The sequence below is a fragment of the Mustela lutreola genome, chromosome 4, assembly GCF_030435805.1.
Source record: "Mustela lutreola isolate mMusLut2 chromosome 4, mMusLut2.pri, whole genome shotgun sequence".
Classification (NCBI taxonomy): Eukaryota; Metazoa; Chordata; class Mammalia; order Carnivora; family Mustelidae; genus Mustela; species Mustela lutreola.
The window spans coordinates 8,378,501-8,439,092 of record NC_081293.1 but is presented as its reverse complement, the minus strand read 5'-3'; the positions used below and the strand labels follow the sequence as shown (position 1 = coordinate 8,439,092).

The 60,592-nt window shown below is 44.6% G+C and overlaps 1 protein-coding gene across 2 annotated transcripts; it reads left to right on the top strand.

Annotated features, from left to right (window-relative positions):
* Positions 1-2,911: 2,911 nt before the first annotated feature.
* On the top strand, positions 2,912-14,992 carry BUB3 (BUB3 mitotic checkpoint protein). Of its 2 annotated transcripts, none has more exons than XM_059172917.1 (8): positions 2,912-3,105; positions 3,550-3,744; positions 4,536-4,605; positions 6,517-6,668; positions 9,310-9,468; positions 11,350-11,527; positions 12,204-12,420; positions 14,646-14,992. In XM_059172917.1, the coding sequence occupies exons 2-8, from the start codon at positions 3,550-3,552 to the stop codon at positions 14,653-14,655; spliced, it is 981 nt and encodes a 326-aa protein (XP_059028900.1). In that variant the 5' UTR covers positions 2,912-3,105; the 3' UTR covers positions 14,656-14,992. The 2 variants fall into 2 exon arrangements, with proteins under 2 accessions (XP_059028900.1, XP_059028899.1); XM_059172916.1 differs by having other exon boundaries at positions 13,399-14,992.
* The last annotated feature ends 45,600 nt before the right edge of the window (positions 14,993-60,592 follow it).

Genomic DNA, 60,592 nt, shown 5'->3' with positions numbered 1-60,592 from the left:
ACATTATTGTTGTTGTTGTATATTTTGCATTGTGCGTGGCTGAATGGCGGGGTCAAGGGCAAGCACGTGGCCAGTCGCGCTGAAAGGAACCTCGGCAGGGGGCCTGCGTGCCCACAGGCTTCCGCGCCCTAACACCTGCCCCTAGAAGGGCGCGGCACCCAGAGAACAGCAGCGCGAGTGTCATGCAAATCACAGAGTTTTGCAATGTTTGATCGCGGCCGCCTGTTCGAGTAAAACGTCGGAAAAGGTGGCTGGAATTTAGAGGAAGACGACGGTCCCGTGTCACGTGGGGAGAACCCCCGTGGTCCTGCCGCGTCCGGTCCCAAAGTCCCCTTAGCCGGTGCAAGGGTGCTGGGAGTGCGCAGTGAGGAGGTCGGACCTTACGCTCTAGAAGGAAAACATTTGTGTATGGACTTGTCTCTGAGCCGAGAGGCATCGAAATTATCAGCATTTTATGGAAATGTAGAGGCTATCTGTAAACCGTCTGTGTGACCCGCAGTGTTCTGTCTGAACTGCTTGGCCTCCTGTCCATTTTGAGATCGTTGTTTTCTCACATAAGATTTCATGAAAATTACAATCTCTTTCGGGATGACGTTAGAGGGATGTTATCCAAGAACACATCTGCAGATGCTAAGTTAGTTCTAGTCCACTTATTTCCTTACAGCAAGTTCAATTCAGTAAATGTATACTGAGCCCTAGAAGTTGCTGAGAACTAGGCTAAGTATTGTATAGACAAAGAGAGAAAACAAAAGTGATACTGGATCTGTTTTCTTCTGACTTATTTGGTACATGTATTTTATTCCAAAGAATTTTTTCTTTCCAGATGACCCACTTTAAATTATTCTTGCCCTTTAAAGTTGTTATTTGAATATTCCATTCAGGAACAACCAGTTTTCTCAAGGAACCACTTGTATAAGAATATTCCATCCATCTCATTATTGTCTGCATTTCAATAGATTATGTTTTTGTCAAGAGATGATGGTTTAACAGTATTGGGTCACTATATCCTCCTTACGCTTACTTCTCTTATAGGAAGTGGTTTTCTCCAGCCACTCAAGGCTCTTAATGGCAGAGTGATTTCGCCCTTAAGATTTCAGGGATGACCCTTTTCTGGTTTATCATATAGTGGATATTTCAACCCTTTTACTAATTCAGAAATTAGCAGCCCAAGGTGATCCAACAGTGTAATTAGTTTCTAGGAATTCCCTGCTCCTACAGGTAACTGAGTGTACACACACACACAAGACTTTGCATTTGGATTTAAAATGTTCAAGATTCCATTGTGGCCAGATCTCCTATCTCAAGGCTATCAATTCATTTGAATGATCAGCAAAATCATCAGCCTCCTTTTTAGGCTGTAAACTGGATTTTAAAGATTGACGTTTCTTAAAACTCGAATAGAGTCCGGCTGCAACTGTGTGCCCAGAGGGATCTGAATCATACACACACTGTATAATGAAATACTGTTAGATTTTATTAGCAGATAATTCATGTTCAGAATCTTGAAACTCTAATAGAATTAAATAAACAACTGGGAGAGGGAACCAGATAGAATTATTTGGATAAAATTATTTAGCCAAAGTTAGAATGGCAAGGCACTGCATTTTAAAATTCTTAACTTCACCATTAACTTGTTGAAAGAGAAAGTGTAGAGAACTGAGTAAGAGGATTGGCATTGAGGGAGGGCAAGGATCTGTTCTTTTAGCGGTGATATCAACACAGTGGGCAGAAGGGTGATTACTGTGTGCATGCTCATTGTGTCAAGAATCCTAAAGAGAAGTGCACCTGAGGGGGTAAAGACCAACAACACTTCCCTTTATTAACATACCTTTAAAGTTAAACCCTTTAATTCCAACAATTTCTTCCCACTTCATACAAAATCACATAATAAGATTCGGACTCCCCTCCCCCGCAAGAGGCAGTGAAAAAGAGGTTACAGTGTGGATTAAACTGAAAATTGTCAATGAGTTTTTTTTATATTCAAGAGTAACTGAGCCACAGCATTCTAGTTATTAATTAAGAATTACTTTTCTTTCATGGAGATCAAGTAAGTTCCAGAAGCAACTTCTTGATTCTCCTATTTCTGGAGGAGTCCAGAAACAGATAATGGGAACAAACAGCCTGCAGTTCTAGGGAGTTTTGGAGGGTTGGGAAGTAAATGGGGAGAAGATTGTAGCTGTCATTTTAGGACCCTGCTTAAACATACAGAAGTTTTGAGCTTGAACACACTGCAGAGTAATTGTTTTCCAGTCTGTCCACCCTTCTAGACAGGGAGCTCCCTTGAGAGCAAGGGCTGTCCGATTAATGCATCTTCCCAGAGGCTCCCACCAGGCCTGGTATTCAGTAGGTGCTCCATAAATGTCTGAAGAAAGACGGAACGGAGGGAGAAAGCATAGTATAAATAAGGATGGCTTTTTATGATATCAATAGATCTTAAGACAATGGAAGATGTGAGATCTTGGTTCAGGGGTGGAAACACCAGGAAAATGAGAATAAATCAGAGCAAAGTAATGCAATTGATTAGAGCAAGTATTTCCACTCCAATTTTTGGTTAACTTAACGGGCGTGTGCATGTCCAGTGAAAGGGAGAAATGAAGTATTGACCAAAACGGGGTTCTTGAGTCTGAGAGACTGAGGTGGGAAGTGAGCCACGGGTCAAACGGGAAAGAACATCTTTCCCGCCTAATATTTAGATGAGCAGCCGGGCGTCGCCTCCAGGGAAACTACATTTCCCAGCGTGCCGCAAAAGGGCGGGAGAGAGCGTGAGCTCATCCTGGGCGCGGGGCACTTTGGGAATTGTAGTTTCCACTCGGCCCTCACGAGGACCGGAGCCTTAGGCGTGCGCTAAAGGAAGTCCACGTGATCGGAAAAGCCGCGGTTTGCCTTTGAGCCGGAACAAGATGGCTGCGTTGACCGGCGCCGGGCCTCCGAGCGGACCAATTGGTTGCCTCGAGCGAGACGTTGGCGTTTGAAATTAGCCAATGGCAGTCACACGCTGGAGCTTCCTCTCCGCCTCTTCTCACCCAGCCCGCGAGTACTCGGAGGAAAGCGAGGAGGTGGTGGCGGCGGCCAGCAGCGGCTAAGTTGCTTCGAGGGGAGTCCAAGGTAGCAGGGACGACGCGACGGGACGCTGGGGTGGATTCTTGGGGGACATCCCAGGTCCGGAGCCGGCAGAGCCATCCACGGGAACCCGTTTGGCTTCCATCCCTCTTGCTTTATTTTAGGAGCGTCCAGGGCGGTAGGCCCGGCGGAGGGGCCGGGGTGCGGGAGCCCGGGGAGGGTTAGGGGTGCCCCGGCGCGGGCGGGGCAAGTTGGGGCGCCTGGAAGGGGCGGCGGTGGGTGTGGGGGGGTGAGTCCTGATTGCGGCGGGCGCGCTGATGCTGCGCAGGCGCAGACTCGTTCTCTAGGTCCCTACCCTCCGCTAGGCAGCCCCCCCCCCGCGCCCGTAAGGAACCCCCTGTCCGTGAAGCCCCCCTGAATGCTCGACCTGCCGTCGGCCCAGCACCCCATCCTGGACCCTTGGGGACTGACTGGTCGCTTGTTCCGTAGATGACCGGTTCTAACGAGTTCAAACTGAACCAGCCACCCGAGGACGGCATTTCCTCGGTGAAGTTCAGCCCCAACACCTCCCAGTTCCTCCTGGTCTCGTCCTGGGACACGTCGGTGCGCCTCTACGACGTGCCGGCCAACTCCATGCGGCTCAAGTACCAGCACACCGGCGCCGTCCTGGACTGTGCCTTCTACGTAGGTGTCCTCAGTTCGCGCACCTGCCCGCTTTGTTTCAGGATGTCCTGTGTTGGGAGCGTCCTTGCACTAGTGTGGGGCAGAAGCTTCTGTCGGTGGTGGTTTGGATAGCACTGCAGATTTTCCCGAACACTGATCTTGAGACAAATACAGTTTTTTGGGGGGAGGGGCTGGGGTTATGCAGATGTCTAGATGTCAAAAAGAGTAACCTTGCAAACTCTGTGGATATATGACATTTGTTTTTTTTGTTTTTTTTTTTAAAGATTTTATTTATTTATTTGACAGAGAGAAATTACAAGTACACTGAGAGGCAGGCAGAGAGAGAGAGAGAGAGAGGAGGAAGCAGGCTCCCTGCTGAGCAGAGAGCCTGATGCGGAACTCGATCCCAGGACCCTGAGATCATGACCTGAGCCGAAGGCAGTGGCTTAACCCACTGAGCCACCCAGGCGCCCCGATATATGACATTTGTATTTGAAATTTGCAACAGGACGATAAAATTTGGTTGCCCTTATCAAAAGGAAGGTTTTTTTTTTTTTTTTTTTTTAAAGCTAGGACATAGGAATACTTACGTGCTCTCAACCAGTGTGGTGAATAATCCTTCCTTAATTTGCTGATGTTAATTTTGGTGACCAGTTATTTGCTGTATTTTGTGTGCGTGTGTGTGTGTGTGTGTGTGAGCCCAGTGTACATCAACCTGAGCATAAAGTGAACAGTTGGCTGTAGAAACAGGATTTTGAAATTCTTTATAAAGGTCTATAACTTTTGAATGACTTGAAACTTCTTTTTGTTAGGATCCAACACATGCTTGGAGTGGAGGATTAGACCATCAGTTGAAAATGCATGATTTGAACACTGATCAAGGTAATATGCCACATTTTTACCAGTTTATTGTTTTCTCAGCTAGGGTACTGAAGTGTAAATGTTTATTTAAGAAGAGTGGTTTTGCTTAGTTTCCGAGTGTTTGCAAGTAAAAGTGGCTTAACCGTTAAATTACTGAACACAAAATACTATCCATGTACTTTTTCAGTAAATTCATTTCCATGTAGATCACCACTCTAGGTGTTTACATGAAGTTACCCTTAAGTGTTCGACCCTTACCTGTCCTCAGAAGTGGACTGGATGCCATAGTAATCTACTGCTCATTAAAATTTTGCAGGACAGTGCTGATGTCTGAGTGTTCTTTTTTCAGAAGCTTATTTAGTTCAGACTGAAGGATGATAGGTTTTTAAAAATTTGATGTTATAAAGTAGCCAGTCCTGTCCAGCTGCTGTAATTCTGCTTGTGTGATGATTTAGCGTAGAATATGCTTCAGTTGCATTTATTGAATGGATAAGAAGATGACACATTTTTTTTTTTTCCACTTAATTTCTTCGAGGCCCGGATAGGAAATGTCTTGACCAATTTTTTATGTTGACTTTGGAGCAGAGCAGAAATGGAATGGAACTCAAATGAATAGAACCTCTTGGAGCATTACAAAGAATGCATATATTAGGTATAGATGTGCTTGAAGCAGTTGGCAAGGCACGAAGATAGGACTAGCTGAGGATGAGCTGGACAGTTGGAGGATGAAAAGAAGATGAACACAATATTTTGTCAAAAAATAACTCAGGAGAGGTTATTTCAGGAAAGTCACTTTGTCATGTAATTTAGAACTGCATAACTACTTGGTTTTGTTAGCTTATTTCGTATAGTAAGTTAGCTTGTGGGTTTGGGTCCTATTTGTTGGAAAATTTAGGAGGAAAAAAACCCACAGAAATACAAAGATTTTTGACATGGAGACCATAGTTAAGGGAATTAGCTGTTTACTCTCAGGAGGTCATTGTTGAACTATATGAGGTCCTCTTTTTTCTTGTTTAAGTGATATAGCAGGAACACAAGGAGGGGGACTGGGAGAGGGAGAGGCAGGCATTGAGCAGTCAGCCCCATGTGGGTCTCCATCCCGGGGCCCTGGGATCATGATCTGAGCTGAAGGTAGTCACGTAATGACTGAGCCACCCAGGCACCCCTTAAATGATATATTTTTTAAATAGGTAGTTTTCCCGTTTGAGGATCAGGACCACATACTGTTCTTTGTCATACCCTTAGCACATGACATAGATTTGGCACATACTAGAGATTTAGGAAATGTTCGTTGAATGAATGGGTGAGATAGTGTGAAGAGTTGAAATTGAAAGGAAAGAAATTGCCTTTTGGAAATCTGACCCACGGTGAAAACCAGGAGAACTTGTCATAAGACTCTTCTGCCTTCCTTATCCCCCAGCTCTCAGATATCCTGTTAGACCACATAAACAAGTTTCTTATAAACATTAGCTTTAATGCAGTAAATTTTATCCAGATCCAGAAGACCAGAGTTTTCTACTCATTGTTTCATTCAGCAGGTATTTTGAGTACCTACCACGTATCAGAACCTGCAGTAGATAAAGTCAGAACTATAGAGTTGAATAAGGCTTCTGATTTTAAGAAGTCTAGAATCATTGTAAGGAAAAAACCCAGATATGCCACAAATTTAATATAATGTGAAATTCAGGTCAGCCTTTGGTAGGGACCATGTTAGTGAATCAAACTATGCGTTATAAGGTGAACAGAAAGGGATGGGTGACAGTTTGTAGTCATGGAGAAATTTTTTTGTATGCAGGCATTTTCATTGAGTTGGTGGAAGCAGATTCATTACAGTTTAATGAGTGTTTTCTTCTATTGTTCACTTGAGGAATCTTTGTTTAGTGGAGATAATGAAGCCGGGTGATTTTTTTTTTTTCCTTTTCCCTCTTGTAGAAAATCTCGTCGGAACCCATGATGCCCCTATCAGATGTGTTGAATATTGCCCAGAAGTGAATGTGATGGTGACAGGGAGTTGGGATCAGACAGTTAAACTGTGGGATCCCAGAACTCCTTGTAATGCGGGGACCTTCTCTCAGCCCGAAAAGGTAGGCTCTTGACATTCATAATAGGAATTTTAATCTTTGGGGTGATTTGATTTGATACATGGTTGGTGAGTATGGTGTTGAATTTGAAGGTTAATTAAGAGTTGATGAGGGGTGCCCTGCTGGCTCAGTCGGTAGAGAACGTGACTCTTGATCTTGGAATTAGGAGTTTGAGCCCCACATGGATGAGGCCTAGAGATTAGTTTTAAGAAGTTGGGTTTTTTTTTTGAAGAGAGGGATTGGATTTTGGTATTTGGGTGAACTTCTTTTTCTGTTTGTTGTCATCTCTGTACTGGATAGTAGTAGCTTTTAAATAAACCCACTGCTCTGTATGGTTACTGTATTGTTAATGCTTTAAATCCCAGGACCGAGAAGCAACTCCGTGCCTTTTCAGAGAAGTCATTTAGCAAAGACTTTTGGATTGCCTTAAACTGGGTTTGACGTGCCCAGACCAGGAAGTGGGACAGAGCATCACTCATTTTCACTTACCACCTGAGGTTTCATTGGAGTGGACTGTTAAGAGGGTGGAATGGGTTATCGCTTGAAGTTAGTGAGAAAGGTATTCTATATTCCCTGGGTTTTGCCATTTATTAATTTATTTTTAATGTTGGCAGATGTTGTTTGAAGGCTCTCCTGAAGAAAGCTTTTTAAAACCCAAAGTTTGTGTTGTTCTAACCTTTTGATCTGTACAATGAAAGTGTAATTGAGCTTTGTTGCTGTATCCTCATCAGACTTTATCAGGTGGTAGTTAATTTTAAAGATTGATTGTTTTAGCAGTTTAAAGGTATCCTTCACTCCAGTCTATTTCCTTAGTGTAAATATACTATTCAGTTCCTGTTAGCCATTATTATATACTGTAGTGCATCCAAAGAGCCATTATTTCTGTCACATCACAGTCGAATCTACTCCTGGCAAGACCTTTGTTCAGAATAAAATAATTGCATTGTTTCTAGTTTTGATTTATGGTTTTATGTAACATGTTAAGAGCTGTGATAAATTGCTGACAGAATATCGTATAATGGACAGCCACACTGAATCAAGCTGCTTATTGGTTCAGCAAGGTTCATTATGTCACTTTTTTTAATACTTTCTTTGATAAATGTATACACCTAGTCACTGGCATGACAGTGGTTTCACATGATTTACGATCAGTGGGGATAGAAAGCCCTGTTAGAAGCTTGTGTGTCACCTGTATAGTAAAGATTTAAGATAAAATTCCCAGTCTGATTGTACTGTTATAAATCGATCTCTTTCTGGATTCTGTTTTTAAAGTTTGCCATCTCACTGTCGTAGGTTAATTTCTGTTTTTCTGCAAACACTGTGTTTTCCTGAATAAAGTGCAGTAGACCTTGCCTTTCTCTTATTTATATCTGCTTATGGTGATCTACTGTTGTGAATCTTCTTAATTCCTCGTATTTCCCTTAGACAAATTAGTTGTTGAATTTTAAGGTCAGAAATCTGAGACTCTTGGATTGTTGTATTGTTAAACCTAACTTGGTATTTTGGGGTGGTGGTATAGAGTTAACACATTAGTAATTACTAACCTTGCGGTTCAGTGACTGAATGTTAAAGAGATGTCTTAGCAGGCCATGGGCTCTCTTCATTTTTTAATAGTGATTCTTCAGGTTTTAAAATATTAAATCAGATTAAATTAGAGTTAGTTCTTAGTTGAAAGTAGCAACCAGAGTACAATTTTATGCCTGAAGTCTAGATTTAAAAAAAAAAAAACATTATTTAACATGATCAGGAAAATATATTTTGTCACCATTTTCATGAATTCGCTATTTGCATTTGACATAATTTGAAAGCAAACCACTTGAAATACTTGCAGGAAATTCTGTGATTTATTGTAAAGGAATTTTATGGAAATTTAAAAAATACTGTAAAAAGGGCATTATATGGGGAAAATAAATGCATTTAAAGGAGAAAATGCTTTTTAAATTTTCACTAAAGATGAACTTTGTCTTGAGTGTTTAGTAGGATGTCAGGGAACAAGAATGTGCTTTGTCACATGCCAGACTACTGTCCTTGTCTTTTAATTTTGAGTACATGTGCCACCAACAGCAACTAAGCAGCTAATTAATGATGGCTCCTTCATTCTTCTTGGAAAGGCCTATTTATTCACTGTGACAGCTAGAAAATCAAGATTTTTAGAGTTACAACGGGAGATCTTTTTTAAAAGGGCAGTCATAGAAAAATAATTTGGAAAATTATTATTTTGTGAAAAGCTAGAAGCCTGTTGAGAGGTATCTTGAATTGTTACTTGGCTTTATTATCTCCTCTTTGAGTAGTTTTTATACTTTCATGTTGTTAACTAAATGAAGCAAGAAGGCTGGAAAACTAGCTTAATAATTGAATTTGTTTTAGTAACCAAGAGAATTAAGTCTTCAAAAGTGTTTTTGCAGAATTAATTAGAATGTACGTTATATGATCCATGGCTAAGTAGTAAGAATATTTCAGGTTGGTAGTTTTGTGCACATTACTTGGTTTATGTAACTGTAGCATTTAAAATTTAATAGCTGTGTTTGCGAATCTGATTAGCTAACTTTTTTACAGTTTCACAATTAGTAGACTTCTTTGGGAGACAGAATGGCCTGTTCAGGCAGGTGGATGGATTTTAGTAAGATTTGGTCTTTCTTGAAAGGTGTACACCCTCTCAGTGTCTGGAGACCGGCTGATTGTGGGCACTGCAGGCCGCAGAGTGCTGGTGTGGGACTTACGGAACATGGGCTACGTGCAGCAGCGCCGGGAGTCCAGCCTCAAGTACCAGACTCGCTGCATCCGGGCGTTTCCCAACAAGCAGGTACTGACCTGTCCCCAACCCCCCCCCCCCTCCGTTTGCGAATTTGAAAATGAGAGGATCTCATCTCATTGGTCACTGCCTTTTAAAGCTTTGCTTTTTCAAAAATGTTTGAGGACTGATTTAGAATCTACTGTAGTTACATTTCCAATAGCCCTGTGTTACAGAGCAGTTTCAGAGAAGATCTCGATGTTCAGAGGGGTAAAGTAATCTACCAGTGGTTTGACTGGAGGCCTTCCGATTCCCTCGGTCCGGGATGCTTGACAGGTGGACGATAATCAGGGAGCAGTTCGCACGTATTTCAATTTACCAAACCAGTGAACTTAGATTTAAATCTGGAAATACAGGATTATGGAATTTGCTGTTCTCTCTTTTTTTTTTTTTTTTGGCCTCTTTGTAACTCTGATACTAAGAGAGTTCTTTAGCTGGTCTGACAGCAGAACTTGGATTTTTTTTTTTTTTTTTTTTAAAGAGAAGATAATAATCCTTATGTAATGACTACCTCTTCAAACACAGGGTGGGTTCCCCTCCTCGTAATCACAACTGAACAAGACTGCCCTGTTTATTAGTGAGCCCCTCTCCCCTGAAATCCTTAGAAGTTTGAAGGAGAGTTGGTGGTGGGATCAGCTGCAGTAAGAATTTTATGAGAGGAGACGTCCTTAAAAACAGCAGATATCTTTGAAATCTTACGCTCTTCTTCAGTGGTTGACAAGCTGGATGCAGTTATGTCAGTTACTCTCTTGGCCCTTTATCTCAAAGGGCTGGTACCTCAAATGGTGATCACACTTCTTTTTCTCAGGAAATTGTGAGTTTCCGTTGAAGATAAGACATTGCAATTATGTGACTTAAAGATTTGACTATGTGATTATAAGATATCCTTGTATTTATAAATCTTATTTTTATGTCTTAAGTCTGAAACTTTGTTAGAACATGTTTCTAGTTGGTGATGGAAGCTTAAGATTTTACTGATGTGTTTTTTTCTCCCTAAGTAGTTTTTGAGGAATAATTCTTCTTCATACCTTCAGAATTTAAAAAATAAATGAAATATAGGGTTCATATTTATCGTATCTCTTAGTTTCTTTGACATGTTGTCATTTCAAGGGAAGGTGAGAAAGGTTTTAAACAGTAAACCACTATGAACATCGTTGAAAATCTGTGTTGTTTGTGTGTGAACTCAACTTGCTATAGTTACATGCAAGAGGCAGAATGACTGAGGTGGAAGACTGGTGTTCTAGTTGATTTGGATCGTGGATAATCCCCCCCACCCCTCGAAGGACACACAGTTTTGTTTTGTTTTGTTTTTGTTTTTGAGATTTTATTTATTTACTTGACACAGAGATACAGCAGGAGAGGGAACACAAGCAGGGGGGTGGGAGAGGGAGAAGCAGGCTTCCCGCAGGGAGCCTGATGTGGGGCTCGATCCTAGGACCCTGGGATCATGACCTGAGCTGAAGGCAGATGCTTAACAACTGAGCCACCCAGCCACGCCCCAGGACACATAGTTCTTAAGAGTTGTTAGAGGTGAAGAGGCACAGAGCACAGCAGATTATATCCAAGTGATGGAACAAGTTTGAGCCCCGTCTGGACAAGACAACAAACAAATGATACTGAAGCACTTGAAAATTCTTGTCTAGATGTGACAGAATTACTAGATGTGATAGCCTTATTTTTCTTTTTTTATAGAACAGGTATAAATGTTAAACTCTTGGCCCTGTCATAGCTATGTCAGTGCAGTTTAAAACCTGTACCTGGTTAAAACCTGGCTGTACTTAGCTTTCATTTCTGAAATAATCCTTTTTAATGTGGATTGAAGTTGGGAATTAGTGCCTTGTTTTGGGGAGCTGGAGTCACCAGGTTTGTCCTTCTCTGGTTCCTTCTTGGCAGGGCTATGTATTAAGCTCCATAGAAGGCCGAGTGGCAGTTGAGTACTTGGACCCAAGCCCTGAGGTGCAGAAGAAGAAGTACGCCTTCAAGTGTCACAGACTGAAGGAGAACAACATCGAGCAGATCTACCCGGTCAATGCCATTTCCTTTCACAACATCCACAACACATTTGCTACAGGTATACAGTGTGGCATGTGTGCCTACGTCCCATCATTGCGATAATGATTTTGCTTTATTTTATATCCGTTAAATTAATTGTAGAGAGAGAAGGTGGTAAGGGGTAGAGGGAGGGGAGTGGGGCGGGAGAGAATCCTAAGCAGACTCCACACTGAGCGCAGAGCCTACCCATGGGGCTTAGTCTCCCAACCCTGAGATCATGATCTGAGCCAAAATCCGGAGTCAGATGCCCAACTGACTGAGCCACCCAGCGACCCGACAGTTTTGCTGTAATTGAGCACTAGACAGTTCAACTTAGAGTTTTGGAAAAAAATTAGGCTTGCTTTTTCTGATACATAGGGAGTAAAAATTTTATATGATCTTCTGGGGAAAATGTAACTTCTCTGACCTTAGAAATTAACCATGAAGGGTAATAGTTTTTTTCTGTACGTGGTTTTTTTTTTTTTTTTTTTTTTAAAGATTTTATTTATTTATTTGATAGTGATCACAAGTAGGCAGAGAGGCAGGCAGAGGGGGAAGCAGGCTCCCTGCTGAGCAGAGAGCTCGACGCAGGGCTCAGTTCCAGGACCCTGAGATCATGACCTGAGCCGAAGGCAAAGGCTTAACCCACTGAGCCACCCAGGCACCCCTGTACCTGGTTTTAAGAACCATTTTACCTCTTTTGAAATGACTTGCAGGTGGCTCTGATGGATTTGTAAACATTTGGGACCCATTTAACAAGAAGCGTCTGTGCCAGTTCCACCGGTACCCCACCAGCATTGCGTCTCTGGCCTTCAGTAACGACGGGACCACGCTCGCAATAGCATCGTCGTATATGTATGAAATGGATGACACAGAACATCCCGAAGATGGTATCTTCATTCGCCAAGTGACAGATGCAGAAACAAAACCCAAGTGAGTATGCTTCACCTGTATTTGAGCCTTTTCTCGCATTCAACCCAGGATTTATTAATTTTTCTAAATTCATGAATAGCATTGTTGATGCCTGCTCGATATTACAGCTGACTGTAGGGTTGGAGTTGATTTTATCTTGTTCTCCCAAGCTTTCAATATCCGTAGGTTGATAGACGTCTGATGGATAAAATTGTGCCTAGTTGTTTGGTAGAGAAGAATGTCAAACCCTCATTCTTCTTGAATAGGCACTATTATTTGAATCTCTGGAGTTATTACCAGCTCATTGCTTCAAAATTAAGTTGAGGAATTCAAGAATAATTTATTTTAGCAAATTCTATTTAAGATATTTAAGAATTTGAACTGCCAAAAATCTTTCCTCTCCACAGAGGTTGTTTCTTTAATATTTACACAAAGCGAATGACCTTCAGGTCTTACTGAAAACCCAGAGTAATATGGCCTTGCCTGGAATAGCAAATTTCCGTAGTTTTGAAATTTTCATAGCTGTCTTTGGCTTTTGGTTGTAACTGTTGACAGGGACGGACGATTTACATTTTTTTGGTACCAACAGGGCAAAGCTCTTTACTTAATTACCTGCACTAGGCCTGAGGGAAAACTGATACTTAGGCTCTTGTTAAACCGTAAAATACCTACCCCCCGGGGGTCTTTGTCCCTGTTCTCTGTCCCTCTCTACCCAGGCCTCAGTAAATACGGAATAACTGAACTTTTTCAGGATTCTTCTACTTGTCTGAGTTAAAATGGTTTAACACCCTTGCTAAATTGGTTGAGTCCCTAAAAGGGGGCAGAGTAGTAAATATTCAATTACATGCATACTTTTACAGGTTTGATTTTAGCAAAGACTTAGCATGTGAAGCCTGTTGGATAAAGGGCTGTGTTTGCTTATAATCTCTCACTTTTGTGTTTCTTGTCCTGGCCGGCCATTTTGATCTCATGCTGTTCTTTTTTCTTTTGAACTTGTAGGTCACCATGTACTTGACAAGATTTCATTTACTTAAGTGCCATGTTGATGATAATAAAACAATTCGTACTCCCCAATGGTGGATTTATTACTATTAACAAAGAAACCAGGGAAATATATTAATTTTAATATTATAAGAACCTGAAAATAATGGAAAAGAGGTTTTTATTGATTTTTTTTTTTTTAAATGAGCACTCTTAAGTGCATGAGATGGTTGATGGTTTGTTGCATTAAAGGTATTCTGGGCAAACGAAATTGGAGGGCAGTGACCGCACTTTTGAGAATCAGTTTTGACCTTGGTAATTTTTGTTTCCACTGTGGAAATACATGTTTGTAAATAAATATAGGTAATAAAAATCCTTTTGCATTCTTTCTGGACCTTAAATGGTGGAGGAACAGGCTCTTGAGCCATTTGTTTCTTTTGCTGGTTGTAGTTGCTAATTCGAAAGCTGCTTCAGACCGCCTCATGAGGAGGTTAATCTACAATTAAACAGTATTTCCTCTTGGCCGCCCATTATGTTCCGAAGCAGATGGGTCATCGTTTCCTGGGCTGTTCCACAAAGCAAGGTTAAGGTTAGACTCCTGGGAATCAGCTAGTTTTCAATCTTATTAGGGTGCAGAAGGAAAACTAATAAGAAAACCTCCTAACTTCATTTTGTGACTGTAAACAATTATTTATTAGCAAACAATTGATCCCAGAAGGGCAAATTGTTTGAGTCAGTAATGAGCTGAGAAAAGACAGAGCATATCTGTGTATTTGGAAAAATAATTGTAACGTAATTGCAGTACATTTAGACAGGCATCTATTTGGACCTGTTTCTATCTCTAAATGAATTTTTGGAAACATTAACGAGGTTTACATATTTCTCTGACATTTATATAGTTCTCATGTCCATTGCAGTTGCCCAGCCGCTGGTGATTAAGGTTAAAAAGAAAAAATTATAGTGAGAATGAGATTCACTTTAATGTAATGCCCTGAAGCAGAACACGAACTTAGCTTGGTCTGTTCTAGCTAGTTCCAAATAGTATTTCTGTGATCAGACTTCCGTGTTTTATTTATATTATTTGCAAATGTATGTTTTTGAATGGGCTTTGGACCCTTACTGAAATTTACACATGACGTGTTTTTTTTTTTTTTTTTTAATTCTTTTGATACAGAGAAAGTCTTGCTTTTATTGTGTAAGCATTTCAGTGAAAACTTAGTGTTAAGTGTGAACCCATCTTTTGAAATGTATGTTCTTCATTGCAGGTCCACCTAATCATCTCGTGAAAGTGGTTTCTCTATGGCAAGCTTTGTTTTGCTTCCTACAAATACATACTCATCCCCTAAGGGATGCGTTGTAGTCATTGTGGACACCTTATTTAGTATGTGGATTTCTCTGTTTTCTGTCTTAAAAAAACTTGTCTGTGTGCCCTTCCATGCTGACTTTGTGTAGGATGAGGAGTCTTTGTGTCCTTGGGTGATAGTCCGAAGAATTTTTTTTACCCCCAGAAAGCCCAGTTGCTGTTTCGGAGCAGCTTGAGCTCTTTTTGTAAAATAATCTAACCCTGTTATTGCCGTGCTGTCTAATAAATCAGAGATTCAGAACCCTTAAATGTTGGATGTTTTTAAATGTTGGTAATTAATGTAATTTACTTCATAAAAAGGCTTCTGTAAAGCAAAACTCGTTTCATCAAGGGCCTGGTAGGGATGACATTTTACCTTTAAGTCCACACGGCCTCGTTTAATTACGTCTGTTTTTGTGTACGTTGGGGATTCAGTCCTGGCTAAAGTGATCTGTTGGAGTTCTGCCATTTCCCTCATGCCCTCCTGCTGGATCAGCAGGGGCCTTGAGCCAACTGTTCAGCTTTGCAGGGTGGGCACAGACAGGGTGGCAGCTGACGGGCACCCTTCGGCCTGTCTCTCCTGCGCTGGTGTAGTAGGGGTCCTGCGGCTTCCCCGTCCGTGGGCCGGTGCAGTCATCATACGCGCCTGCACAGAGCCGGGTGACGGACCTGTCTGTACTTCTCCATCAAACGCTAAATCAAAATGAAGCCCTTGGGATGGTAAATAATGTAACAGCCAGAGACTAACTGATGGCATTGGTGCTGGAGTGTGATTATGTGCTTTTCAGACTCCTAACCACTTGGTTGAGGACAAAGCATAAATTTAAAACATTGTTGAACTGAAAGGGAATTACTATGGTGGTGTAAAAGGTGACTAAAATTAAAGCAGTGTTGGGGACCTGTTTTGAGTTCGTGGTGTGGGAGGGCTGATTTTGTACTTCTATCTGCATGTCCTCATTCTCTTGAAACCGGATGTGTCTCAACCTGAAGGTGTCTCCTGGCCTCCCTTGTGGACCTGTTAACCTGCTTGCTCTTCTTCACAATTTGCGTGTTTAGGATTACAGCCACCTTTCCCCCCAGACGACCCAGGGGTAAAAACCTTAGTGTTCTCCTTGATTTCCTTTGTCCATATCCTCTTCAGTGTTTTTAAGTGTCTTTTCTGATGATTTTTGTTTCTACTGCCCATCTCCCACTGCTACTCACCCGTCGGGGATGTGCAGCAGCCTTGGGGCTCTGCCCCGAGTTCTGCATCTGCTGGAACACTGACTTTCAGACTTTTAGCTGTGATCCAAGTAGGAAATACATTTGTACTGAAGTCCAGATCACACAGAGGTCAATCCAGTATGTGTAATAGAGATAAATTTCATAAAGTATTCCTTGTTCTTTGTACCTATGATGTATCTGTTTGGTTTTTTCTTTTTTCTTTTTTTTAAAGAAATGCTGGTTTTGGTTCCCTGAACTGATTTTATAACACATGCCTTGCCACCTCTAATTTGAGAAGGCTGCTCTATGCCACGTAAGACTTTAAAAACAGTTGCTCTGTTTCTCATGCTGTGCTTGGCAGTGTCTGGGGCACCCCACTGCTCATAGACATCCCTGAATCACTTTTACAAGAAGGTCTGTGCCCAGAGCCTGCAGATAACCCCGGAAGCCACTGCTGACTGTCCAGGTGCTCTTGGAAGAATGGGGCGGGGCTGACCACGAGGGACTCTGACAAGTAGATGGATATATGGGGGTAGCGGTACCTGGTTTGAGTTCTGTGTAGAAACTTCAGGGTACATCTGCAACTCCTCTGTTCTGGGGAAAATCCAGGCCCGATTGGACCAGGGCCAGACTTTGAAATTTGCCTTTGGCATTCAAGCCCTTTATTGTTTTGGTTCTGTTCTCTGTCGAAGAGGTATGTCCTGAGTTGTTTGGCTGTGCATGAATCTCTTCGGTGAAAAAGGATGGCAAGGTCAAAGAAGATCTCTTCTCCAGGGGGAGGAGGCTCCGTGCCCCTTGTCCCACGAGGAGCTTGAAGAATTCCACCGGTAGAGACAAGCCTGTGAATTTGGTTAAACCTGGTTTGCTCAAAGACCTTTGCCCCGAACCTCTCCTCGTTGTCCGCATTCGCTTGTCCCCAGACCCTCCACACCCCTCAGCCCGAACTCTGCGCTGCTTACCATTTCCCGGAGAAAACAGGGTTCTGGACTCGGAGTGCTGTTTGCTTTACTGTTGCTCAGATCGTGCCGGCTACCGGATTTCACAGACCGCTCAGCCTTTTCCTTTTCCTAAATTGCTTTTTCAGTTTTAATTAGAACCTGCAAGGTCCTGTTCAGGATTCCCTTGGCCACAGAGCCTTCCGACCTTACTGCAGCTCACGAGAGTATAGCCTTCCTCAAAGCTTGCGTGGAGCACCTCCTGTTTATATCGGCTTTAACATATACTGCCTGGTATTTTAACATTTTTGTGTGTACAGCCCTTGCTCCCTTGTTCCATTCCATCAAAAGCAGGGACCACATCTTTTTGTACACTCTGGCGCGTGAGCATTGGTCCGCTTTGATATTGCTGGATGATAGAGGTGATCTCTTTTTTAAAAGCAATTTTCAGTATAATTTTTGTTTTGTTTTTTAAGATTGATTTACTTTAGAGCGCAAACAGCAGGAGGGGCAGAGGGAGACTCTCCAGCAGACTCCCTGCTGAGCGCAGAGCCCGATGGCGATGACGGGGTTCGGTCTCCCCACCCTGAGATCACGACCCGAGACGAAATCAAGAGTCAGATGCTCAACCAGCTGAGCCACTAGGCGCCCCATCAATACAGTGTTGAAATAGTGTCCAGTGTGGACACGTGACCTTCGGCTATGTTAATTCAATAAGCATTTAGTAACTGTTACAGAATTCATATAACCTGTTCATTGTAGAAATGTTGAGATAACAACATGTAAAAAATGAGTTGTTGTATCACACAATCCTACAGTAGGAGATAACATTTCGGTTATCCAAAATCCATCCTTCAGAATTTTCTGTGGGTAACCAATTTTGTTAACCACATCAAAAGATGAAAAGCCTTGGTGAACATATTTGGAGATTTTATGGATGGTGTGCTGCATGGTACATGCCATATGTCCTCGTGGCATTTACTCTGAGGAGGTAGCCTAGGTGTACTTTGAAGTAATGGGTGGCTGGTCGTCTTCCAGAGCGTTTGAAGCATGAGTACAAGAGATTTTACAGCAGTGGCTGAGAGGAGCCTGATGCTGGAGAATTCGTGACAGGTGGATTTCAAGTTTGGACCCCGCCCCCCCATTGTTCATACTGGGCAGGTGCTCCAAATGACCGGTGACAGTTTGAAAGTGAGCTGCTTCTCGCATGGCCTCGTTCTTTCGGCCGTTCAGAGTGAGCGGCTGCAGGTGCCTGTTTACCTACAGCTAAGATGCTCCTGAGCAAGACCGGGGGGCTGTGTTATGTGCAGTTTTATAACATTTGGGTCACAGGGAAGAACCTTGGCTTTATACACTTAATGTATTACAAAGAGTCTCTCATTTGTTTCTTGCCTTTTTTCTTTTTTTCTTTTTTTTAAAGATTTTACTCATTTGACAGATCCCAAGTAGGCAGAGCAGCAGGGAGAGGGAGAGAAGCAGGCTCCCCACTGAACAGAGAGCTCGATGTTGGGCTCCATCTCAGAACCCTGGGATCATGACCTGAGGCAAAGGCAGATGCTTAACCGACAGAGCTACCCAGGTGCCCCTCTTGCCTTATTTTTAATTGCCACCTCACTTAAGGTTTTGAACAAATATTTAACGCCTGTTGTATGTATGCCAGGCTCTGTGCTAGGTGCTGAGGCTCCAGTGGTAAGTAAGGGTAAAGTCCCTGTTCTCCCTGGTGGGTTTCTGCCAGTCTGGGGCCGGGATTGTGCCTGGTAGAGACGAGCAGAGCATGCAGACGTTACAACTGACAAATGCTGAGATGCCAGACTGGGACCGAGTCCTGCTCTGAAGCACTTGGATGACCTTTGGTCCCCACATCGCTACCCTCTCAGGGAAGGGGGCGTTTCTAGTTTCGTGATTGCTCTTAAATCTAAGGTCACGTCACTGGTTAATGATGCAGAAAACTATGACAACCTGGGCACCAGGAAAAGCAGCTCAGACAGAAGGCCCCTGTTAAGAATTTTCTAGTTAGTACTTTAAAAAGGAAAGAGTGTACCAAGATAGTGTAGAGTCTTAGAGCCTATCACCTGTGTGGCCTGTTAGCCCTCCAGAATTGGGTCTGCTAGTTTACTGGGTCAGGCAGCATGACAAGTCTTGAATCTAGCCTTTGAACCTGACTTGGAATCCTAACTTTCTGCTTCATTCATTGCATTAAGTTTAATTTCTGAGCCAACTTCAGCATCTGTAAAATGGAGAAAATACCTAATTTATGGAGTTAGAAATGAGTGTGTAGCATGTTTCTGAGGGTGTATCTGATAAAGTCAATAAATAGCAAATCCTTGCTCCCTTAGATAAAAAAAATAATCTGTTGCTCTCGTTTATTAGCTAGCTTTTAGGTTTTTTTCCTTTTTAGTAGATTAATATAGTTCTCATGTATCTAGGATCCCTTACTCTTAAGTTTGCTAGTATATATATCGTTTTAAAAAACTGATAAGCTTTTTCAAGCATTCAGAAAAACAGTCACAAGCCCATCATCCAGATTTTAAAAGTTAATATTGCCATCTTTACTTAATTGCTTATTTTTACTATGAAGCTTTGCACATACCTGAGGCCTCATTTGTACCCCTCACCCCATTCCCACTTTTCTTCTTTTAGGCTCATATGGTATTTAAAAAACATACATTTTTTAAAGACTTTTTTTATTTGACAGAGACAGGGAATACAAGCAAGGGGAGTGCAAGAGGAAGAAACAGGCTTCCCGCTGAGCAGGGAGCCCAATGTGGGGCTTGATCCCCGGACCCTGGGAACCATGACCTGAGCTGAAGGCAGACACTTAACAATCAAGCCACCCAGGTGCCCCGAAAACATACATGTTTTTAAGTTGCAGAAATGGGGGGCGCCTGAGTGGCTTAGTCGGTTAAGCGTCTGCCTTGAGCTCAGGTCATGATCCCAGGGTCCTGGGAACAAGTCCCACATCGGCCTGTCTGTTCAGCAGGGAGCTGCTTTTTCCTCTGTGTAGTGCTCTGCCTGCTTGTGTTCTTTTCTCTTTCTCTATCAAATAAATAAAATCTTTAAAAAGTTGCAGAAATGGTATACTGTTTGTATCCTGGAATGAGGCTGCCCCTATTCTCCATCAAGTGTGGTTAAAAAAATGTAGAAGGAAAGGGGCAAAGACAGGATCATTTGTAGGGAAACAGCAAAGCAGCAAGGCTGTAGAGTGGAGTGACTGAGCGAGTGCCCCCTTCCTCCTAGGAGATGAGCCACCAGCTTTCACTTGGGAAACACTTAAGCTATAAGGTCTATACAGCAGTTTCCTTTAAAAAAATGGCCCCTGGCTGCCTCCATTGCTTTGGAACTGGCACAAAGAGAAACTCACTGTTGAGTGTGGTGCCCACAAATGCGCATTGGACCATTGAATACAAAGATACTTTTCCCTTGATCAAGGGTGTGTTGCAACAATGCTTATATAAATATTTTTTATTTTTTTATTTTTATTTTTTAAGTAAGTTTCACACCCAGTGTGGAGCCCAACATGGGGCTTGAATTCATGACCTTCGGATCTAGACCTGAGCTGAAATCAAGAGTTGGAGGCTTAACTGACGCAGCAACCCAGGCACCCCAACATTGCTTTCATTTTTGAAGGATGCCCGCAGAACTTGTGGGGTTGTCGTGGGGTGTTGGCTTCTTAGTTGGGAAGTACTTTATATCCTGAGGGAAGAAATCCGAAGGTACAGGCAGCTCTGTGATTTATGGCGAGCTGTCACGAAGCAAGTACAACACAAGTTAGTCTGCCCGATTAATATAACTTAGGATTTGGCAACCGGCTTTCAGAACCTTACTTTAAATGAAAAGCAATTGGTTTTATTTTGTTGTTTTGCTCTCTGTGAATACACCACTGGTGGTCTGACTTTCCCGAGTCACCTGACTTGAGCAGAGAAATGGAAAAAGAAATGTTTTGCTTTCCTTAGCTTTAATGCAGCAGCGTGTCACGCTGAAGGAATCGAGGGCTCATTTCCAGTGGTTTATTCCACTAACTAATTCCCCACGAAGTATTCTTTCACCTTTGACCATCCTGGCCCGCAAACCTGAGGAAGCCATACAGGGTACACCCGGTCATCTGGGAAGCCCCGAAGTTTGCTTTTCCAGTGTGGTAATGAAGTACCTTTCAGCCCCTTTATAGGACTGTGTTACAGGCTATTGCAGTAATTTAAAACCTATGTACCTAGACTCCTGACCTTGTTATAACATCACTTTATAATTCTCAAAATACTCGGCTCTCGAAGATTTTCTTAGTACCAGCCATGTATTCTTAAAGAGGCCAGATGATTTGTCTTCAGTGCTTTATTAGCCATATCTCCTCTGCCGGTGACACCCGACGTTCTTAGGAAATCGCCTGACAGAAATCACTCCGCTCCCTTGTCATTTCACGGCTTACCCTAGCAGTCCGTTACCAGCATTCGCCCAATTCCAGAGACACTCTGGGTCGGAGTAATGGCCGTGCGCACCTCCCAGCTTCCAGTGTGGCGGAGGCTCGGCGTCAGGTTCACGGTTAGTTCATGGGTGGGGGGGCACCTGGGGAGACCGGGGAGGAGCCCGGCTTCCCGTGCCCGGCCCAAGGAACCGCTCTCCTTGCCGCGGGGCACAAGCCTGTTGACAGTCACACCCCGCGTTGCACTTTGTCCTTCTGTACTTCTGTCAGGTGAACGCTGACTTCAGTAACTAGCAGAAGTCTAGAACAGGCACTGTTCATTGACAGCTTGGTCCTCCCTTGATGGCCCTGCCTTCTGCTTGTGTTCTGGGGGGGGGTGTTAAATGTACTTGTGAAGGTTGCACTTGGCCTTCGCTTTGCACTAATACGTTCTGTTCCAAAGCTTCTGCGCAGGGCCCACCGTTAGCCATGGTTTTATTTTTGACTCTGGCCTGAAGCTATTGAAGAGGAAGGAAATCTCATTTGTTTGGACTTCACTAACAGAGAATTTGTGATAAATTGACTTGACTTAGGAGAAAAAGCAAATGAGATCAGAGGGAATATATTTAACTCCTGAAAGGTGAGTTCTCCATGGCGATTAGCACTTTGGTAGAGAGAGTGGTAATGTTGGATCTGGGCATCAAACAGGGCTTCTGCCTGGAGACGCTTGAGGACCTGTCCCCATTCCAAGAGGCTGGGCATGTGTCATGTTTCTGAAGAAACACTTTTTGGCCAAAAACAGTGAAACAGTTTGAGTTACCCGAGACCTCTAAGCTGGTGATTGGGGACAAACCTGTGGAAACATGCAGAGACTTGCTTCTTGGGATTACTTGGGAAACAGTAGGACTAACCTGAAATTTAAATTGGGCTATCAAGGCAAAATTTTACTTTGGCCACCTATGAGAATTTTAGAAAAGGTGAGAGCCAGGAGAGAGGCTTATTTCTGTTTCCTCTTTGGACAGCATTTAGACCTCTCTCCACAAATTTCTTGATTGATTTCATCTTTTTGTGGTTTTTCCTTGACTAGAGCTTCTTAGTGGAGTGGATGAGAAAAAAATAAATAAATTAGAGAAAGTTCTAATTCTTGTTGCTTTGAGCATATCTAATCGTAGATTTGGACTACAAAACTCCTGCAAGAAGTTCTCCTTTTTTGGCAGCTCGCGGCAACAGAGGGAAGGGGACATGTTGGAAGGGGCGACAGCTGTTCTGGAGCCTATGCCTGTGGTGGTTGTGGGTGGAGTTGTCATTACTTTTGGCAGAAGGGGATTCGTCTTTGTTTTTCTTAGCCCTGGAGAAGTGCAAAGGTCAGGAATTAGAAACTGAGGAAATCAGTTTGAAACAAGCCTCCTTGGACCTCTGCCAGAGCTTGCTGAGTGAGGGCTCTCCAAATCCTTGGACATCTGGAGAATGGAGATTTGAAAAGCTTCTTCAGGTCTGGCCTCTTACCGAATGTTGATGGCCTCATAGAAAACATGGAGTCGTGGCCATTCCTAATGGAACCATCCATTACTGCCGAGTGCCTGCTGGAAAAAATATCAGGGTCTTTGACAATAGCGTTCTCATCCTCGGCGATCAGAAGCCTATGCCCGGCTGCGTGTTAAAATGGCGCATCATTCAAGGTCTTTTGGCCGCTGTGTAGAGCTAATCATCAGATCTATAATTCAGGGGATACAGTCCTTCATTTTTTCCCGCCTCTGTTCTTTCTCTTTTCTCCTTCTTTCCTTCAGTCTGTGGACTGATAATAAAAGGCATTTGTGTAGACGTTGACTTAGGAAAATAAGGCCATTGGTGGGCTTTTGAAATAGGCGCTCAAGACACCGTTGTGCCTTTCGGTCCAGGCGGTTGGAGGGTGGCACCGGGTAACTCAGCCCATTGTGTGCATTATGCCATGAAGTCACTGGGCCGTTTGGGAGCACAGTGAAAGAGCACGTTTTCCTTTCCGTACATGAAAACACAGAAGCACGAGCGTTGTGGAAGGATTCTGCCAGATAGTAGCTGAGGAGATCCTTTCACTCCTGCTTCTCAACAGGGCTCAGGATAAACAGAACATGTCTCTGGCCTACCTTTCAGGGTGCCCTGGGGTGCAGGGGGGGACCCTAGGCTCCAGCTCTTTCTGAAAGGCTCTCTCAGGCTCCTCCCCATACCGACATGGCCTGACCTGCTGTCCCTTTGCCTCTGAAAAAGGCAGGGGTTCTCAGCTTCTACAGGGATGGACCTGTAGTGTTTCTAAGTATTTGAGTAGATGAAGGTGAAGACAACGAGCATCTTGCCTCTACCTGCTCAGAGCCCTTCAATGATTGTAGCATCTCCTGAACGACACTGGGTCATTTTTGTCCTTGCATAGTGTTCTCCATCCAATCAAAGAGGGTGATATTATGAATCTACTTGACAGACAAGGAAACCAAAGCTTCAAGGAATTAAGCAACCGGGCCACACTGCTAGTATCTGTAGGACCAGGATTCATATCTGGCCTCATTCCAGAGCTTGAGCACTTAACCTGCTATGCCATTTTGTTTCTATCTATATAGCTGATGAAGTTGTATCTTATTTTCCTGTTTGTTTGTTTGTTCATTCATTCTCTCTATATCTGTTTTGGCCCATACAGAGTTCCAGACTGTGGTAGGTAGTGAGTTCATTCAGGATAAGGATGGTGTCTTGATTTTCATTTTTTTCTACAGTGTCTGAACTGGAGTTATGTGCTCAATAAATTTATGTATGCTACGTGAATACCTGTCTGGAAGGATGGACATAGTTCATGGTACAAGACTATGCTTGACCCATCCAAGAGTTTCCAATTTCCAGGCACCTGGGTTACTCAGTTGATTAAATGACTGCTTTTTGGCTCAGGTCATGATCCCGGAGTCCTGGGATCAAGTCCTGCGTTGGGCTCCCAGTTCCACAGGGAGTCTGCTTCTCCCTCTGACTTTCTCCCCTCATGCTCTCTCTCTCAAATAAATAAATGAAATCTTAAAAAAAAAAAGTTTCCAATTTTCTCCATTAGGCATGAGTTCTTTAAACCCAGGATGTACGGTACCTGCATGGCTCAGTTGGTTGGGTGTCTGCCTTCAGCTAGGGTCATGACCGTGGGGTCCTAGGATTGAGTCCCTGCTCACTGGGAGCCTACTTCTCTCTCTGACTTTCCCTCTGTGCTCTCCCTTTCTCTTTCTCTCTCAAATAAATTAAATAAATAAATTTAAAAAAATTTTTAAAGATTTTATTTATTTGACAGAGCACAGAAGCAGAGAGAGCAGCAGAGGGAGAGAGAGAAGCAGTCTCTGCTGAGCAGGAAGCCCCATGCAGGGCTCCATCCCAGGCCCCTGGGATCATGACCTGAGCCAAAGGCAGAAGCTTAACCAACTGAGCCACGCAGGCGCCCCTAAATAAATGAAATCTTGAAAAAAACAAAACAAACCGGGATGTAACACTTGGTAGAAATTGTTTATTACTGTATTTGAGATTTAGTGATGGAAGGCATGGATAGTCACTTTGCTGTAAGTTAAGGGAGACACTTAGAATGCTTCAGGTGATCTACTGGTAAGTCACACCCCCACAGACCCTCCTCAATAAGTTCTTCAGTTTATCCTCAGTTGTATTCTCCTTCCTCCTTCCTTCTCCCCACCTCCCCATCTGTCTCTTTGCCTCTCTGTCTCACATATACCTTCCTTTGATGTTTTAATCTTCAAGGTCCTCCCACCACCTCCTCTAAGAAGCTTTCCCAGATTTCCCATATCACATTGATCTCATCTCTTCCCATATTCCCCAAGGCATGTTTCCTTATACTTTTCAAAGTCCAGTTTGTTTCTGTTTCAGAATAAATTTTGTGCACAAGTAGTCTCTTGTCTCTTGTGCTGGCTAATGAACCCCCTAGAGGTCAGGAACCCCACTAGTTCATAGCAACCCAGCATCAAACATAGTGCTACATGAGGTAGGATGCAGTAAATACGGAATTGTTGAAATTCGTCAAGCGCTGTATCCCAAATGCCAGTCTTCCTGGTACTAAGTACTGTGAGGGCCTTTAGAAGTAACATAGCACAGTCCATAACCTCAAGGGGTTTGAGAAAAAGAAGATAATTTTCACAGTGAGTGAAATGAATACCACTGCCCCAGCAATGGCCAGAGAAGAATAGCTATTGATTTCATAAACTGGCCTAAATATTTCTTGCCAGATTTTAACGTGAGCTGGATAGGTCCTTCAGGTTTTTGAACCCAAACAGCCATATAAATTTTTTCCTTTTGGGTCATTTCCATTTCAGTGCACTTTTTAAAACACCTAGGTGTGACATGTTTCTTGGGCTATCATGCATGAAGACCTCGAGTTACCTTCTGACCATATTTCAATCATGGCTTTAATCACATCCTCCACCATTTGAATTATTTAGCATCTTTTTGAGATTACATTTTTTATTCCTAATTATATGACAAAGATATATACCATGAAATATTTATCATGTAATTATGATTAAAATGTACAGTCTCCCCAAAGATATGAATAATAACGTTAAGTATTCTATATTTAATTAAAGGAGTCTGGTGGACTATGCTGGGTTGCCTTGGTTAAGCTGAGAACTACATTTCCCAGCGTCCCTTTGTATGGTTCCGGGTGAGATGTGGCCCAAAGAGGAAGGTACACAGACTAGAAACATGGCCGTAATTCTTCAAGCTTTGTTGCCGTCAGGTGCAGAGACGGATGGCAGCAGAGGAATCTAATGGGTGCCCAGCTTGTCCTCACCCCAGCATTTCTTCCTGATTTGGCTGTGATGCCCAGTTGGAGCCTGAGACCCACCACCAATTGTGTGGTTGAGACTCCCAGGACAGCAGCTACTTAGAGGCCTCTGCCCGGCTCCCCAGTGTAGTCTTTTTTGTGGCCGGACATGCCTGTCCATTATGCTTGTTTGGTGACTCCTGATCTGCCAGCACCCTTTGGACCTTCATGCCCCCCTCTCAGCTCCTCCCACAGCTGCATACAGTCAGGTTCCTAGAATAAAATCCCCTTCCATTTCTTTGTGATGTCTCTGCTCCCCAACTGAACCCTGACTGACCCAAGGAGGAAGAGAATTAGAAGCAAGTGTGAAGTCTTTTTTTCCAAAGGGCTTTCATTCTTTCGAAGCCTTTTGCTTTTAAAATTGTTAAGGGCAAGTGTTTAGTAGTGGACAAAAGTGCTAAAACCTTTCTGCCTTGCTTCTGTGGTCTCTAGAACATAATGAGATGTCCTTTTTTATATGAAGATGACCCTTCTGACTCACTGCCATTTGTGAAGGGGGGTGTTCGTGCTGATCAAGACAAATTCAGATCTGTGAAAGCTCATGAGAGAGAATAGACACGGGTTTATTTCTGTCCTTCATCCCTTCTTCCTTTCCTTGTCCTAGAACCTCTTACGGTTTTAGGACTAGTGGTAAGGATCGAAAGTTTTAGGAAAGCCAGGAATACAGCACATCCATGCCCTTCCCCTCCCTCAGGAACATGCCTTATTGCTACTAAGCCCACTGACTACCAAGGTATTCCCTTTGTGGGTCACTTTTTTGTTTTCCTAACATATTCTTCCACCTACCCACCAACTTACCATCCATCCATCTATCCACCTGTCTGTCCATCTTCAGATCTTAACACTTCTGAATGACTTGCCTTGGACATAGCATTGGTTTTAGAAGGGTGGGCTTTGTGGTAGACCTGGCGGGTTTGAATGTAGGTGCTGTAACTCACTGACTATGGAATTTGGGCTTGTTATTTAACTTCTGAGCCTTATGTCCTTAGTCTGTGTGGTGGTGATAACACCACAGTGTGTCTTTTACAGAATAGTCATAAGGATTCGATGAGCTAACAAGTGTAAAGGGATTCACACCAGTGTATAGTATATTAATAGCGCACAGTGCTAACTGCTGTTACTGTTTTCCACCTTTATTAAGATAGAATTGATGTGTAATTGTTACTGTTAATCAAAGACGAACCACGTGCAGTCTTTGTCTTTAAGGAGCTGACAGTTCACTGGGGAGGGGCAGACACAGAAGCCAGCAAAGTGGCTTGAGGCTGAGAGCAAAGGGACAAGAGTTGGGTGTTTTTCTCTTAAGCTTAGAGATACTGAAAGTATAGGTGGATAAGCATTATGTGGCTACATACATATTTAAAATATAATCATAATCATCGTTAAAACAAAAAGGTCTCCCAAATTACCACCTCCCCAGCGTATCTTCTGCGCAACACAATTGCTCACAATTGCTCGGTCCTGGACCGAGTCCCCTTCCATGGGGTGGTCTCTAAAGCCACAGAACTTTATACACCACCTCCTCTCCCTTCCTGGCACGTTAAATGGACTTGAGATGGATATTTGACCCAAGGGCATCTGATTTTCTGGTAGGAAATAGGGTGGTGACCTTGGGCTTTCATTGTCCTCCAACTCAAGAAAGATGAGTTGGATCAACTGGAATTCATTCCTAGGGCACTAAAGAGACTGCGCCAGTTGGTGGTTGGCTCTGCAGCTGGACGGAGGCTCTTGTACATTTCATGGCTGGGAAAGCTCCTGGTCCTTCTGCTAGGGCAGGCAGGTAAGTAAGGTGGGAGAAGGGAGTGTAGGTGTGCCCCGAGGAGCAGAGACCATGGAGCCCTTGAGAAATGGAGATCCTGCTTCCACTGAGACATTTGATCAGTGGCGTCTAGGCTGTATATTCTGTTGCGTTTCTTGCATTCTTAACTCTGTTGGGATCTTTGGGATGAAGTTCTACAGACTCATCTATAGGCCTTTTTTTCTGTTCCGCAGTATAGTTGTAAATCAATTCACTACTGATTGCCAGATAAATGCTATTACATTTAAAGAGTGGGGGCTTTATTTTTGAAGATTCAAACCCTATGCAGCTGTCTTGTGAGTTTATAAGATGGTCCGTCCTAAACCTTCAGCATTTAACGTGTACCCCAATCCAGAGGGAAGCAATTGGGGGTGTGTGATCCATGCTTTCCACTGAGGAAGGAGTTTCGTCTATACTGAGGATGCTGCAAATTCATAAGAGAACTGCAGCATGACCGAAAGAAATCCTTCCTCTTCTGAGGGGCTACCTTTTTCTGAAGCGTGTGGCAGCTAACTTGGTGAGCAAAGCTGATCTTAAGTTTTATAAGAGAGAAAACTGGATCCTGTTCCTGTTCCTGAGGTCTTATGACTTATGGACTGGAACATTCCAAAGCAGACAGCCTGTGAGTCAAATCCTGGCTTTGCAGGTGACCAGCTGTGTGATCTGGGGTACGTTTCCTAGGTCCCAAGCTTCACCCACCTCATCTGAAAAAGGTGATTGCTAGGAGGATGACATGAAAAGTTATGAAAATTGCCTCGCCCAGTGCCCAACATACAGTGAGGACTCAATTCATGCTAATTAGTTACATAATCTATAATATGGTAATATTATGTTACGTTGGATATTATATAAACTATGACTTTGGAAGGTGATCTTTGACCCACAAAGCCAAAAATAAACACAAATTCCTGTTTTCCTTTTCCTTTTTCTTTCGGTTTATAGGAGTGCCATTGTGTAGCGGTGGACTCTCATGGGAGTCAATCAAATATTCTCTTTCTAATCTAAAAGGACTTTTATTGCAGAGAAGGTCATTTATCGTATGGTTTAACTTGTGGAACATAAGGAATAGCATGGAGGACATTAGGAGATGGAAGGGAAAAATGAAGGTGGGTATCAGTGGGGCGACAAACCATGAGAGACTGTAGACTCAGAGAAACAAACTGAGGGTTTTAGAGGGGAGCGGTGTGGGGGGATGGGTGGGCCCAGTGATGGGAATTAGGAGGACACGGATTGCATGGAGCACTGGGTAGTATACGCAAACAATGAATCATGGAACTCTGCATCAAAAACTAATGATGCGCTGTATGGTGACTAACATAACATAAATAAATAAAAGGTCTTTTATTTCAAGCGGTGCATCTTGTAACTACACCCCCCCCACCCCCAGCCCTGCCTTATTCCCTAGTCTCTTTTAAAACCCAAACTGAGCTCTAAACTGAGCTGTTACTGTGGGAACAGAAGCCCTCTTCCAAGGATGCCCACTGTGCATCTAATGTCATGAAAATCTCTCTGGCCACAATGAGATGTCTTGCACACCCATGAGAGCAGCTGTTATAAAAAACCCAGAAACTCACAAGTGTTGACGAGGGTGTGGAGAAACCGGAAGCCTTGTGCCCTGCTGGTAGCAATGGAAAATGTACAGCCTCTGTGGAAAACAGTAGGTTTTTCCTCAGGAGAGGAAATACAGAATTCTCCTGTAATCCAGTAAACCGACTGCTGGGTATATATCCAAAAGGATTGAGAGCAGAGACTTGAAGAGACATCCGCACACCCCTGTTCACAGCGGTGTGAATCACAGTAGCCAGAAGGTGGAAGCAAGTAAGCGTCCATCAGCAGATGATGGAGGAACAAAATGGGTTCTGCACCTGCAAAGGAATACTGGTCGGTCAGGAAATTGTGACACCGGCTCCACACGGATGAACTCCAAAGACAGGGCGCTAAGGCAGATAAAGCAGTCACGAAAGGAGAAGCCCTGTGTGAGCCCACTTCACATGAGGTACCTAGAGTTGTCAAACACAGACAGAGAGTGGAATGGTGGTTGCTGCTGGAGGGGAGCTTGGAGGGGTTTGTTTAATGGGAACTGAGTCTGGGAAGACGAAAAAGTTCTGGAGATGATGGCGATGGCCGCGCAGCTATGGGAACTACCCCCTACCGCTGCTGTATACTTGAAGAGGGCAAAACTGGCAAATTTCGTGTATGTTTCGCCACAGTCACAGGCCAAACACACGTCTTAGCACCCAGCGCCCAGTCTGAAGAAACACTGGCTGTGAGAAAACCCAAGTCCCTCAGGGTGTGCATGGGACGGAGGTGCTGTCTTTCTGGGTAGAGTGTGACTGATTTCAGCCCGACGTCACCCAGCTGTACTGAAGAGTGAGAACGTGGCTTCTAGGTTGTAAAGGTGGGGAAAAAAAAAAAAGAGAATTTGAATTCTTGCTGGATTTCTACTTGAAGTTTTCATGAAGCTGGTAGGATGTGACCTCTCTGGCGCGGGGCTGGGGAGCTCCAGCAGCTGCTGGGTCACAGCGCTTCTCCCAGCCCGGGTGGCCGCTCTCCATTCTAATGCTGCTCAGTGCGCCCCGTGATTTCTTTCTTGCCCGGGTCTTGTCCGGTTGTCAGATCAAGTTTATTGTTCGTCCTCTAAGACAAATTGGGTAGCTCCCCCTGTTTTTCCAGTCTCTAAAACAATTTAGGGATTACTTGATCCTTGAAGATTTGGTAAAAGCTGCCTAGAAAATCATCTGGACCTTGTAGGTTGTTAAGTGGTAGGGAAGTTGGGGAGATTGATGAGTAATTAATTCGATTTATTTCACTTTTCTGTTTCTTCCTGGGTCAATCTTGGTAATACATGTATTGCACTTCATTTTATGTGAATTTCCAAATTTATTGTTTGTAGCATTCTCTTAGGATTAAAAAAATCTTCACTACTTACTTTATTATTCCCAATATTGGTTGTGACTTTTATTGACTGGTCTTGCTAGAAGAATGTCTATCTTATTGCCTCCCACCACAGAACATTTTTGTTTTTTTTGCTCCTGTCTGCTCTGCTTTTCTATTTCATTAATTTCTCCTTTCCTCCAACCTTTTTTTTTTTTTTTTAATTTTATTTATGTATTTGACAGACAGAGATCACAAGTAGGCAGAGGGGCAGGCGGGGGGAGGGGGAAGCAGGCCCCCAAGGAGCAAGGAGCCTGATGCAAGGCTCGATGCGGGGCTGGATCCTAGGACCCCGGGATATGACCTGAGTGGAAAGAGGAGGCTTAACCCACTGAGCCGCGCGGGCGCCCCATCCTTTCCTCCAACGTCTTTAGGTTTTCTTTTCGGTTCTCCTTCTTGCTTCTTGAGTGGAACACAAAGCTCACTAATGCGCAGTCTTTCTCAATGTAAAATAAATGTATATAAAGCTCTACACTCTTTACGATTAAGTATATTCTTTGCTCTATCTCATCAGTTTTGATATGAGTTATTTCATTGTTGTTTGGTTCCGCATACTTTATAATTTCCATTGAGAGTTTCCTCTTTTAGTCATGAATTATTGAGATGTACATTTTAAATTCCAAACATGTGGGCTATTTGTTGAGTTATAACTAAATGACACAGTGTAGACAGGGAGAGTGGTCTGAATGATACCAGTTTTTGTGATTTGTTATGCTTTCCGTTGTGACACACATTTTTTATAAATGGCTCATGTACATCTGCAAAGAATTTTCTCTGTCAGGTGTAGAGTTCAATTTTTATATTTATTAGAAAGTTAATTTTGTTGTTCAAATCTGTTATGTTCTTATTAAATTTTGAACTACATTAGCTATCAATTTTCTGATGTGTTAAGCTCTCCAACTAAGTTGATTTGTCAGTTTTTGCTTGTAATTCTGTTTTTGCTTTGTGTAATTTTTTACTTTATATATTTTTATATATTTTATGAATTATGTTATTTTGAGGTTATGTTATTAGGCATATACAAGTTTGTGATTATTATATTTTCTAGGTGGACTTTTTTCTCTTTATTATGAAGTATACCTCTTCATCCCTATGAATACCTTTTGCTTTATATATTATCTGCTATTATATTACTCTTTGGGCTTCTTTTGGTTAACATTTGCATGTGATATATATTTATATTCCGATATTTTCAAACTTTCTGGTGGGCTTTATGTATGTCTATTTTAAGCATCATATAGCTGGATTAAAAATGGAAATGCAGTCTAATAATTTCAGTCTTTTAACTGATGAGCTTAATCCACTTAGATTTTTATGTGATCACTGATGTATATGAGTTCATTTCTATAGTATCTACTATTTCATTGATTTGAGTATTTTTATTTACCATGCTTTTGTTTTCTCTTTTCTCTTTCGTCTGCTCTCTGTGGATTGATAAAGTTTTTCATATTCCTTGTTCTCCATCTCACTTAGTTTGAAGACTGTAGATTGATAGCTCCCTTCAAGTTTAAACACTCATAATTAAGTATAAAACTTTCTTTAAAAAAATATTTTATTTATTTATTTTTATTTTTAAAAAAATATTGTTTATTTATTTATTTGGCACAGAGAGTGATCACAAGTAGGCAGAGAGGCAGGCAGAGAGAAGGGGGAAGCAGGCTCCCTGCTGAGCAGAGAGCCCGATGCGGGACTTGATCCCAGGACCCTGAGATCATGACCCGAGCCGAAGGCAGAGGCTTAAGGCACTGAGCCACCCAGGCGCCCCCAAAAGATTATTATTTTAAGTAATCTTTACACCTCGTGTGGGGCTTGAACTCACAACCCCAAGATCAAGGGTCGCACTGAGCCAGTGAGGCACCACAAGTATAAATGTTCTATCAAACTCTGGGCTCAGCCTTGCTAGCCTCCTCCCAGCAACCGTGGTCTCACACATGTTACCTGTTCACTAAACACTCCTTCCCATTATTTTATAATTGATGTTTACAGTTTTAATTTTAGTTTTATTCAATTTAAAAATACAAAAATTAGTTATTTTTTATAGTTAATTAATTACATGTATTAACTTTTAAAAAATCTTTACCCATAGTGGGCATGAGCGTATCTTTGTATCCGGATAATGTCTTTATTTGTTCTCGCTCTTGAAGGGTGGCTTAGCTGTATATAAAATTCTAGGTTGACAGTTTATTTTCCCTCAGTCTGCTTTAAAAAATATATTTATTTATTTGAAAGTGTGAGAGAGGGTTGGGGAGGGGCAGATGGAGAGAGAAAGAGAGAATCTCCAGCAGACGCCCTGCTGAGCACAAGCCCCAAGCACAGGCTTCATCCCATGACCCTGAGATCATGACTTGAGCCTAAATCAAGAGGTGGATGCTGAACTGACTGAGCTACCCAGGCACAGTCTTTTTTTTTTCCTTTTTAAAAACTGTCTTTATTTCCACATCTTTTCATTTGTCTAATTACGATAGTTTCTGAGCAACTAATATTGGTAATAGTAATAGATAATATCAATGGAAAATTCTTCCACATTGCTAAACAGTTTAATTATTAAATTTGGGCTGTACTATGTCTGTTGAAAATTTGCTTTAGAGATGCAGGCTGCTTTTCATTAGCATCTGTACTTTCCTGCTGAGAAGCCTGTTTTAAGTATAACTATTGTTTATAGAGTATCTGTGTTTTTTTCCTTCTGTATATTAGTCGAGATTCTCCAGAAAAAGCATTGATAAGATGTATATGTGTATATAAAGAGATTTATTTTAAGGAATTAACTCCTATGCATTTGTGGAGGCTTGTGAGTCCAAAATTGGATATGGGGAGTCTGGCAGGCTGGATGCTAGTAAAGAGAGCACTTCAAAGGCAGTCTTCTGGTGAACTAGAAAGTGCTGATTTTGCATATGAAATCTGAAGGCGAGCTGCTGGTCGAATCCTCTCTTGCGTGGGAGAGGTGAACGTTTAGTTATAGGCAGGCCTTCTACTGATTGGGTAAGGCCCACCACTTCATAGAGGGTAATCTGCTTTCTTCAAAGTCCACCAATTCAAATATAAAGCTCATCCAAAAGCACCCTCATAGAAACACCCAGAATAATGTTTGGCCAAGTATTTGGCCACCATGGCCCTGTGAATTTGACACATAAAATTACCTGTTACATTCTGGAAGCTGTTAAAATCTTCTTCTGATCCTTTATATTTTGTAGTTTCACTGCGATTTATTTTATCTATACCTGCTTGGTATTCAAAGTGTACAAACTTTAACTTCTTGGAAATTTGTCACATTTGTGTTTGTGAGTATTGCTTGGCCCAAATTCGTTACATTGCCTTGTTCTGGCACTTCTGCTTGCTGGAAGTTATATTTTCTCTCTGTGCTCCATTCTGAGTGTGTTCCTTGGAACTCTCTTCCAATGTATTAGTTTTCTCTTTGTATTTAGTGTAGAATTTATTTCACCCAGTAAGTGTTTTTTGTTTCTAGGATTTCTGTTTTTTTTTAATATCTTCCTCTTCTTATTTTATATTTGCCTATTTTTGATACATAACTTCTTAAATTGATTTTAATGAAGTCATGCCTTCCTTGACCTTGTTGAATATTTTAGACATAAAGAAAGTCTTTGGTTGATAGAGCTCTAAAATGAATGTCATCTGGAGTAAATATATATTTCAGTTTGATTTTGATGGCTGATTTATAATTTTGTTTTTTAGGCTTATTATTTTCCCCCATCTCTAATGAGGTTGACAAAATTATAAGATATTTAAAGTATACAGTGGGAAGATTTGATATATGTATACATTGTCCTAGGAATTCCCCATCGAGATTTTGAGTAAAGTTTCTTAATTTTGGTCCTTAGTTGTTACTACTGGTTTTTCTCTCTTTAAACCTCCTCCTTCCTGTCTAGCAGTCCCCTGTCACCCAGCAGACACGAAACTCCCTGCTGCTGCTTTCTGCTGACAGCCCCAGAGATCAGCTGTTCAACTCCACAGAAACCTGGGTTTCTGGTTTTCGGGTCAAAATCTGTCTTTTTTGTTTCTCTTCTAATTTAGCCATCTTTGCTCTGGTGTCTGGAGCAGAGGGTGATCAGAATGTGGGCTTACTATGTCATCCTGATGAGTTAGCTCATGTGGTTTAAATAGTTTGCTTTATTTGCACCAGTTAGATGACCTGATGAGAAGCAATTAGAAAAATAAAAGTAGTGGCTCAAATATTTACCGTCTCCCAATACTGCCTACATCGAGAGAATTAATCCTGGTTGGTGAACGAAACCAAGGGGTTGGACTTACACCTCTTAGGCCAGGCGTATCATCTCTCAGGGTTTGTTTTACCAGCACTAGCAAGATGACCACCAGGTCAGGAGGAAGTGCCACTTGTCTTGGCTGCTGTTGGCAGGATGACTTCCTCCAGGTCATTTTCTGTTTTGGTGCGGAGTGGGTATTGTGCTGTTCTGATTGACTTCACTGGAGATTGGAGGTGTGAAAGCGCTGTGAAAAACATCTGGAAGTCCTCCGCCACAGTGGATGGTATTATTATCATTCCTCCTTGGCAATTCTTCTTGGAGGAGATAGTGCAGTGGGGCCCGAGGGAAGGGTTTTGGAAGCAGGTGGATCTGTGTTGTGATTCTGGGTCCACTCTTATGAGCTGTGTGATCCTAGTGGGTAAATCAGTTAACCAGACTCTCGTTCCTTAAATGAGATAAGCAGTAGCTGTTTTTACCCTGCCCCTTTTACTTTGCTCCATTAGCTTGGGATAGGAGGTCAACTTCTCATTTCCCGTCTTCTGGAAACTTCAGTAGTGCCAACCTCCATCCTGGAGTTAAATGAGAGGGTTAAAGCAGCACAGGGCACTTTGACCTTTATCATCCCTCAAAGTGGTTTCTGTTTCCAGAGCATCATGTGTATGAACCTCTTCTCATCCCTGAGGAAACCAGCCAATTGCCTTTCATTATTTTCTGATTTCTTGGGTACTGAACCTAGAGAGTGGTTCAGCGGGCCGTGGCCAGGTGGCTCTGAGAGGCAGAGGGACAGACCAGCCTCCGGTCTTTCCCGCGCTGGCACCCCTGCCTTCCTTGCCCGCCATCTGCGAGCTTCCCAAGGACAGGTGCTTGCGATGAGCACACCCAGAGTGTCAGTGGTTCATGGGGTTCTCTTCTGCGATCCTTCACACGTGCTGCACCAGGAAGGAATGCATTTGGGCCACAGAACCTGCAAGTCAACAAGAGCTCAGGCATGGTGTAGAAGCAAGAACGTCATTCCTGCTTGACTGAAAGGCGACTAGTTGATGTGTAGGAATCTGGACCAGGACACGAAGGACCTGAACGGGGAGCTCAGTAGCCTTGGGCTGGTTTTAGCTTCCTCACCACTGTCCATTTGAAAGGAATGGCACCTTTGGTAGCTCGGGCTGTGCCTCTCCCAGGGAAGGGGACTTGGTGTCGCTGAAGGTTAGGGGTGGCTCCTTAAAGGCTCTTGGGGTAGGGTCTTCAGGATGATACTGCGGTCTTCCCTGACCCCAGTTTCTTCTTTGAAGCACCTTATTCAATTCCTTCTTGGGTCATTTACGAAGCATCTGACCAGTACCAGTTCCTTTCTGATTTTCCTTGCTCTAAAGTCAAGACATTGACGAGGCAGCCAGGACCAGCGCACCCAGCAACTCTAGCTCCCTGTGTGAGTCAAGGGTGCTGTTGCAGGAAGGTGGGTAGTTCTGTTACATTCACTGCTTCGATGCTGAATTTTGACAAATGTTGAAAGTGCATGGCAAAGGGGGAGGGGCATCCCAACCCAAGCCTGGAGGCTTTAGAGTGGCTGGAAAAATCATTGTGCGAAGTCGCAATAAACATCAATCTGCAGGTATGTTATAATTTTCTGTTTTTAAGAGAACGTGGAATGGCTGTAACTGCTTTTGTATTGGAGCAGGGAAGCTGTACCCGAACCTGAAGATCTTTCATCTGTCGTCCCTTAATACATACCCACAAGTACGCTGCAGTCTTGAGGAAGCACAATTAAAAAGGGGGTAATCCTTTCTTCAAGCCCTCAGGTTTAATTTTCATGATTATGGTAGATTATGAGTCATTCTGAGTCTTGGTCTCCAGGAGAGACCGCGCCTTCTCTCCAGTCCTTTCAACAGTTGTTTATGGCAGTTTCAGCCTCTTTCTGCCTCTCCGAGCCTCTTTATTTTTAAAGCAAGGCAGACAAGGCCGAAAATTATTCCATTAAAGAGGGGCAATTTTTGTAATGGGACTTAGAGTGCTTTGCAGAAGTGCAGGCAAGTTTCTTCAATATCCTGAGCATTATTCGCTCATTTAGTTAAATGATGTTTCTAATTCCCTGGTAATTACGTGTAATGAGGCACTTTTTCTCTTCTTGATGAGACTTTAGCCTAATATGAGATGGCGTATTTTTTCTTTCTTTTTTTTTTTTTCCATGGGGATAATTACCCCTTCCCAGGAAAAGCAGGATTTGTTGTGCAGAATACAGCAAATTATTTTATTTCCTGCCATCTTGACTGCCAGTAAATTATAAAATTAAGTTTCAGTGGCGCATTAGCACCATTTTGGAAAAAGCTCAAGACTATTTTTCTTTTTCTTCTCTTTTCTTCCCCCCCCCCCTTTTTTTTTTTAAAATTCATGTACCGCTGTCCTCTGGGACTGTAGAGGCTATTATTCATAGAATAGATATTTTTCTGCCAATTCCTAGTATTCAGATGTATTGAAGCAGCAACATAGGTTTAATTTTTCTGGCTGATATCCAGTGTAGAATGTTCTTGTAAGCGTCTTTGTGTTCAGGTAATTATCATCACAAAGTTAAGTAATATGTCCCCTCTTTTCTCTGCTCTCCCCTCACTCCTCCTTTGGACGGCAAATTACCTTTTTTTGTGTGCAATGCTTCAATTAGATGCAAAGCAACTAAATTTGAATCACATGAAGGTGGTGACACCAACTATTCAAAGGCAAGAAATTCAGAGTTAATGCAGTCACTCTACTTAACTCTTCCTGTTGTTAAAAAGCAAATTTGAAGAGAGGAAAAATATGAAGAGAGCATCATTAATTAAGTACAATGTCATGCTGAACGTCGGTTTTCCGGATTCAATGATTTTTTACTAGTTTCAGGAAAAGTGTGTGTGCGCGCATGTGTGTGTTCGTGTGTGTGGGCATCTGCTTTTTTGGTTTTTGTTTCTAAAGGAGAAATGGCTCTTAGGAAGTGACGGGAGAATGGGATGGGAGGAGAAAAAGACAGCTAGGACGGGGAGTCAGGAGCCTTGAGTTTTAGGGCAGACCCAATCTACCTCTACCTAGCCATGCGGTTTGGGCCAGACAACTTCTTTGAGCCTCAGTTCCCTCCTCTGGAAAGTGCTACACGGGTTCCAGTGGATGATTTACAAGGTCTTCAGATTAATTAGTGAAAGGATCATGTGCTCTGTCATTCCAAAGCAGCCTGGATTGGAAGGGTGTGTGTGTGTGTGTGTGTGTGTGTGTGTGTGTATCTGTGTGTGTGTGTGTGTGTGGTGACTCGCCTCTCCATCACCATACCTTGATGGAGCCTGGTTCCCATTGGCCTGGCAGTTCCTGCCTGGTGTGTGTTAGTTACACTGTGGTTGTGGAAGGCAGAAGGATGCTGCCCAGAGCACGGCCACGCAGGACTACTCTTCCACCTGCCAGTGAACCCAGGACCCTTCAGCCCAGCATTGTTTCCCTTTGGCGGGAATGTGTCCCTGTGGCTTTTGACCAATGTCTCAATAGGTGACTGCAGACTCTTCTTGAGGGTGACCGCAGACTCTTCTGCTTGTTTGCATGTCTGAAAACAACAGCAGTGTGCTGAGAATGATACTATCTTTTTCAGATAACTGGCAGGAGTCTGTTTGATGTGGACTGACTTCTGCATGTTTGGGGAATGGGGGAGGTTACCCAAATGATGAGTCTTTCTTGCTCATATAATCAGTCTGCAATAAAAGCCTCCCATCTGGTGTTTGGGGTAATTCGTTTTAGGATACTTGTGTTGCTTACTTCACTTTTCTCCTTGGGATCAGTGCGGAGACCCATGTGCTGCTTCCTGGCAGCTCCTTCTCAGGCATAGCTCCAGGTCTGGCCCTTTGCAGCTTAGCCCCCGCACGAGATCCCCGTGGACCATGAAACAGTGTCAACTCCGCATCCCAGCGTGGACCAGACGGTGGGCCCTGGAAGGTCTGAGTTCTCAATCTAGCACATTTACGAGCTCTGTGATTCTTGGCCAAGTTGCTAAACTTCTCTGAGTCTTAGTTCCCTCGTCTGTATAATGGGTTTTGTAGTAATACCTCGTAAAATGAGGATAAAACAAGACAGTACGTGTAAAGCCCTTAGCACAGGGCCTGGTATTTAACTACTTAGCTATGTGAGTTGCTATGATTGATGTTATTATTAAAATCTCATCTTGTTCTGTTGGCTTAGATGGTTAGATGTTTGAATGCTACATTCCAGCCACTAATCCCCAAGCCCAAGCTCTCCAGTCCTTGTGCCTCTGTTTATAGGGGTTCCTCTGCCTCGCATCCTTCTCTTTCTTGCTTCCTGTGCCATGAACTCATTCACACTCTTGTTGGCGTATTCATCAGGTATGCAGGGAGCGCCCAGTACGTGCTGGTCCCACGTGCCTGTGGTGGCTAATGTCAGACATGCCTTTGCTGACTGCCTTGGTGGGAGGGGGCCCTCTCTCTGTCACTCCCCTGACTCGGGGCTAGTGCAGTGGCTCCATGAGAGGCACTATGTGAGTGCGGACTCAAGGGAATGGAATCACTTTCAGAATCCCATCACCTCCACCGGGGCTGCTTGGAACATGCGCTGTCTTGCCAGTGGCAAGAAGGTGGCCTTTTCTGAACTCCCTTGGTACCCAGATTCCCTGTGATGGTTCTTGGTCCTCTCTGCTTGTCCCGTGGCTGTGTGCATGGTGAAATGACCAAGCACAGGCTTCCAGCCCAGGCTTCCCACTTAGCAGCATGTGGCCTTGGGTAAGTCCCAGAGGCTCCCCAGACCCTGTCAGTTTTGCACACTTGATGTGACACCTCTCACCGGGCACTAGTATGAGGCCGAAGTGAGGCAGGGAAGCACTTAGCTCAGTGCAGGGCACACTGGGAAAGCTCAGTGAGTGGCAACAGCTACTGTTGTCATTATAACTATTATTACTAGTTTTTCTATCAGAGAGGTTCTCAAACTTGGCTGCTACCCATCATGTGGATGGCTCTTAAACATAGACTCCCGGGCCTCTTTTTGAGCTCCTGAATCAGACTGCCAAGACAGATTCTGGGAGTGGTTTTTTTGTGTGTATGTTTGTTGGATGGCTCTGGAGCTCAACCTGGGAAATCACAGGGCATGTGCTTCTGGCACTGACAAGTGCCTGTGTTCTGTGGGGCCAAATACCCCTGTGTTGTTTTATGAGGTGGGCCCTGTACTGGGTTGGATAGGTCCCCACAAAATTTATGCCCACCCAGAACCCGTGAATGTGACCATGTTTGGAAATAGGCACTTTGCTGATGTAGTCCAGTTAAGATGTGGCTGTAGGGGATGGAGGGGGATCTAAATCCAGTGTGACCAGCGTCCTTGGAGGAAGAAGGAGATGTGGACGCAGAGACACACACAGATGGAAGCCGGAAGCAGGAGCCAGAGGGATGTAGCCACAAGCCAACAAGGCCTGGGGCCCCCAGAAGCTGGAAGAAACAAGGACCCTCCCCAGAGGCTTTGGAAGAACTACAGCCCTACCAACACCTTGACTTTGGCCTCCAACTTCTGGCCTCCAGCACTATGTGAGAATAAATTTCTGCGGCTTGAAGCTTCCAGGCTGTGGTCATTCGTTACAGCAGCAATAGGAAACTAATGCAGGCTCCACGTCACATTTTGATGATCCTGCAATTAGGCAGAAACTCTGCTGATGAAGCCTATTTGTGACCTGTTTCTGGCATTTATCAACCTCCATACACATCTTAGAAAAGAATTTGCCCCTTAGGGGAAAATGGTCTTGATGGCTTTTAATTTTTTTAATTTTATTTTTTATTTGTTTCAGCCTTATTGAGCTAGCACTGATATAGAACACTGTGTAAGTGTAAGGTATACAATGTAGTGATTTGATGTACTTATAATATTATGAAATGATTCCCACCATAGCACTAGCCAACACCTCCATGACCTTACAGAATTACCATTTCTTGTTTGTGGTGAAAATATTTAAGATCTACTCTTATAGCAACTTTCAATTTTATAACACAGTATCAACTATCATCACCAGGCAGACCATTAGATCCCCCATACTTACTCATGTTAAACTAAAAGTTTGACTCTTGACCAATATCTCTCCATTTTCCGGTAACAACTGCCATTCTACTCTCTGTTTCTATGAGTTTGGCTCTCTTGGAATCCACATATAGGCAAGATTGTGCAGTATTTGTCTTCCTCTGACTTATTTTCCTGAGCATAATGCCCCCAAGATCCTTCCATGTTGTTGCAAATGGCAGGATTTCTTTCTTTCTCGTGGCTGAATAATATTCCAGTGTCTATCCATTCATCAGCTGATGGGCACTGAGGTGGCCCCCATGCCTTGGCTATAGTGAGTAATGCCGCAGGGAACCCGGACCTGCAGATGTCTCTTAGAGATGCTGACTGCGTTTCCTTTGGCTGCGCCACCAGAAGTGGGATTGCGGGGCCATATGGGAGTTCTTTTTTTAACTTTTTGAGGAACTTCCACTCTAGTTTGCACAGTGACTACACCAGGCGGCATTCCCACCAACAGCGCACAGGGTCCCCTTTTCTTTGTGTCCTCGCTGATACTTGTTGTCTCTTGTCTTTTTGATGACGGCCATTCTAAGGGGTGACTCCGATTTGCATTTCCTCGCGGATAGTGATGTTGAACATCTTATGTATCTGTTGGCGTCTGTACTGACACATTTTTAAAAGGATGATTAAATGCTGAGGGCATGAGGTGCCTCTTGGCCATGTGGGACTGGCCACATCTTAGGTCCCATGTCTTCTCAGCCCGCTCCGAGCGTTCCTGGGGAAGAAGCCAGCATCTGGCCTGGCTGGATGGAGGCTTCTAGTTGTTTGTTGTTCCCTTGAAGGAACCTCGGGGATGTTCAATGACCATCTCAGGGGAGATGAGGTTAGTAGGCCTTGTGTAGCCTCAGTTTTTCCACCTCTAAAATGGAACTACCGAGACACTATATTGTTGTGAGCGAGTGAGCATCAAATGAAATCAAGACTGATTTAACTGTGCCGTGCTGGGCTGTGTGGATAGTTTTCGTTGCTTTTGTTTGTATTTTATGTTGGTGAGCCGACTCACCAGGTTTTGAAACATACATGGAGATGAAATTGATGTTGCAATCTTGAGCTACAACCTTGGAGCCTTTATTAAAGGAGAAGGAATTTTTTTCATTTGTAAGAATGAAAAATGGTAGAGGAGGCCTATGTGGCACCGAGTTCAAGAAAGAGAGCAACTAGCCACGGGTGATGGGCACATTCTGGAAGGTTCTGTAACCTTTGCTTGAGTTCTTCCTCACTGCAGCCACTCTAGACTCTATTCACTGAAACATCTCCAGGGTTTAGGTGCCCTCCTGTCCATCTTTAGGTGACCAGACGTGGGGGCTGAGAGAGCAGGTAAAAACGGAGAGGGCTGGAAAGTTCTTCTTAGCATAGGAATCAACACAGATTTGAATATTCAGTCCTAAGGGTTATAAATAATGTGAGTTTTCATTGATGTGTAAGCGGAGCTACATTTAGTACAATAATTAGTTATTTGATTACTTTTGTTTTAGCCCGAAGTAGAGGACAATTGACAAATGTGAATACCTCTGAGACTGATGGGGCCCAGTAAACTAACTTTATTTATTACAAAATGCAATTTTATTAATATGAATTGACAGTAATTAATTTGCTAGTGTTGATGTTGTTAATAATTGCATGTAATTTGTGAAATATTTATGCTAAAGCAGAATAAAATAATGCATAGGTCCTCTGGCTTATTTGTTAAAAAAGTCTGAATATTTCAACAAAGATTTCTAATTCAATGCATTCATATTATAGTGTTTTAAAATCCCACAAAATAACAAAAAGCATTTTAATTGCATTGTGCCTTCACGTTCCTTAGTTTAGCGGTTCTTAACTTGATTTCCAGGCACTTTCAGGAATACCTGAAGCCTGGACTTTAGGGTTCATGAAATTCCCTGAAATCAAACAGGATGACACAGTTTCTGCAAGTCTCCTCCAGAAGGTTACCACTGTATCATCTGTATTATTTTAATCTTCATAAAAGTTTTAAAAATGGTTCTTTTATTCCCATGTCACAGATAAGGAAACCAAGGCTCAGAGAGAAATATCAGCTCTAAGTCACATGCCAGTTGGAAGTGGCAGAGACAAGCTTCAACCTTTGGTCCCCTGGCTTCCAAATCCAGGACCCTCGGAGTGCAATCTCATTTTGCTTCTATTCCAATTTTTTTTTTTTTTTTTCTGAATGAAAGTATGGACTGTTTCCCCCTCCTAATTCAGTTTGGGCCTCTTGTTCCTAGAAAAGGATTGTAATTGGAGAGAATCACAATTGAATTGAGCTAATGTGATCAGTGACAAGGGGCTGGAGTCTGTGACCCGGCTCTGTCCAGGCCTTCAGTCACTGCCTCGCTTCAGAGGATCCCGCCCAGTTCTGGAGGCTGCAGGCGGCAGGCCAGAGGGCGGGCGGCTGTGTGTGGGGGGCAGGAGAGGCAGCTGTGGACGCTGGAACATTGCCCCCAGCAGTCCTGGCTCAGTCCCTAATTCCCAGGGCTGACTTCACTGGACACGTGACATGCTCCCACACTGCAAAGTTTCATTTTGCACCAGCCCCCAAAATTACATCGCTGGTGTCTGCACTCCCTCTGGAAATCGGAGGCAATTATTTTGCCTCTTGGAGCCTCAGCTTATCATTTGTGAAATGGGCATAAGATATTTTACATCCCAAGATTCTTGAGGGGGTTAAATGAGAGCATGCCCATGAATGCCTTACATATTCTAAAGCCCAAGGCCAATGCTAGGGATTTGTATTAGAGATTATCTTCTCCAGCATCTGCATCTTCTGGCTCTCACTGGAGTCAGCAAGAGCTGGAGCTTCTCCAGAAAGAGGCATCTGAGAGACAGAGCTCAGCCCAGGGTTCTTTCTGAGCCCCTCTGAGCCTGTGTCCCAGGTTAGAGATGTTGAACGATTAAAGACCCAACAAAAACCTAAGTCCGCAGATAATTCCAGGTGATATGTTTGCCCCCCACGCTTGGCCCGGCAGCCTCGGAGGCCAGCTCGAGAGCCAGACTGACACAGGAAGGGTTAGGGTTCAAGAAGCCACCCCTGTGGTCTGTGTATTTCTACCTCTCGGGCACATGCCTGACTCATTTGAGAAGAAAAGAAAAATGCTTTCTGCGCCAAGTTGCCAACTCAAAAATCATTTTTCTAGCTATGACCTCAGACACATTTTCCTCTCTGAACTCCGCTTTCTTGTTTGTACACTGATCATAATAATTCCAATTACCTCCTGAGGCTGTCGGGGTCTCAGACTAGGAAATGCAGGTAGAGCTCCGAACACAGTGCTCGGCCCATAGGAAGCCCTCAGTAAGAATGAGCTTTTCTCGATCTTCTTCTTCTGATTATTATTAATTAATAAATTAATAAAAAATAAAAAAATAAAATCTGTGCAGCTAAGAGATGCGGGGCTCTCTTTGACAGGGTGGATGAAGGGTGAAACTGAGGGTTGGGGAGATACTCTGAGCCTGCCAAGCCCCTCCGGCGGCCCACCTCCCCCATCTCCCCTCTCTGTTGGTCCTCCAGGTGCAGGCCAGGAGACCTGTCACCTCTACGGCCTCCAACTCCCCAAACCGGGGGAGAGGTTGTGGGGTGGGAGCCGCGCTCTCCGGGATCTCGCCGCACCGGATTGTGATTTAAGTGTCTGAATGTCTGGTGAACTGACAAAGAAATCAAACCCTGAAAGGAAAAGACCTTCTAATTATAGAGCGCACTTCTTTCCTTTTTTCACCATTTTGACCATTTTTCAGTATCCAGTTCAGTGGCAGTAAGCAACCATCGCCACTATCCATTTCCAGAACTTTTGCGTCACACTATATGGAAACTAACTCCCTGGTCCTCCTTCTCCAGCCCCTGGCAACCCCCATTATCCTTCCTGTCTATGAACGTCCTGATTTGAGGTACCGTCGTATAGTGGAACCCACTTTTATCATGGAATCCTACATTTGTCCTTCTGTATCTGGTTGCTTTCTTAGCACGCTTTCAAGTTTCATCAATACTATGGCAGGTATCATCAATGCATTCTTTTATTTTTTTCCTTTAATAATTGAATAACATCCCACTGTAGGGATAGACCCCTGTTCGGTTCATCCATTTGTCAGGCAGTGGGGTTCTTTGGCTTGTGTCCCCCTTTGGCTGTTGTGAATACTACTGCCAAGAAAGTGGATGTTTAAGTATCCAAGTATCTACTTTCAGTCCCTTTTTTTTGAAGATTTTATTTATTTATTTACTTGCCAGAGTGAGAGAGCACAAGCAGGGGGAACAGCGGGTAAAGGGAGAAGCAGACTCCCCACTGAGCAGGGAGCCTGACGTGGGATTCGATCCCAGGACCCTGGGATCATGAACTGATCCAAAGGTAGACACTTAACCAACTGAGCCACCCAGGCATCTCCTTACTTTCAGTTTTTTGGCTATATACCTAGGAATGGAATTACCCGGTTATATGGTAGTTCTATGTTTAACTTTTTTTTTTTTTTTAAATGTTTAGCTTTTTGAGGGACCACCAAACTGTTTTCCATGATAGCTGCAGCATTTTATACCCCCACCCAGGCCATGTCTGAGGCTCCCCTTCCCTACATCCTTGCCAACACGTGTTATTTTAGATAGCACTTTTAACCACGAGGCAAATGGTCTCATTCTTCCCATAAATACACAGCCTCCTTGGCTTAAGGTAGACTTCTGTTCTAAGCCGGGAAGAAGGAAAGGAGAATGTGTAGGAGAGACAGGGGCCATCTACCCGTGGTCTGTGGTGCTGACAACAGTGCTGCCCTTTTGTAAACGGTCAGGCAATGTCCCAGCTGCTGAGTGCTCACGCTCCAGAGCCAAGAGCGTGGGGGAAATGGAGGCCATAATGTAGGTGAAGTGATGGCCTTCTGATGCCGCTCTTGGTTAATTCTGACCAAAGAATGGAATACAAGTTTGTCTCCATGTGACCGGCTACAACAAGTCACAAGCTATTCTCTGGGCAAGATGTGGGGGCCGGGGTCCCTGGACCGGCGGGATGACCATACCAAGTACTGTACGCCGAGGAGCCGGGCATTCTGGATTGACCACGACTTGTTTTAGCCATCGATGAAACTCACGGGGACACCGAGCTATCAGCTCTGCCCGCCCCTCAGATGGGACCCTGGCGGGTGCCCGTTGAGGGCTGCTGTGTGAAAATGGTGGCCTGGGCTTCCAGAAGACCGTGCCCCAGCCCACCCTGTGCAGCAGGGAGCCCTAGCTGAAAGCAAACGGCCTGGAGGGAGCAGGAGAGTCCCTGTTTCTCCGTGCTGAGAGCCCCTCTGCGTCTGCTAGCGATCCGCAGCTGTCTCAAGGCCATGGGCCAAGCCCTAGGGATGGGACCAGTCTTCATGGGTGTAGCTGGCTGCTTTCCCTCGGTGGGACTGAGACCAGCAGGAGCCTGTGAGGGCCCCCACATCTGGCTGCGGGTCAGGATGGCTGCAGGTTGCTGCCGGTCTGTGGCACAGGATCAACGTGCAGGACGGGGTCGGGCCCTTAAGTGAAGGTAGATGGAAAGAGGCAGAGACAGAGCATGTGCCGATGACCAGGATTTCCCTAACACTCCGGGCTCAGTCCCTGGGGGCGGGGGCGCGGGCAGAGAACACCACCTTGCCTTCTTGGGCTCTTGCCCTCCTGGTCTCCCCCTTGGGCATCGAGTGGTGTCTGTCATTTACTGAGGGGTTTTGTGTGTGAGGCACTAGGCCATGCACTCGACACACCCCTTTCCGCCCACGCTGTGGTGGGGATTCCCAGCTTCTGGCTTGAACTGTGACTCTGACATGTCCCAGTTGGGTGACCTTGGGCAAGTCAGTTCATCTCTCTGAGCCTCAGTTCCTTCATCTGAGAAGTGGGGATACGGAGCTGCACGGGGACATTACATGTGAAAGCACACTCTCTGTAAAGGAAAAAACGTGTTTTAATTGTTAGTGCCCTGTGGGGCACAAAGTTCGGAATCACAAAGCTGTGTTGCTTAAAGAACTCATGAAGATAGATGTTAATGAGTAAGGAAAGGCTGGCCTGTCCTGCATGTACAGAGGCAAAGACTGAAGGAGCCGAGCGCACCGTAAGCAGTGCTTCCAGAATCCCCACAGCTAGCAGGGAGTCAAACTCCAGTCCTCCAGAGGTCAAAGCCATGTCCTTCGGCTCCACTCTGCAGGCCCCGTCCCCCTCCCGGTAGCTTACAGGAGTGTCAAAATCCACCGTTCCCCAGGCCAGGAGCGAGTTCAGAACCGCCTTAAGAGATGGGGAGGCTGAGAGGGAGGACCCGATACTTCCGGAAATCACGCGGTGGGGGGTGGTGGTGGTGGTGGTGGTGGTGCTGAGTTTAAGGATATTGATTTTCAGGTGCTAGAGGTCATCATTCATTTATCCAGCCAAGAAGTGTTTCTGGAGCAGCTATTATGTACCGAGGGCTGATCTGGGTGCTCCGGTGAACGAGATCAGACGCGGCTGCAGCCCTCGTGGAGGTTTCGGGCTGTGGAGGAGGCGGAAGGAGCGGCGCCGAGGAAGCAAGCTCCTGCGAGTGACGCACACGGGATGTAATGGGGCCCTAGGAAAGGCCACTGGGGGAGCTTCCCCGCCAAAGTGATAGAAGGACTAGAAAGTGAGGGTGGGTGATACCAAGTTGGGGAGGAGGGGTGGGGCCACGTTAATCTGGAGCCCATCGCGGTGAGGACTCGGGGTCCCTCTAAAGCAGAGGAAATGCGAGCGTCGATGCGGTGGATGGAGGTGTGCTCCCTCCGTGTCACACACACGGGCCCCATCTCCCCAGAATTTCAACACCTGCTGTAATGGCAACCAGAGGCAGGCTCGTTGAGTGAGTTTAAGAGGGAGTCTCGGTGTTTTTGGCATCTGGGGAGAGACACCAGCAGGAGAGAGACGGGAAAGAGAGGGCAGATGGTTCCCGGAATGAAGGTTTGCTCTTTGCTCACGCGGAGGCCTGGGTGCTGAGATGCACCCGTCTGCCTGCTTGGCGCCAGCCTCTGCCACCCCACCCGGCCCGACCTGTGACTGAGGATGGGCCAAGTCACGAGTCCTTGGGGGTGAGGGGGAGAATGAAGCTGTCGCAAAGCAGTGTGCTGCCGAGTGTCTGAAGGCGGAGCATCAGCTAGAGCCAGAGGGAGCTGGGGAGGGCTCACATGGTGCCTGAGGACCCCCGGTCTGGGGCAGTGGGGGCCCAGGTCCGAGCTGGGATTCTCCCGGACTGAGCTGGGTTTGCTCAGGCTCATGACTTCTGAGGAATGTCAGCGTGGGTAAGTGACTCATTTGTCCTGGTGTGTTAATGATCTATTGCCAGGTAACAAATCACCCCAAAACTCAGTGACTTCACACATAAAGCCATGATTTCAAACAGCCTGCGAACCAGGAATCTAGGAGGGGCTGAGTTGGATGGTCTGGACGAGGGTCCCTAAGGAGGCCGCAGTCTCAAGCTGTTGGTGGGTTGTCGAGTTGTCTCAAGGCTGGGCAGGGGCTGGAGAATGTACCTCTGAGGTGACTCACTTGCCTGTCTGGGAACTTAGTGGCAACTGTTGGCAGGAAGCCTCTACTCCTTTTCACAGGGACCTCTCCGTGGGGCTGCCCACAGAGAGGCACAGCGTGGCGGCCAGCTTCCCTGAGCCGGGGCGATGCGCGAGAGAGTAGGGTGAAAGCGATGACTTCCAGGACTGGCTTCAGAGGTCACGCTCCGACATTTCGAGTTGCACTGTTGGTTTCATAGGACAGCTCCCTTCTGTACAGAGGGGACTGCATAAGGTTGTGAATTCACAGAGGTAAGGATCCCTGGGGACCATCTTGCTGGCTGGCGACCCCGCCTGGCCCCAGAAACTGTGCCTGCCAGCTGCCCTACTGTGAGGGCACAGGTAGATCCTGTGTGGGAAAGAGCTTGGAGAAGTGGGGGTGTGGAACGTGCTGGGGTGGCCAGAAGCTCGGGCCTGGGGCATGCCGGAATGAGACGTCTGAGACGTCGGAATGAAGATGTGCTCCAAGTGTCCAACACACTCTGGGCTTCCAAGACTTAATATGAAAAAGAGAATGTAAATGACCTCATTAAATGTCGAAATGATATTTTGGATAGTGTGCTAAAGACATTTTTTATCAAAATTAATTTTCCTTGTTTCTTTTCATTTGTTAATTTGGCTACTAGAAAATTTAAAATTACACATATGTGGTTGGCATTTTATTTCACGGGACAGCACTGGCCTAGGCCAGGAGCCGGGGAGTGCTGTCCTCATGCATTTCGCCCCATAACTTGACAGGGCTCGGTGCCTGGGGGGTATCGATACAGGCCTGAGTGAGCGCTCTGAGCACAGCGGCCTCCCAGGAGTGATGACCAGGCAGCTTAGGGGAGAGGGGATAATACCACGATTTTCCGAGTCCGACAAACCCAGATTCAAATCCTGACTTGATTCGCAGGTTCCCAAAGCTCCCTGACCGGAGATCCCACAGCTGCAGCACGGGCCGGCCCAGCCGGTTTGCTCCTCTCCCTCTGCTCAGGTCGGAGGAAATGCCAATGAGGGTGACTCTGCCCTGAGGGTTAGAAGGCTTCCTTGTGCCGGGATTTTGGCATAAAGACCTGTTGGCCTTGGGCTGAAAGCACCTAAGGGGCCTGGGGCGGGCCCAAGGTGTCCCAGACCATGGCCAGCTGCACTGCCTGCCGCATGCCAGCTGTTGGCAGGGGTGGCTTTCAATTTCTGATTTTCCTGTCCTGTCGCTGTGCCCTGCTGTAGGCCTGTCTTGATCTGTCCTACGTGCTCGGGGGAGAGTAGATCAGCCTTTCCAAGGCCATACTGCCCCCTTAGCCCATCATGGTGACAGCTGGGAGCAGGCGCCTCTCGACAGGGGAGACTGGTCCCTGGGCAGCGGCATGAGGACATGTCAGAGGGACAGCCCATGTCCCCAGGGCTCCCTCCCCCAGGGCCTGCCCGCCTCGACCCCTCCCTGGCTCTGAGCTCCATCCCCTATCTCTGTTCCCAGAGGGACTGGAGACAAACAAAAGGGAGACATGTTTTCTGTTATCAAGACACAAAATCCTTACACTTAATTAAAATGTGCCATGGCAACCGGCCGGGAGCGGGTAGCAGGGCTCAGTGTGGCCATCTCTGTGAGGGGGTGCCCACGTGCTGCTCCTTTGTTCCTGGCTCCAGGAGAGGCGACCATCCTTTTGTGAGTGCGGCCTTTGTCTGCAGCGCCGGGGGCAGAGACTGGGGGCCTCCACGGAGCTGACGTCTGCGGCCTTTTCCGGGCCAGCCAACCTCCCCGGGCTAGGAGGGCCGGCAATCCCAGAGCCGGCCGCGCTGGGGTCAGGGGTGTGACCAGATGCTGTCCCCCCAAACTCCAGAGCTGCGGGGTGGGACACACACAGCCAGACTGCTACTAGAGAGTGGATAAGGACCTTGGTGGGGTTGGGAGAGTGGCTGAGTTGGGGGGGATCTGAGAGGACTTCCTGGAGGAAGGGCTGCCTGAGAGACAGTCAGGAGAAGGCGGACAGGAAGAGTCTGGTGGCAGGAGCGGCACAAGCCCAGGCATGGCGGTGAGAAAGAGCAAGGCCCGCGGAAGCTTCTGCAGGTCCGTGAAGTACCAGGAGCCACAGCAGCTTTCAGGCGTGCCAGCCGGAGGGACACCGATGCCCTGAGGTGTGGGTGATGGGGAGCCACAGAACGTTGCTAAGTAGATCAGAGTCGGGTCAGAGGTTGCTGAGCTGGGTTGTGCAGGAGGAACTCAGATGGCCCCTGTGTCTCCCTGCGAGGTTTAGACTTGTGCGGTGGCCACCAGGGGACCCTACTGCGCAGAGTGGGATGACCTCCGAGAACCCCCATGCCCACCACAGAAGGACACGCAGAGGGCCTGGACTCCTTTTCCACCTGAGGTAGAGAGAAAACCACTTGTAGGAAGCCCGTAACAGGTGCTTGCTGCCTGTAGGTCCTCAAATCGTGACTCCTATTGTTTCCAGTTAAAAATGACACACGTGTGGCTCAAGCCCAGTGGTGTTCCCTGACGTCAGAGCCTGTCACTTCAGATGTCTCCAAGATTCTGAGGGCTTTCGGGGCTGGTTGTGGAGAGAGAAGGGACCACTGTAGGGAAGCGACACCCTTCTTTAGCAGTGGCAGAGAACGCTCTAGAACACAGGGATGGGGGAAAGCTTTCCTTAACTGAAGGGAGCCTAGTGCCTGCCCCCCTCAGGGCATCCGCTTCACCCACTGCCCGTGCACAGGGGGCATTGGATATTATGGAACGAACGAAGAAGGGTCATGTTGACCCAGCGGCCCGAGCAGATGTCAGGAGACACCGGGCCAGGGGTGACAGTACTGGCTGCGGCCAAGAGTCACTGGTCTTGGATTTGAGACCCAGGAGTGTGAGGTTACAGCAGCCTTAATGCCTTTAAATGAAGTCCTATGATTAAGGCTTCTTATGCATTCCAGATGCTTCTATTGCAGAGAGAACAGAGGAGCTTGGGGCATGGGTCTCATGGCTTTGCACCTGCTGGGAAAAGGCACAGCCAGGCATGGCATGTGCTCGCTAGAGTGGGGAGCCCAGAAACCTCCTGTGGGGGGCTTCTTGGTCCAGAGACAGAATGCATGTCTGTACAAAGGCTGTTGCGTGGGTGGAGTAAATTTCTAGGGTCTTTTAAAACCCATAAGCACAGAGGCTCTGGTTTAAGATCTTAAAGACAATTTTTTTTTTTAGGTCATTTATTCAGCATGAGCCCCTCCCCCTCCAGTTTTACCCTTTGTGTTCTCTGGGCCAGCCTGGAAAAGAGGAACTGGTTTTCCTTAGATAAATATGGGCTGCTGCATCCGATTCAAATAGGGGCAGTCTAGGGCCTCTTGTGATTTCTCAGTTCTCTTGGAAGGTGGAGGACTTGGAATGAATTAAAACACCAAAGGCAAGAAGCCTAGAAGGGAGAAATGATGGCTCCCGCTGGCTCTTCCCGGCCCCTGCGGCTCCGTGGCAATTCGCCCCACGGGGGGCCCGAGTGGCTAAGAGGGAAATGGTCCAATTCAGGACCGGTTAGAAATTGGGCTCATATACCAGCCATTAGGGAACTTTACTCGATGAGAAAATGAGAACTTTTTGTAGTTGCTAAAGAGAGCCCCATTTTTAATTTGACCTCTTCTTGGCCGTGGGAGAGGGGGTGCTTTATCTGAAACTCAAGTGCCCAGAGTAGGAAGAAAAAGAAAGCCACTGGTGTGAGGAGTCCTGTTCCCCTGAGGCCACATGTCTACTTCGGTCCCTGGAGCAAGTGTTGGGGCGCCTGGGTGGCTTAGACGTTGAAGCGTCTGCCTTTGGCTCAGGTCATGATCCCAGGATCCTGGGACTGAGCCCCGAGTTGGGCTCCCTGCTCGGCGGGGACCCTGCTTCTCCCTTTCTCTCTGCTGCTCCCCCTGCTTGTACGCACGCTCTCTCTCTGTCAAATAAATAAGAATTTCTTAAAAAGGAAAGAAAAGAAAAGACAGGGTCAGCAGCACTTGGGCAGAGGCTCTGATGGAAAATGGGCTAAAGTTGCTATGTGCATTGGTCCACAGAGCTACATGACTTAGTACTTGTAGCAAGTGACCTTTATGATGAAGAAATTGCAGGTTTGCAGTAAGAAAAGATGATGCAGGTTTGCTGTAAGCAAAGCCCAAGGCTGGGGTGTTGGGGGGGGGGTCCCAGAGTGATGGGGTGGAGTTGTTTCAAAGAAGCATTAGTGGGAAGAAAGAGAGACTTTTACTTATGGTACTTTTAATCCTGAGATTTTGTGACCGGAGTGGGAAATCAGCTTAAATACAATGGCTACAGAAAATGGCCTAGAGAATCTTTTATCGTAAGGATAAATTTTTCTTTCATCTTTTTTTCTTAAGATTTTATTTATTTATTTGACAGGGGAGCGCCAGGCAGAGGGAGAGGGAGAAGCAGGCTCCCAGTGGAGCAGGGAGCCTGATGCGGGGCTCGATCCCAGGACCCTGGGATCACGACTCAAGCCCAAGGCAGATGCTTAACTGACGGAGCCACCCAGGCGCCCCAGGGATGAATTTCTTAGCTCTACAGTGGTAACACTTGTAAGTCCTGTGGAGACGATCACTGTCAGACTGACAGTGCAGGTGAAGGTGGCCCGTAGCCTGGAAGCCAGGCCCTCTCCTTCTCAGTAAAACGAAACCTCAGCAATCTTGGCCTATGGCGTAGGTACGTAGGGGTTGCTCTTTTTTTTTGCATTTTAATTTGAATTTCTTAATTACAGAAGTGGTTAATTACCTTTTCATATGTTTATTAGCGTTTGGATTTCCTCTTTGGAAAATGTCTGTTCCAGTCCTTTGTCCTTTAAAAGCCATTGGATTGTTTGCATTTATCAAACTGATTTCTGAGGCTTCTTTACATATTCTGAATATAAGCCCTTTGTTGTTGTTTTTTTTTTTTTAAGATTTTATTTATTTGACAGAGAGAGATCACAAGTAGGCAGAGAGAGAGAGAGAGAGAGAGAGGAGGAAGCAGGCTCCCTGCTAAGCAGAGAGCCCGACGTGGGACTCGATCCCAGGACCCTGAGACCACGACCCGAGCCGAAGGCAGCGGCCCAACCCACTGAGCCACCCAGGCGCCCCAGCCCTTTGTTGGTTTTAAGTGTTTCCGATTTTTTTCTGCTCAGTGGCTTCCCTTTTTGCTTAATAGTGTGTTCTGATAAACAAAAGTTTTTAATGTAGTCAGTGTTATTAGCATTTTCCTTCATGGTTAATATTTTGTCCCATTTTATAATTTTTCCCACAAAGACCCCATTTTGCGTTTAGGTCTATAATTTGCCTAGAGTTGATTTTGACTACAGGGTGAGGCAGAGGTTCAATTAAAGTTTTTTTCTTATGGATACCAGATTGTCTCACCACCAGTAAGGCCCTGCAATGACAGTTTCATGATAAGTTTTATTTTCTGCTTTTACTATCTGGCAGGACAACCCCTAATTTGTTCTTCTTAAGAGTTTCTTGGCTGATGTTGGCCCTTTGCTTTCTTATATAAATTTAAGAATCATCTTTTAATTTATAAAAAAATACCTGTTGAGATTATGCTTTTGGACTGCCTTGAATCTATTGATTATTTTAGGGGAGGACTGACATTTTTGCGACATTGGGTCTTTTAATATATGAGCATGATGTATCTCTCCATTTGCTTAAGTCTACTTTAGTTTCTTTCATTATTACGTGGCTTTCTTAGGACTTCAATGTCTTCTGCTGGAGATGTCTATAAGTGCTTGCTGTTTTTTTTTTTTTTTTTTAGTGCTTGCTGTTTTTGATGCTATTGAAAATTGTATCATTAAAACTTTTTTATTATCTGTATTCTATACAGAAATATGGCTCTTTTTTATATATTGATTTTTCAAAATCAAGGAATCCTGTCAAATTCCCATATATTTGTTTTATTTTTATTATTAACATATAATGTATTCAAATTCCCTTATAAATTATAATAATTTATATAAGAATTCTTTTTAAAAAAATTTATTTATTTATTTATTTTAGAGAGAGCATGAGCAGGGAGAGGGGCAGAGGGAGAGAAAGCATCCACAAGCACACTCCCCGCTGATCACAGAGCCTGACACAAGGCTCGATCTTAGGACGGTGAGATCATGACCTAAGCAGAAACCAGAGTGGACCGCTTAACTGACTGAGGCACCCACCGCCCCTAAGGATTCTTTAAGATTTTTTTAATGTAAACAGTCATACCATCAGTAACAGCAATGACAGTTACAGGTCTTCCTTTTCGTCCCTTACCCTGTTTATTTGCTTCTTTGTCTTATTGCGCTGGCTAGACCTTCTATTAAAATGCTGAATAGAAGGGTGCTAGGAGACATTATTGTCTTATTTATGATCTTAAAACGAAAACTTTCATCATTTCACCATTAAGTATAATGTCTGGAGAGAGTATGCATCCTTTAGTTTTAAGAAGCTTCCCTTCCTTTATGGTTTCCTACAACTTTTTTTTTTTCATCAAGAAAGAACAATAATTTTTTTAAAGATTTTATTTTATTTTATTTTATTATTATTATTTTTAAAGATTTTATTTATTTATTTGACAGAGAGAAATCACAAGTAGATGGAGAGGCAGGCAGAGAGAGAGAGGAAGGGAAGCAGGCTCCCTGCTGAGCAGAGAGCCCGATGGGGGACTCGATCCCAGGATCCCGAGATCATGACCTGAGCCGAAGGCAGCGGCTTAACCCACTGAGCCACCCAGGCGCCCCTATTTTATTATTATTTTTTAAAAGATTTTATTTATTTGACAGACAGAGATCACAAGTAGGCAGAGAGGCAGACAGAGAGAGAGAGAGGAGGAAGCAGGCTCCCCGCCAAGCAGAGAGCCCGATGCGGGACTCGATCCCAGGATCCTGAGATCATGACCCAAGCCGAAGGCAGAGGCTTAACCCACTGAGCCACCCAGGCACCCCAAGATTTTATTTTTTTAAAATAATCTCTACACACAATATGGGGCTGGAACTCACAACCCTGACTGAGATTGAGAGTCATGTGCTCTGCTGACCGGGCCAGCCAGGCACCCCAGGGACAATAAATTTTATCAAGTGCTTCTTCTGTGACTATGAAAAGAACCAATTTTTCTTTTTTAGTGTGTGAATGTGGTCAAATACATTCACAGGTTTTCTAATGTTAAACCAACCTTGAATTCCTGGTAAAAATCCAACTAGTTATATAATATCATATTCTTTTCATATGTTGCTGGATTTAGCATGTTAATATTCTGTTTAGGACTTTTACAACGATGTGAATGAGAGAGATTTGGGTGTATTTTTCCTTCATTATACTGTCTCTGTCAGATTTTCATGTCAATATTATGCTAAGGACTTGGAGGGTAGAGCAATGATGTAACGATGTTTTGGTTATAGCAGTCTGGCCAGAACACTGCTGTTTCTACTAGATACCACCATTGCGACCACTGCATCAGGATTCTAACTTTCTCTTCTATTTCCCTATGTGATTTAGGTTCCAAACCCTGGGTGGAGGTGTCCGACTGGCTGAGCAGGCTGCCATGGTACTGGGGAGAGGGAGGGTTTGGTTCTCTCTTTTTTTTTTTTTTAAAGATTTTATTTATTTATTTGACAGAGAGAAATCACAAGTAGATGGAGAGGCAGGCAGAGAGAGAGAGAGGAGGAAACAGGCTCCCTGCTGAGCAGAGAGCCCGATGTGGGACTCGATCCCAGGACCCTGAGATGATGACCTGAGCCGAAGGCAGCGGCTCAACCCGCTGAGCCATCCAGGTGCCCCGGGTTTGGTTCTCTTATCTTTTGTGGTAGAAGGAGTATACTGCTTCCCAAGACTGGGACGAGACTATAGGCTAGATAGTTCTCTCCTCCCTCCACCAAACAACAAGCATTCTTGAAAATAACCCTGTACAGTAATTCTCATACTCACTAAAAATTGAGAACACCAAGTGACCAAAGGAAGAACTAAAAGGGAATGTATACACAGATGTTTGGGTAGTCCCAGTGTTATGCATTTAAGATAACCTGACATCTCAGATGGTAAATGGGAACTGGGTGTTTGAAAGGGCCCTTGCTTGGGTGTAGGACCCAAGGACTTGGGTTCAGGACTCAATAGTTGACTCTATTTTAAGTCAACATCACCATCTCTAATCATCACTTCTAACACATGTTGAAGCATTGAGGACTCAAGGAGGTGCTAAATGTGAAAGTACCATGCACAGTAACCAATACACAGTACATGTTCAAGAAAAGCTTGTTTTGAATCTAAAACATGCTTCATTCCATGGGCAACGGTTCTCCAAAATGTTATAGAGAATACCATGGCTGCTTGCTTTTTGCCATTCCAAGCTGGCTGATCAGTAGAGCCATAACAGAAAATGTCACCCCTCTTGTGCCCTTGGTCACTGGTCTCAGGATGTTTAGGATAACCGAATCCTTCTAGAGGATCAGGTTCTAGAATAAGCTCCTAAGTTAAAGTTGTATATAATGGGATTCTACCATATTCACTTTATACCACTCATTATTTTATGGATTTGGATCATGTGAGTCTTTAACTGACCCCTTTCTAAACAAAGAAAACAAAAAAGCTGAGAGGGCCTTGCATTTCCACTGCTCTTCGTAGGTTGATGGCTCATTGCCTTCAGGTGCTTTGAAGATCTCCTCTGTCCCCAGTAGGGCTTGCTTGTGTGATCCAACGAGGTTCCTGTTTGTGATGGAGTAGGAGGGCATACTCAAGGTTGTGATCAGGCTTTCTGCCTTTTAGATATTTGATGATTTTCATGGCCTCTACAGAACAGTGTTTTCAGAATGCAGTGCGTCCTTGTGTCTCTATCTGGTATGTCAATGACCACTTGAAGTCCTCAATCCTTTAAGAGAATTGCATCAGTATTATTTTCTCTCCAGATTTCTCTTCCACTTGCCCACTGTTAGGGTCCTCTGCCTCTTAGAACCTTTCATCAAGCCCTAGAGATTGCGTTGCAGTTTGTGTCCATTGAAGAACTGGAAGTAACAGCGCCCCCTGGGCGCATGGAGGTGTCACTGTTGCAGCTTTTTAGTCTCTACTCCATGACAGTTGCCCCATCTGGAATGTTTGGGGACCCCCACAGTGTGCCCTCTTTCAGAGAAATGCCAGTATGTCTCTGCTCTTAGGTTCATCAATGGTGTTGATAGGAGTCATCTTAAAACAAAGACATCTAAAAACAAAACATCTTAGAACACCTAACTTGAAGAATTTTTGTTTCTTTGTGAAGACTAAATTTTCTGATTCTATTTAATTCCTTTGGCTTCTATGCTGTTTGTTTCTGTGGTCACAAAGATAGCACGGTGCCCAGCAGCCAGGAGGCAGGCAATACAGGAACTACTGAATGAACCCTGTCTTTAAAAATTCTTTTATTTCTCTTGTTTCCAGCAGTAGCACGTTCTTTGCAGAAAGTTCCAATGATAGACAAGTGTCTGAAATTAAATGTGTCTCCTTGTCCCCTGCTCGAGTCCCACTCCTCAAGGGTTATTATTGTGAACAGTTTGGTGGGTATTATTATAGGCTTAAAAATTGTGAATATAGGGGCTCCTGGGTGGCTCAGTGGGTTAAGCCTCTGCCTTCGGCTCAGGTCATGATCTCAGGGTCCTGGGATCGAGTCCCGCATCGGGCTCTCTTCTCAGCAGGGAGCCTGCTTTCCTCTCTCTCTGCCTGCCTCTCCGTCTACTTGTGATTTCTCTCTGTCAAATAAATAAATAAAATCTTTAAAAAAAAAATTGTGACTATAAGCTTCATGTGCTTGTACCACATCCGCTGCAATCGTTTCCCCCTGAAAACGGGATCGTTTTGTCAGTAATGTTTCTCAGGTTACTTTTTTCGACCCGCTTCCCCTGCCCCCCCTCGCCAGTATATTCTGCATATGGTTCCATTTCAGTAAATATTCACTGGTCTAGTTCTCTAACGGCTGTATAATAATCAGTGCAGTCAGGCCCTTTGTTTTGCCATAACGAACGACACTGCAGCCAGCTCCTTGGACAGCTGTCCTTGCACAGCTGTGTGAGTGTCTCTGTTTCATTGATCCCTAGGATAAGATAGGACCTTTTAATTAAAGCCCCCAGCACAGACCCCAAGCCTTGGAGGGCTGTTCCATAAATATGGGTTGATGACAATACTGGGTTGTCATATTAATTAGAACAGGAAGAGACCCATTAGGGCGACAAATGCACATTCACAGGGCAACCTGGTTCCATGGTGGGAGGCTAAAGCACTTAATATTCTCATCTTTGAAAAGACAAACCACATTAAATGTAATAAGTAGTAAGTTGCCTGTGTACCGGTGTGTAAAATATTCCCCAGGGAGTGGTAGCTTTCAGAATGCATAAAGATGCCGCATTAAAGATAAAACAGAGGGAATATTTACCCAGCATAGTTACCTAGAAAATATACAATTTGATCTAGATAGAGGCTTTTACTGTATAAATTATTGTGGCCTCTACTTCAGTCACAAACAGCCTTCGAGTTGGGCAATCGCCTTATAAAAAAAGAAGAGAACAGCTTCCAATTGTCTGGAATGAGCTTCAAAAACAGGCAACTCGGTTCTGATAGAACAATTTAAACCGGCCGTCTCCTTATCTGGTGTGGACATCATTTCTTGGAGGGCCAAACAGCTCAAATTAAATAGTTTTGCAGCAGACAGTCTGTCTGTCTTTTTCGGTTTTTTTTTTTTTTTTTCTTTTTCCCCTTCCCTCCGCCAGGCAGGGTGCTGCAGCCTCTGCTAATTTAGGGAGATTGGTCTGGGCAATGCTAAAGTGAGATGAATAGAAACAACTTTATCAGAGAAAAAAAACACGAGTGATATTAAGAAAAAGAATGAAAAAGGATAGTAGGAGGCTGATTTGACATGGGAGACTACATTCCTGTCTGGTTGATTGCCTCATAAACCCTCTTGAAACCCTGGGTTTTATTTGCAAATAGTCTCCACTGTGGACCACAGAGTTCAACAGGGAAAGTAATGAGCACAATCTAGGAGTTGGCTTGAACAAAATAGGGCTATTGCGGCGTTGTGAGGAGAGGTGAGCGAGAGCATCCCTGACACCATTTGGGTGAAATTGGAGGCGAGGTGGGGGCTGCTTATCTTCCTGCCTCGGGGCCTTCGCAGGCCTCTTCCTTCCGCCATTTTCACCGATGGGAGTGCTGGTGCTCAGAGAGGAGGGCCCTCTTCACGGTGCCGGGGGTGGTGTACGAAGGTTGGGGGTGTGCATGGGTGAGGATACCTTGGGGAAATCCAATGAAGCCTTCTACTTCTCTGTTGTCTTTTTTTTTTTTTTTTTAAATCGGCTGCAGGATACCCCAGCTCCAAGCCTGTCCTCAAGTTGTCTTTCTTCCCAGCTTACACGTGCACATGTGTGTGAGTTTGACAACATGTTTATTTGGAAATAATTTCAAGTTTCTAGAAAAGAGCTCCTGTAACCTAGATTCGCCAGTCAGTACCATTTTGGCACATTTGCTTTATTTCTACAGTTTCTTAGAGTCTGTTCCCTGAAACCAGGATGTTCCCTCATACAACCATTGTAAGCTCATCCAGGAAATGGAACACTGACACATGCATGACACTATCTAACCCACAGCCCATATTCAAATTACTACAGGCTCCCAATAATGCTGTCTTCAGCGAGTATTCACGACCCCCCCTCCCCCACCCCTTGGATCCATGATCCAGTCAGGGATCACACATGGCGCGTATTGTCCTATCTTTCTAATCTCTTCCTATCTGGAATGGTTCTTTAGCCTTTCTTTGTCTTTCATGACCTTGACATTTTTGAAGAATATAGGCCCGTTTCATTTTGTAGAGTGTCCCTCAATTTGTATTTGTCTGATGTTTCCTCGTGGATTCAGGTTATGTATTTTTGGCCATAAGCCCCAGAGATTGTCTTCTATGGATATCACCTCAGGAGGCATACTATGTTGATTTGTTCCATTACTGGTGACGCTAGCTTGGATTACTTAGTTGGTATCTGTCACTGTAACTATTTTCTCCTTTGTAATTAATAAATTATCTGAGTCTTGTAAATATCTTGTTTCCCCAATCAAAATTTCACACAATAGTTTTA

Bases quoted from the DNA above. Each gene is read 5' to 3' on its own strand.
- BUB3 (XM_059172916.1), top strand. From the start codon at position 3,550: ATGACCGGTTCTAACGAGTTCAAACTGAACCAGCCACCCGAGGACGGC. The intron at 3,745-4,535 runs GTAGGTGTCCTC...TCTTTTTGTTAG, and splicing joins TCCTGGACTGTGCCTTCTAC to GATCCAACACATGCTTGGAG. The intron at 6,669-9,309 runs GTAGGCTCTTGA...CTTTCTTGAAAG, and splicing joins CCTTCTCTCAGCCCGAAAAG to GTGTACACCCTCTCAGTGTC.